At 37.8% G+C, this 66,512-nt stretch overlaps 4 protein-coding genes across 4 annotated transcripts in view; 3 read left to right on the forward strand and 1 right to left on the reverse strand.

The window, feature by feature from the left end:
• moxd1 (monooxygenase, DBH-like 1) overlaps window positions 1-10,902 on the forward strand; it is a 16,812-nt gene extending 5,910 nt beyond the window's left edge. Inside the window, exons 5-12 of the mRNA XM_056764644.1 lie at window positions 2,156-2,335; window positions 2,905-3,007; window positions 3,233-3,399; window positions 3,472-3,663; window positions 5,120-5,179; window positions 6,482-6,624; window positions 9,815-9,983; window positions 10,074-10,902. Coding sequence (XP_056620622.1) covers window positions 2,156-2,335; window positions 2,905-3,007; window positions 3,233-3,399; window positions 3,472-3,663; window positions 5,120-5,179; window positions 6,482-6,624; window positions 9,815-9,983; window positions 10,074-10,235 — 1,176 coding nt within the window. The 3' untranslated portion in view covers window positions 10,236-10,902. The remainder of the gene's footprint in view (window positions 1-2,155; window positions 2,336-2,904; window positions 3,008-3,232; window positions 3,400-3,471; window positions 3,664-5,119; window positions 5,180-6,481; window positions 6,625-9,814; window positions 9,984-10,073) is intronic.
• Window positions 10,903-43,863: 32,961 nt separating this feature from the next.
• On the forward strand, window positions 43,864-46,691 carry ccn2a (cellular communication network factor 2a). The gene is made up of 5 exons (XM_056765357.1): window positions 43,864-44,162; window positions 44,429-44,645; window positions 44,730-44,981; window positions 45,175-45,386; window positions 45,478-46,691. Exons 1-5 carry the CDS (start codon window positions 44,103-44,105, stop codon window positions 45,772-45,774), a joined length of 1,038 nt encoding a protein of 345 aa, XP_056621335.1. The 5' UTR covers window positions 43,864-44,102; the 3' UTR covers window positions 45,775-46,691.
• A 1,508-nt stretch (window positions 46,692-48,199) lies between these two features.
• Window positions 48,200-49,855, reverse strand: LOC130434694 (uncharacterized). Its single transcript, XM_056764989.1, has 5 exons — window positions 49,562-49,855; window positions 49,439-49,472; window positions 48,905-49,351; window positions 48,651-48,779; window positions 48,200-48,546 (listed from the first exon to the last, which is right to left on the reverse strand). The coding sequence occupies exons 1-5, from the start codon at window positions 49,584-49,586 to the stop codon at window positions 48,258-48,260; spliced, it is 924 nt and encodes a 307-aa protein (XP_056620967.1). The 5' UTR covers window positions 49,587-49,855; the 3' UTR covers window positions 48,200-48,257.
• A 6,659-nt stretch (window positions 49,856-56,514) lies between these two features.
• On the forward strand, window positions 56,515-59,580 carry fam228a (family with sequence similarity 228 member A). Its single transcript, XM_056765053.1, has 8 exons — window positions 56,515-56,564; window positions 57,401-57,539; window positions 57,629-57,706; window positions 57,798-57,992; window positions 58,290-58,370; window positions 58,765-58,852; window positions 59,039-59,183; window positions 59,355-59,580. The coding sequence occupies exons 2-7, from the start codon at window positions 57,471-57,473 to the stop codon at window positions 59,176-59,178; spliced, it is 651 nt and encodes a 216-aa protein (XP_056621031.1). The 5' UTR covers window positions 56,515-56,564; window positions 57,401-57,470; the 3' UTR covers window positions 59,179-59,183; window positions 59,355-59,580.
• The last annotated feature ends 6,932 nt before the right edge of the window (window positions 59,581-66,512 follow it).

Below are 66,512 nucleotides of genomic sequence, written 5' to 3' on the forward strand. Positions count from 1 at the left end.
AAATATAAAGTATGTCCTAATATTGGATGGATTTATTGACTATACTGAATAACCTTTCATCAACCCTTCATATGTTTATAAACATATTTTTTTATTATTAATTTTGACCCCTGATTCACCTCCCTCCCGTCCTCTTTACAGTAGCCTGGAATCTGAAAATTCACAGGCTGTGATGTCAGATGCCAGCAGCGGCATCCATAACCGCACTAGTGTCTGAATATTTCCTGACTATTCCATGGAGCAGATGTGTAACTGTCAAATAGGAACAGATTTTCCAGACACTGTGCTCTCACTCTCTGCTTCAGCCTGCATTGTCTCTGTCCAGATTCAGATCTTGCTGTCGTCTCACGTATTCCATTTAATTTATCATGGCTTATTTCATGCCAAAGATGGCTGTCTGGCAAATCTGTGAAATGTACGCAGTGTGGCCTTGATTAACTGAGTCCCAAAATACAGGGTACAGATTACACATGTATTGTAAGGTTTTGCAGATACAGGTAGTGTATTTGGAATGAGGAAATAGGCTATATTCTTACAGGCAAATATTTTAAAATAGGCTTTTGCTCGCTGTAATTGTGGTGATGAGTAAATCATTAGAATTATTGAGTAAATCATAAAGAATCATTAGAGTATGACACTTTTGAACCAGTTGGGAAATCAGAAGAATACCAGCTTCACAATAACAAAACACAGTCATATTAGTAGAAAAAGGGGTAAGAATTTATAACATTCCAATTCTTAAGATTAGTTATCTAAATTATCATAAAATAACATTAAACAATTATTCTACAGCATGTTAATTTCAACATTTCAACAAGTTAACGTTGTATCTGTTACATAGATTAAAAAAAGGGACAGTTCACCCCAAAATAAAAATGCTGTCATCATTTACTCACCCTTAAGTCATTTTGGTTAAAGGAACAGTTCAGCAAAAAATGAAAATTCTGTCTTCATGTACTCATGTTGTTCCAAATCTGTATAAAGGTATTTTTATGATGAACACAGAGAAATTGATTTGGAAAAATTGATTTTAACCAAACAGTTCTTGGCCACCATTGACGACCATAGTAGGAAAATATCTTTGTAAATTTCTTTGTTCTGAAGATATTTTGAAGAATGTAGGAAAGTAAACTTTTGATTGCCATTGTCATTTTGCTACTTTGGTAGTCATGTAGGCCTATATCTGGTTACAAGCATTCTTCCAAATATCTTTCTCAAACAAAAAAATGTATACAGATTTGGAACAACTCGAGGTTGAGTAAATGAAGACCAAATTAAGTTTTTGGAACGAACTGTTCCTTTAAAACATAGCTTTAATGCACTTGACATGAACTCAAATAATAATTCTATATGTAACATTATCAATAATAATTCTGTTTCTAATGTCAATGAACATTATTATTATTACTAGCAAAATTTGCAAACCATCGGTCCAACCATGCAGCTTCACAATAATCATCACCAGTATATTAACAGTGCCGTCATAAAGTATGGAGACAACGGTCTGAATCTGTTCTACTGCAGGTAGATTAATAAAACACTGCTATTGCTTAAAAACGGTTTTATTCTCCAATAGATTAACATTAGAACATTTCCATTAGCTTTTAGACTCCAAAATGGCTCATCATGGGTAAATAAGAAGAGGTGAAAGCGGAATGTTTTAATATTTATTCAGCCACTGTTTGGCCCTGGGTCCCACTGGTTTAGGCAGAGGCTCCTGGAAGAGCAGGACACAGTTCACTCTGTTGGAAATGTTTTTATTTAGAATTCCAGTTCCGACAGAAGAAGCCCACTGTGAGGAGAAAATAATTCTGAAATCCCCTACTTCCTATTCCAAAGATATCTCAGCTAGGTTTAGCACACGCAACAATACACACACACACACAAACACAGACACATAACTGCTGTTTCCACACACAGGATCAAAATAGAAAATTGAGACTAGTTGTTGTACAAGTTCTCTGGCTAATCCCTGCTTTATCAAAGCTTGGACAGGCGTGTATATAGGAATTGTTCCTGTTTTTTATTCTCTTAAATATTTTACATTAGTTTTCATATTTTTCTCATAATTTTCATTGCTAATGAATGTATCTACATAATTTCTTTAACCATCACTAGATATTTATATTCTTTGCTTATCTTTGTTCTGTTTCAGATAGAACCGTTGATTCAGAAGGGTCATGAGAATCTGGTCCATCACATTCTGCTTTACCAGTGTGGCAGCAATCTGAACAAGAGTGAGATCAACAGAGAACATGAATGCTATCATCCAAACATGCCAGACTCCTTCTTCACCTGCGAAACCATCCTGTTCGCTTGGGCTATCGGGGGAGAGGTGGTCCTTTTTTGTGTGTTTTATATTAATGCTAATAGAAGGATTTTCTCTCGCTTTGTCTGAGATTTCTTGGACTTCTTTTTAATGATGAGCAGGTTGCAATGCATTATGGGGTTGTTTAAGAATTTAAGTTCACAGTGATAAAGTCTGTTTATTTTTATTTTGGCATGTACACTGACTTAATTGTTTTCTCTTCCATATAATACCATGCAATCTTAAAAATAAAGGTACTTAAAATGTTCTATACATCAATGCCCCATTAGAAGAAGAATAGTTAACAAAGAACCATTCAGTCAAAGGGTCTTTAAAGAACTATCTCTTTCGTACCTTTTTACAATCTAAAGAAACTTTTTTGACCCCAAAGAACCATTTGTGAAACAGAAAGGTTCTTTGGAAGTTAAAGGTTATTTATGTAACCATTTAGATAATAAAGGTTCTTCTACGGCATCGAAGAACCTTTTGAAGCACCTTTATTTTTAAGAGTGTATATCAGTAAGTTAATTTTATATTAAAATAGTTGATTTCTAATTGAAGTATATTCAAAACTTTTTATTTTGTATCCATTCTAGGGCTTCACCTTTCCTCCACATGTTGGAATGTCTATAGGAACCTCAATAGATCCAGTATTTGTACTAATGGAAGTTCACTTTGATAATCCATCTTTACAAAAAGGTAGCAAACATTTAAGTACACACCCGACACTCAACAATAAACATACATTTAAAATGAACTCTAAAAAGATACGGTCTAAAACACGACTTTTACAGTATATGTAGAATATAGAACATGTCATAATCGTAAGACACTTTCTCACCCAATCATATCAAAGACAAGAATGAAACAGCTTTTCTGTAAGGCTTAAACCTCAAAATGTTCATAGTACTGATCTCGCCACAGGAAAAGTGGACAGCTCAGGTCTGCGCCTGTACTATAGCCCCAAAATGAGGCGTTATGATGCTGGGGTCATCGAGACGGGTGTGTGGGTCAGTCTCTATCACATGCTCCCTCCTGGCATGCAGGATTATATTACAGAAGGACACTGCACACAGGAGTGTCTACAGGAGGTAGGAATAACCTCCATTTAATTTTAATCTCTGTAGATAAAGTCTGTCTGACTGTCATTCGCTGTCTTTAAGTCATTAAACAGTGAGATGCCCAGTGGAGTTCATGTGTTTGCAGTGCTGCTTCATGCTCACCTGGCAGGCCGGGCTATCAGACAACGTCATTTCCGTGAGCAGGTCGAGCTCCCGCCGCTGGCCTCAGATGACCAGTTTGATTTCAACTTCCAAGAGTTCCAGCCCCTCAGCCAGGAGAGACTAATTTTACCTGTAAGCCAAAGTTTATTTTAGTATTAAAGCTTATTTTGGATAATTGTTATGCATTTGGCAGAGGCTTTTATCCAAAGCGACTTACATTGGACTGTATTATACATCTGTTTCTAACTATGTGCCATCCTCTGGGATCGAACCCATCAGCTCTAACCACTCAGCCACAGGAAAGTAGAAATAATGTATTTTGACATAATTTAGGCCAGGGGTTTTCAATCTGGGGTCTGGGGACCCCCAGGGGGCATCCAGAAGGTGGCAAGGGCTCACCCAAAAAAATGATAAAGTCCACAGTGTTTATATGCTTTTTTTGCTATTGAAAATCTCCAAAATTGTTTATATTTGAATCTTTCTATTGAGTTCACTATAGTTACTTTTTTTATGGACTCAAAGTGAAATATTTGCAGACTATTTAGGTTTAGAAACAATGTGTTGTCTATATGTAATATCCTATTTACTATTTATCTAACAAATTTTAAACGTTTCTTCAAAGAAAAATTATAGATTGATATATATTTTAGAAAATGGGTCCCTCACAAAAGGTTAATCATATTTGGGGGTCCTTGGCCTCATAAAGTTTGTTAACCCATGATTTAAGCTTCTTATAGTGATAGTTCACCCCAAAATGAAAATTCTGTCATAACTTACTCATCCTCTTGTCATTTCAAACCTGTATGACTTTCTTTCTCCTGCAAAACACCAAAAAAAAATGTTTTACTGGACTCTATTTAATTGCATTCCCTTTGTATCCATACAAAATAAGTGAATGGGGTCCAGTGCTGTTCGGTTACCTAATTAGCTCAAAATATCTTCTTTTATGTTTTGCGGAAGAAAGAAAGTCATAAAGGTTTCATATGACAAGAGGGTGAGTAAGTTATGACAGAATTTACATTTTGGGGTGAACTATCACTTTAATATCATGTCATTTAAAACCTGTACAGTACAAGTTTCATTCGTACATTGAACACAAATGCTGACACTGCTGTAGAGAATGAAAGCAAATTGTGATTATTGTGATAAGGCTAGTGTGCACATTCAGTTTTTCAGACTTTTTTGACTGATGGAAGAAAATCATGAGTTTAGAACAGCATCAGATAGAGTAAATGTAATGGTTGTTTTCAGGCAGACTGCACTTTTATGCCTGGTTGTATGATTTTTATTTGCAACAAATTAAATATTCATATCTCTTGTATTACCTACTGTATTATGTGTATTCAACTTGGGTAATAAATTCAATAAAGAGTGCCCTTTCAGATAGCCTTTGAATATCTGTAGGACTGGTTTCTGTTTAAAAGGATTGGCCCATGTATGGACTAACTTGTTATATTAGCTTGTGCTTAAATGGCTTTGTTATCTCTTCTTCATGGCTAACACACAACAGTGTTCACATGAATCAGTGTAACAGATATTTCGGGACATTTCTCGACATTTCTGACCTAACTTTTTTTTCTGTCATCAGGGTGATTCTCTAATCACAGAATGTAGATATAGCACCAAGAGCAGAATGAACATGACTTGGGTAAGATTAAAATCATAAATCCTCTAGATTTGTGTTACATAGTTGGGGATAGATTCTACCAATGTTTAAAAACACTGATGTAGATGTTGTAATACAAACATAAAGCTTCATTAGTCTTCTGAAGACTAGTTATGTATATTGCATTTCTGTCGAAAGAGCCCCCAAAAATTACACAATATATTTTATTTGTATTCCTGGTCAAGTGCTTTCGAAACATTTGTGACTCTGTGCGAAATCCAGACAAACATCTCATCATCTAAATGTGATATCAGGAGCGTCAAAGTTTAATATCAATTTAACATGGCCTTACCATTATCAAGGCTATTTGCATAGAATGTACTTTACATTATATTGCATGGTTTTAAGTAGACAACAGTTAATCACAAAAATGACTTTGGCTGGGTTTTTATAGGCAGGGTCACATTTATCAAAACTGGGAAACTGGTGAAATGCAAAAAGAAGATAATAATCAGAATGAGGATCTGTCTGTTGATGGTGTCAGGTTGAAATTAAAGACACCCATTCTTGACTAATGGAAACATCTGTCTAGACTCATGTGCATTAACTTTTACCCTTAATGGAATATTGACCATCTGGTGTTTTGTAAGTTGCTTACAGTCTTCAAACTTTTTGTGGTGACACACGTGTGAAATATTACCAGTTTGAAGCCACCAATTCAAATATACTAGAAACGGGAGGCCAAGAGGGCGTCCAGGAACAATGTACCAGGCCATGTGACATGAACATTTTGTTCCAGACACCATGAATTTTAACAGAATCACAAATGACACTAGGTTATCACTTGTGTTACAGGTGTGGTTTTAGGAATTTTTTTAAGAAAAACAACAGCAAAAACTTGATTAATTCAGTATTACATTAAACAAAGACATAAAACATTATACTTTGAATCTAGCCAAATTCAGAATCTCATCAAGAGCATGTGTGTCCTGACCTAAACTCTTGTGTACTTTTGGCCAAACAGTATTTTTTCTGACAGCTGCTGGTCTGTGATGAATTTAGCAACTGACGTCTATCTGTACACAGGCAGCCAGTGAAGTACTTTAGACAGGCTGAGCTAAGACACAGAGCTGCTTTTTCTCTGTACACAGTCCATAATCCATAAAAAACCTAAATCGCTAGCGTTTGGATTCATTTTAAAGAGATCAAGATTTATATGCAGCTCATTGCTTGTCAGTTTAGTTTAGTCAAATATGAAGCATAATTTGTCACAGACTTTTAGCTGAAATGAAATTCATTTTGGTGTTGTATTTCAAGGTCTTCACCCTAGAATTTTCTTCACAGGGAGGTCTCAGCGCTCGGGATGAGATGTGTTTGTCATACCTGCTTTACTACCCCAGGGTCAACCTAGCCAGGTGCGAGAGTTTACCAGAAATTACCGGTCAGCTCAAATTCATAGGGGTCACAGAGATTCAGGAACCTGTTACGTAAGTCAAAACAACCTACTTATAACTCAACAAAGAGACAGTTAGTCATAGATATATATAACTAGATGCCTCATTCAAGTGCTCCAGGCACGTAGACGTGTGCGCCATCTTGGAACAGTCCACTGACGTCACTCAAAGTTTGCTAGTGTGCCACAACACTGCGCAGCCATGGCTGTGAAAACCACAAAGATTTCCGAAATAATGGGATGCCAATTTGTTGTTGTCGTGTGTTGAGCAAACATGATGTAAGAGTTCCACAACAATAAATGTGTTTTCATATTCATACACAGTCAGCTTGCTCTTGGTTGGTAACGGAATGGTTTGGCAGTGTTGCCAGATATGTGAAACTCATTTATCACAAGCCTAATGTCCCTAGTCTAAATGACAGAACATTCATAAATAAATCATTTTAAAGTGATAGTTCACCCAAAAATGAAAATTCTGTCATCATTCACTCAACCTCATTTCATTTCATACCTGTATAAATGACTTAGTTCTGATGAACAGAGAAAAAAGGTATTTGGAAGAATGTTCGCAATTTTCAATTCTGTGACATCATTGACTGCCATAGTAGGAACAATTAAATGATAGTCAAAGGTGCCTCAGAACTGTTTGTAAAATGACAAAAATTTTAATTGATAGTGTGCATCATGTTTAAATTCAAATTAAATTTAAACTCCAAACTCTTAGCTATCTGCTTATTATTTACTTAAAAGGATAAACTGACTTTTATTACAAAGAGATTTTTGTTTGTGGGACAAAAAATTACTGGAAGGAGGAAACCAAAGGAACAGGGAAGAAAGAAGACAGATTTATACATATACTGCAACATCAAACTTAATAAAGCTGGCTCTTCGATTTAAAAAAATAAATATGTCACACTGCAACAACAAACTGCATCAGCCACTGGAATATTGTGTTTGTTGGGGCTCATAAAATGGAAAACAACTTTAAGAGTGTTTAAAACAGGAGAAACCAAAGAAATGTCTGACGTCATCACCACAGGCCTGCCAAACAATGAAGTGATCAAATCATGGTAAATTGCTCAAGAGCTTTACAAGAAGATATGGCATCTTGCTCCCATCATTCCAGAAAGTACAATTTGTTTGTCTGATCCGCTGAAACATCTGGTATGGACATTGTAAAATTTGTTTGTCTCCTTTTAAAGTGGCTCAAGAGACACATAAAGATATTCTTAAACCACAAGCCTGTCCTGTGAATAGAGAGATTGTATCAAATCCAGTCTGTTCTTAATGCAAGAAAAAAATCCATAACTTTCTTTAAAGGGATAGTTCAGCCAAAAACTCCATCCGAGATGTAGGTGACATTTTCTTGAGTGGAACCATGAAGAAGATTGTTTGGTAAATACGCAGCCCTCTCTGCTTCATATAATGGGAGTATATGGGGTCCACCTGTCTAAGAGTTCCTAAAGCACATAATTCCAAAGAGTGGCTCTTTGGCGACATGTTGACGTTTCGTGAAGCGAATCGTTTGATATTTTCATAAAACTGAACGTCATTTTTTTATAATATTCGCCATAATGTGCAGCCTTTGCACATAATCGCAATCTTCTTCTAGTAGTATTTGGTATCGCAGATGGCATACCAGCTTCTGGTACGTTTAGCGCCACCTGCAGAATGGAAATGTTGAGGCTGTACAGTATGGCTAATATTTTAAAAAATGTATGAAAATATTGAGCGAGTCACTTCACGAAACGTCAACATGTCACCAGGAACTGCTCTTTGGAATAATGTGCTTTAGGAACTCGTAGAATGGTGGACCCCTTATACTCCCATTATATAAGGCAGAGAGGGCTGCGGATTTACCAAACAATCTTCTTTATGGTTCTAGTCAAGAAAAAATGTCACCTACATCTCGGATGGCATGAGGGTGAGTAAATAAACGGCAAATTTGAGTTTTTGGCTGAACTATCCCTTTAACATTATTTTTTGTTACAAGCACCTAGACATGCAGTTCGTGGGCATTATGGGTTATGTTATATAATCTGCTTAGTAGCATGTTATGTTGCATCTAAAGCAGTCAACTAAAGACACGTCTATCTTTAATAATTATAGCTCTGGCTAAAATGTTATCTTTCTGTGATCCTATAAATCTGAAAACACACAGTAATGAGGTTTAAGACTGCACAGCTGTAGCTGTTTAGCCACATGTGTATGACTCCCGCAGAAGTATGACAGTCATCTCCGTAGTATTACCGTGTTGCTTGTGTTTTGTATAGATTTCACTGTTGTGTGTGTGGAGGGAGAGTGAACAGAAACAGTGCTTTGTTTATACGTCCACACACGCTTGTTTGTGATTTTGCGTGTGAGTGGGCGAAAGTTTGTTTTGGATGGAGGTGGGGTTTGCGTACAGCTAAAATGCGGAACATCTGAGGAGCCCCGTGTGTTGGGTGTGTTTGTTCAACCCCCTATAGCTCCAAGCTGTATTGTGCACAGATGCTGGAATTAGGGGGATTTTTAGGGGATAGTTCTGGCAACCTCAACAGATTTGTTTCAAAGCTCTCTCCCTCAAGCGCCCTCTATCTTTCTGTCTCTGTCCTTCTCTCTCCTACACGGCTCACTGAGGGGAATGTTGTGCCTGTAGGACTGTCTTTGATCAAGGTGCAAATTCGTGATGCGCAAACTATCGTGCATAATTTGGGGACTGTGGTAAAAATGGACATCATTTATAGGTTTAAGATAAATGTCCTGATATTTTCATTTCACAGATGGAGATCTTATCTTAGCAGCACAGCAAAAGAGATCAATTTACTCAATTATTCCCTTTTAATTCATGCATTCGAGTCACAATTCAGACATTTGGAATACTTAAGATTTACTTTAGAAAATGTTACAGATTTATAAATGTATAATTTTTAAAGAAGTTTCTCTAAAATGATAATTTCCCTGTGTCATTATAACCAGTATGACTTTCTTTCTTCTGCAGAACACAAAAGAGGATATTCTGAAGAATGTTGTTAAAAAAAACATTGACTCCCATTGACTTCCATTGTACTATTGAGACATTTCTAAAAAATATCTTTATTGTTTGTTCCACAGAAAAAAAAGTCATTTGCAGGTTTTTTATGACATTAGGATGAATAAATAATGCTGAATTTTTTTTATCTTTGGGTGACCTATTAATTTAAGGACACATCTACATCAAACCCAACCTATTTTTTTCTTTGCAGAACGTGGCCCTTTGTGATTAAAAGTCCTAAGAAATTCAGCAATTTGTCCTTCACGGAGGCAATGGATAAATACAGGTGGACAAGGAAGAGAGGAAAAGAGTTTAATGAAGTTGTTCGGAAACTCCCCATGAATGTCCGCTGCTCTAAGATTGGCCAGGATGAGTGGTCGGTAAGTAAACGTTCTGCATATTTTTACCTTTATTCTTTAAATAATTTGAGGTAATAACGCAAATATTTATGATAATTTTTTCTGTCACAGATTCAAGGAGTGATCGTCTCTCCACCCGAGCTGAAGTCAGACCAGAATTCTGAGGATGTTCTGCCCTGTAGAAATGTCTCAGAGTCCCAGCTTGAAAGTTTCCTAACCGTGTTCCTCACTGCATGTCTTCTGCTCATACTACAGATGCACTTACACCTCTAATATCTGCTGTCATCTCAGTTCTCTAAATCTTTACACTACACAAAGTCCCACCGGCCCAATGTTTGGCATCAGAAAACCACACAGTAAGACTGGTTTACATATTGGAGACACTAATGTGTAACTGCACTGTGATTCATTCCTATTTAGCCTCAGTCAAGTTTTTACTAACCCTCTGGATGTATTCATGCATCTCATAAAAAAATCACTTGATTCATGCATGCACGGCATCTTCAAAGAGGGTCTCTCTCTTTAAATCATCATAATCTCACTACGCGTCTGAAATAGATGATAATAATGTTCACCACAATTTCTGACCGGTTGTGATTGCAAAGCGGTTTAGCACAACGTTAAAGACCCTAAACTATACAAAACATTCAGTACAGTCTTACACATGAAATTGCTTTTAGCGAAGAGTTCTGTTCCTCTCATCATAAGCTACAAAAAATGTGTTTCATAAATGAATTCTGGCATTATATTCAAAACCATAAACGTTTTATATGATGTCTGTGTCTCTTAAGCAATAAATGTTTATTTCTTTTAAATATTTAAATACTTTTTTAATGAAAAAACAAAATGTATTGTTGGAAAAGAGATCTTTTATTATTATATTTCTTTTTTCACATTTGGTGTCTGCATTTCTCTTTTATAAATGTTTTTTCATAGACAAGCTATCTGTTCATGCTGTATTTTATAAGAAAACATATTTGCGTTACAATTTTTTTTGAAGCATCAGTTCCAGTTGATATAAAACAAGGTCAAAATTGTTCACATAAAAAATCGTCCCCATTGGCTTTCCATAGTAGGATTAACACTTACTATGGAAGGTTAATGGAAACCATTTTGGGGTGACCTTGATGTTAAATAGAATATTTTTGAGGGCTACACCTGGAGCTGTCAAGTTATCAGATACAGTATTCACTACACAGTTACCATGGCAAAACCGTGATAAGGAGATTACCGTGATATTGAATGTTCTAGTGAAGAAACAACACTACCAGTCAAATTCATCTTTAATTTAGTTTATTTTTTGAATCAAACTAAAATAGTGTAAAAAAGAGTTTGTAACCATTGTGGCTCTTAAAGGCAGGGTGACCCTGTCTAGAAATTTTTTTTGTCATGTTGGTTGGAAATCTCTTTATATCCTGATAGCAATCAATGATATCGTCCGTGAATATCATAATTTGTACATTTTCAGCCAGTGTATTTTGCATACTATTGAGCACCCTGTTCACACAGACATAATAAGTCATCAGCGCTCTCACCTCCCTCTGTCAATGTAGGGAGAATGACAGACAATCAGCAAAAGTCTAACTTTCCTGCGGATCAGACAATAAGTAAATCTACAAAAGGAAAGTCAGTATTTGAAAAAGCAATGATGAAAAGACGCCTGGATCATGAGGGAAAACTGGAATTAACATCAATTCAGCCTTTACATGATGGAGACAGCTCCGGCAGGCAAAGGGTCTGAGAGATGAGACAATTCTGTTTTTTATAAACACCTACACATGCTTATATCTAAAATAGCCTACATATTATTTTATAAATTGTGAAAAAGATGGTTATCAAATTTGGAGATGCATGGTAGTTTTATCCACTGTTACCACCAGGGCCCTGTATGCTGTAAGTCCACTGTTACTGCTTGGAAGTCCCTGGTACAGCACGGAACATCTCTTGTTAAGGCCGCAGGGTATACACACTAGCACACACAAGCACAGCAAAATGTGCCAACATGTGTTAGAGAATGCCACAGAGAAGTTTCCTTCTCTCAAGCTCATTCCTGATTCTGAGACATGGCCCAAGATGTTCTTTGAAGATCTACTAGGAGGCCGGTAAGATTTGTTTTTAGTTATGTCTTCTAGGGGTAGCTTGGCATCAATGAAGTGCCAGCTGTGATTCAGGACAGTGTTGGAAAAAAATGGGAAACTACCAACCCAGAAGAGAGAAGCATCACAAAAGGGAAAGAGAGAAAGTGTAACGTCATAGAGAGTCAACAATAGTCTTTTTTATCTTGGTGTGATTCTTTAGGCTTTGTCTTATGGTAAATCCATATTGAAAACAACAAAAAGGCATCATGATTCAGATGTAGAGTCAGCTACAGGAGGTTGTAAAAAATAGATAAAGCATGGACAATATCCTTTGGTTTGGAGCCACTCTTAAAACCTCTCTAAAGTTGAGGCTGTTAATCGTGTTACTGACATTTTCCGAGCAGGAAAACAGATTTTAAACAGAAACATTGTAACTTATGGTTTAACCACATCACAGAAACCACAACTGGTTAGCTCAAACAATGATTGGTCTCCAAAATGTTTAAATAACGAAAAAAAGGGACAGAAAGACTTTATTAAACGTTATTTTGTGGTTGAATTATTTGTGTATGATGCTTTGAATTTGTTTTCAAGTCTGAGGTTTAGATTCTTGTATCAGAACATCGCAGACACCCGAGAATGTGGCAGGGTAATGAGAAAGCTGACACATCCTGTAGTGCCAAGACAACTTCCTGTTGATTTCGCTTTACTTTTGATCTAGTCAGGAGCTCCTCTATATTCTGCTGTCATCTATATTTTAAAGAAAGTATGTTTTAAGTTTGACATTAAATATTAATATTTTTAAAAGTACATTATGCTTTTACACTATTCAGACAGATGCGGTGTGCTAGGTATAGGTTCAAAATGTTACTGATCTTCTGAGGGTGTATTTCCCAATACAGCCAGCAGAGGGCAGTGTTAGTCAGGAATGAAAATCACTTTCTGTGTAAGATCACAATGTTCTGTATATATTTTGATTTAAAAGTTTCTTTGAGAAAGTAGTTTTATGATATGGTCTTATGATACTACTTACTTAAGTAGTACCATGTTTTTGATATAACCTCGGTTGACAAATGCTGGATATTTTTTTCAGTGCAATGTGAATAAAATAAGTGATTTAAATAGTTTACTCAAAAGTCATATTTGTAGCTTGCTAGTAAAACAGGCACACTCTTAAGTTAGCTTTTTACTATCTATATCATTTCAAGTTGGATTAAGCACTTTGCAAATGTACACTTGTAAATGACAAATCCCGTCAATTCCTCTTAATACATTCTCCCATCCCTCTACTACTGTATATTCGCTAATTCACCATGATACCGGAAGCCTCAAAATACGGCTAAAAATATTTGGTACGTCACTTTTAGTTCATCTGCGTTACTGTGTGACAAAGAATGAATGGAATTTGTCCTTGAGATCCTAAGACTCCTTGTTTAAACAAAACAGTTGCCTCATCTGATCAACATTCTTGGAAGCTTATACAGGATTAAATTTACATACTTATATGATTTTGTTATCTGCAGCTCTGAGCCAAAGCATCTAAACTGCTGTGTTGCTGATGTAAAACCCACTGTGTGTCTCCTAATCTCTTTTTCTTTATTAAGAGTTTAAGGGCAGAATACAGAGTGTAACCGGAGTACTGTGCTGTAGTCTGGGACCACAATGACCTAAATTTCCCTCTATAGCCCAAACCAACCATTCTCTGTTTTCCAGTAAAGGGAACAAGAGTTCAGATTGATGGGAACTGGAAAAACAATGACGGTTAAAACCATTCAGATTTTTTTTTCTGATCTGCAATGATAAAACCTGTTTCAAGCAATTTCATGTCCATAAGAAAATGTAATGCAGATAAACTTGAATACAGACTTTGGTACTATGGCCTCTAAGCTCACTTTGAGACTTTTTTTGAGATTTGAGAGAATCTTTGAAAGTGACTTTCATTTCATTACTGTTTAGGAGAAATAATATTAAACAGTCTCTAAGGCGCCATTGCTTATTTAACCAAAACCGAATCTGAGACCATCATTAGTAACTGATTCTATCTTTGTTTTTCCCACTACGTACATTAAAGTCGAGCTCGCTCTATTTGATTCACTCATTTTGATTCAACCTGTCAGATTCTCACTTAAAGATTTGGGGACAAAGTCTTAATGTTCAGCCAGGCACATTTTTAGACAGGCTGGCAGGCGCACGGGAAATACATTTCTGCATTTATCCTTATACAGAAGGAAAGGAAGTAACTTGAATCCAAAAAGCTACAAGTCTTGTTAGAAACGTATAGATTCCTTCACTGCCCAATAAAACGACTCCAGCTAATACATGTAGACCAGGGGATCCACAACGCATTCTCTGAAATTCATCAAAACCTCAGCGGAATGCAAACTTTACCTTGGAACGTGGAATGTTTTCCATAATGTAGCAGCTCCGTGTATTTTCACTCGTGAAAGAGCAAATTTGAGCACCTGTAAAAAATATAAAAGAGAGGCCTCAAAGTTCTGGTACAGATGAAGGGAGAGAGATTTTTGAGTTAGAATCGGCTTTAGGTGTAAGATCAACAGTTTAGGTATAGGTGTGTTTTTTGAGTGTTTTTTTAAGTTGTCAGCCGGTGCATTTTTCACAACACTTTCATGTCACCCAGAATATTTTGTTTTATGAATTTATGAACATACAATATATCAAACCAAAGAACAGAGCCTTTATAGCATCATCATCTGTTTTTTTTATTTCTGCTCAAAGGTGTAGGTTTAAAAAAATAAAACATCTAAACTAAAAACAGAGAAAACTGTGTTTTTATTAAAGACTATAGATAGATAGAGTGTTTGTTTTTGGAGTTGTAAATGTTGTAGACTTTTATTTGATAAGAAACAGCACCCCCTACTGTATGACAGTGAAAACATGGAAGTTTCGACTAGTTTAGGCTCAGGATCAGTTCCAGGGCAGCATTAGGATTGTCAGGATTCCTCTCATGTCTATGAGGAATGTGAAAATTTTGAGTTGCCAATGTCTGTGACGCACACGACTGTGGGCAGACTTTTCCTTTCACCTGTCTTGACTGTCCTGTCCTGACAGAGCTCTCTCCAGAAAAAAAACATGGTCAGATGGCACCATCTCATTATATCTTCCTTTGACATTTGTCTTAGATTAGGCCATCTAAACGACTATGGCATTTTCTCTTCAACTGTCTGGACGGGGCCACATCGTGCCACGAGCAAGCACGGCAAATTGCGTCAGAGCAAACAGAAAAATTGAGAGAAATGAGTGATGTAAATTGCGTCCTTTATGCCAAGCGAGTGACATCACCTTTGCCAGTGTAAACCATTACGAGCGTTGTAACCATGTCAACAGACACTGTTTGTTGTTGAAACTGCATGGCGGATTATAAAAATACAGAGTGGTGCTGAGCAGCCTGCTTTCCACTTTTAAATAATATCAACTTCGGATTACCAGAGCTAAAACCAAACTAAACCGAGTTCATTGCCTTCGGGCACCATTAACAAATATAATTTCCTGTTCTCCATCAAGGCAGGATCCGCCTCTGTCTGGGGCTTACGCTACCTAACATTAGGCCAAACATAATCATGAATGTTCTGTTATCCTTCATGTTACATCACAGTACGGGCTGCGGCTGAGGCTTCAGTTTCCGTGGTCGGTTTCTCCTGGAAGCATAACATGTAAAAGGAAACAGTCGGGCCCTGTTAAAGCGTTTGACAACTTTTGTTTTTTAATGTTGATGTACTACACATGACAGATCAAATCAAAGGCCTTGAGTGATAAAAACAAGGGTTTGGGGTTTAGCTTGTTAGCATTGCTAGTTAGCACACTCTGTGGTTGTGGTATTTCCTCAACTAGACGATTCTCTGTCAAAGGCTAATACTGTCATTGTATGATAGTGTATTTACATTAGTGTCAGCAAAGTGAAACTGAAGTAGCAATTGTCTTCATTTCCATATCGTGATAGGTGAGAACAATATGTAGGGCAGGACACGATCTCATCTATCTCTAGAACTGACTTTATTGTTGTCCATTGATAAATGCTAGCAATCTTTTTCCGAGCAGAAACGAATCTCTGTAAAGCCCGTCCTCGCGCTATTCCTCGTGGTAGGAAGTTAAGGTCGTTTCGAGGGGGGAAGAGCCTAATGTTTTTATGAAAGATAAGGGTACACTGTGTAAATAGGCTGAGTAAAAAGAATTAAAGGGGAAATCCGCAGAAAAATGAAAATTCTACGATGAATTACCCATCCTCAAGTCGTTTGATAACAGTCAGTTGCATTGCTGTCTATGGGCGAGAGTCAGAAAGAGTTCACGTTTAAGTTTAAATTATTTCACACATATTATACACACATTTCAACAGTTAAATAGTTGAGTGACTTGAAAGACAAATTGATTGTTCTTTTGTAATTTAGGGCAGCAAAAAAAATGTAATAAAAAATATGGCGTATAGACTACATTCCTGTGTCACAGCTCAGCAGTTTGTGTGGTGCCATCGGCCAATCAGTGATGGCATTTGATGGAGTAATTAATCACATGGCATTTACAGCTCATTTAATTGGCTTAAAAAACCCTGTTGGAAGATTTCAAGCGGTCCTGTGCCAACCAAGCAACTGCCAGAAGAGGAAATGATTTGTATGTCCCTCTGCAACACAATCGCTCATTATTCCAAACAAACCAAATAAGAAATTCAAACTACATACATTCATGGTCTTCAGCTAGACATACTCAACACACATTCACACACAGACAGCGTGTGTTGACTCACAGCATACTGTTACTTTCGTCACATAAGGTCTCCTAAACACGCAAGGCTGCCCCGTTTCCGTTTTTCTCTTGTTTTACGTTTCCCCTTCCGACGTCCAGATGGCAGACAGAAACGGCTAGAGATCACAAAAGCGTGTCTGAGGAAGTGAATTTGACAGGTGAGTGTGTGAACGCTGTACGTCTCATGTTCATCCCAAGCAAACAAGCTCATGAAACGTCTCCATACTGTAGCTCAAACCGCCTCCGTGAACCGTGCCTGTTTACAGACGCTTCGTTCATTCACCACAAAGCGTTGTTTCTCTTCGCAAACCGGTTTGAGCCGACCCCACCGATGGACATGGTTTCAGCATCAAAAGATATTTTTAATAAAGTGGTCAACAGCGGTTGCACAAACATTCTAAAGTAGCTTACGAAAACAGCCGCTAGGACGGGCGCAGAGAGAGGAGCTTTCTTAGGTCCGCTGGAATGTTCGTAAGGCCCCGTTTCACCGCCCTCGTGCACACAGGAGCTCTTTGTAACCGTCGACTGACCACACAGTACACCAGATCGCTCTGGAATTCTGGGGTTGTTTGTCCTGCAGCATGCAAGACTTGTTTATTTTCTTTAACATTTTTCGATACAGTACATACGTGTGTGCACGCTATTGGAGTTTGTCTAGCTGTAGTGTTAATACTATGAACCTTATGAAGTAAAATTAGAAATAGACATTATCAAGTTTCTGAAATAAATAAGGAAAATGTTTGTCTTTAATTTAGAAGTTCAAGTTTAGATGTAGCGAATACGGCAGCCTACTTTAAACAACTTCGGGTGATGAGAAATCCGTGAACCTCGGTTTAGTATTTCAAAGCTCTCATTGATCTTGTGTGTGGCGTTTGGGTAAGATTCTCGTAAGGTGGGATTCATTTCTTACCTTACATTACCCCACAAACGGGACTAAAAAACGAAATGTGAAAGGTCAGAGTGAACAAACATCACATGAGTGGTTAGGAAACAATGTGTTTTCCGGCTTCCTCTAATGCCTTTATATCTCAAGTAAAATCTCCTGTAAATCTTGGACACGAGAAAATGATTAAAGGGCCTAATGCAGATCATTCACTGACGGATAGACTCCGGAAGTTGGAGAGAAACCAAGAGTTAACCAAGTTGAAAAAAACGGCTTATAAACGCACACACATTCTTACCAATGACAATGAGGTAAAACTGTAATGTATAGGAAACACTCTCTAAATTGGACTGCTGGATTTGTAACAATTTAAAGGGACAATTAACCCAAAAATAAAAAAATCTGTCATCATTAAATCACCCTCAGGCTCTTCAAAACCTTCAATGTCTGTATATGACCTGTATATGAGATATTTTGAGAAATGTCTCAGTGGTTTTGTGTCATGGATGTCAATGACGGTCAGTGTTATTTGGTTACCACCAGGCTTTAAATGATCTGTTTTTGTGTTCTGCACAAGAAAGTCATACAGGTCTGGATTTTTGGGGGGTAAACTATCCTATTTAATCCAGTGTATTAAAGTGCATACAAATCTAAGCCTATCTTCAGATTTTACTTCTTTTTTTATTCTTCTGTTTTACATTATAATCATGTTGAGTTAAACAAAAGTCCTGAGTGCTTTTAAAGTTGAAAAAAGTTAAAGTTTTCAGAAAGAAATGGCCTACCTTGAACGAGACCTGTCGTTTCCATAACAACATGCAAGGAAGGAGCAGGATCAAGCTTGAAAATATAAAATGGCTGCCCAAACGCCAGTTGGAGCATAGCTTTGTATAAATGTAAGTTTAATTTCACTTTAAATAACTTTAGTTTGCATTTCTAGCAAGAAATTATTATTGTAATATATAAATATGATTGGTTATTGTAAAGACTCTCTCGGTTTATAATTCAAATAGACGTTTGTTACGCTGCTTATGAAGCCTGTCTGAATCTGTCTCTCTGAACTGCCTTGGTGCACAAACGCTGCCTCCGAAACCATTGCTGCTATTTGTGACCACAAAACTGTAAGCTTTTTTTACTATAAAAGCGTCATTGCCAACTTCTTCTTGTCAAAAATGAAGTCAAATGCGAACACGGCCTAAGATATCTCCAAGCTTTCCACAGACAAACAATTCCCAAAAACAGTGAATGTGTTTACCTCCACTATTAAATTTGTCCTGAGAAAGTAACGTCCTTTTAAACTTTGAAATTTTTTCCAATCCTGATTATTTGTATAGGGAGTATGAATTTCCTACTTTAGATTCTGATTTCAACATAAGATATATTGCTTTTCTGAGCCAGAATAAGAACAGCCATCTGGCACTGGAATTGTTACTGTTCGCAGTGTCTGGTACAGAGGATATATATTCCATGACATCTAAACAGAGATTGTCTGATGCAGCACACTGTTTTAAACTTCATTCATGACATAAGCAGTCACATACTTCTCTTCCATTCATCGTTGGCAGCCTGAACAATTACAATGACTTCATCCCTTCTCGTGCTCTGTCGCAATAACAGCAGCGTCTGTGGCACATTTGCTTTATTTGAACTGCGTTAATAGAAGTAATACTTGAACAAGGACAATAACTGATCTGTGATTAGAGAATGCAAGGCATTTTGTCCTGTCTCTTATTGTGGGATCTGAAGAATATATGAAGAATTATACTGTTCCCAAGCTCTCCAGTCAGAATTTTGCCAAAGACGTTTCAAACAGCACGTACTCTAATAATAGGAGCATTTCAGCAGGGCCTTCGTGCTGCATTAAGTAGCCTTTAATAGATTAAACCCTTGATTTAAGACAAGGAACAATCAAAAAATCCCCCAAATGTTTTTTTTCTACTGGTTTTAGCCAGACCTTAAACTACATACTGCAAAAGAGACTTTCTTATTTGTTATTCTTGTGTTATTAAAAAAAAATCTTAATCGAAAATTCCTAACTTACGAATTAAGTACTTTTTAATTAAAGTAAATATAATATTATCATGAATTAAAATATTTAATTAAATACTTAATTTTCTAAAATGTCATGTCTTCTTTGCTGTGAAAATTAAGTAAATTTATGCCGAAAACGAGCCAAATGGGTAGTCAATAAAGAACTAAAATAACTTTTTAAATATTTTTAGTTATACATGTATATTCTCTTAATATCTTAAAATGTATTTTCATTTAGGAAAGGTCAATAGGACACACGTTTTATGGAAATAAAAGTGCACGAAAAACATGTTTTGTAGCGATTCCAATTGTCTGAAAAAAGACAATTGTCTGTTTTTCTGCCTATCAGATTGACCAGAGTTAAACTGACCCGATCATCTCTCGCTCAGTCATGCTTCTCTAGTCTCGTGTCAGGACCGTGACAGTCATGTTTTGTGTGGATGCACATGACCATCATTTGTTGAGATGTGCCATGTGCTCTCCTGTCACGTCTAGACACCGCCCCCCTTGTTTCCTCGTCTAGCTTCCTGCCAGTGTTTCATTCCCAACACCTGCCTATTGTTATAATCCCTTGTTAGTTCTACTATTTAATGCCCTTGTCGTTGCTGTCATGTGCTGTTTCGTTCTAGTTTCTATCCGTGTTATTGTTTCTATATACCTAGTTCTTGAAGGTATTTGTGGGTTTTTTGTTAGTTCTTGCCTTGCCTTGTTATGTTTTGCCCCCCTCGTGTGAAGTTTTTGATGTTCTGTGTATATTTCCATTGCCTTGTTTATCCCCCACCGTGGGTTTTGATTTGAATACATTTTGAACATTTGCTATTTGCTGTCTGCTACTGGGTTCTGCCTTCCCCGATCGTGACATAAACTGTCCTCACAAAGAAGCAATAAATCTCTAAGCAAAGCTGTAATGTTGCTTTCAGGGCAAACACAAGCCGCTCTAGTTTAAACAGTCCTGGCATTTACCAATGAGGAGATTTACCCCATCCTGACCTAATGCCAAAAAAGGGAATTTATAATGTTAAAAACAAATGCCACTGTTTGCACACCAGAGCCTTCGGGTGGCGTTCGGTAAAGCCACTCTGACACATATCAACAACCCATTATACACCTCTTTTCCCTGAAAACAAAGTCTCTCCCTCACACAAAACATATTCGATTTAGTGTGACAAAAATAAATACCAAATAAACAGCCGTTTTTTTTAGGTTTACAGTACTGTTGTTGTATTGTAATGAATCAGTCAGCCAATCATCAGAGCAAGACAGCAGATTTTCAGATTTTATGAAATTGTGTATCATATTATGAAATCAGACTTTTTTCAATAGATCACAGGATAATTTTAATAATTTAAAATAAAGCTGTACAGTATGTAAAAAACAGAACTTTCTTTCAAGCAAATACACAGTGTCCCTGGTTCTGATGTGTATAGTGTAAATACTGCTATTGAGAGTTTTATTTTATGTCTTTTAATATTGTTACTTGGTGAGAACATTTTCCCACTCCCATATTGCTAAATGAGGTGTGATCACCTGGTGAGAGAGAGTTCCCAGATAAAAGGCCTGTGCTTGCAGTGTTGTGTTTGTGGTAATGTGAGTTTTACTGCTTTCTGAACCCAGAGAAAAGACTATGGGCTGGTCCGGTCAGAGGTAAAGCTAGATCATAACACAACTGTTTTTAGACTCCAACTGACTTCCCAGTGCACCAATTATTAAGCTGAAAATGAACAAGACCCAGACCTGACTTCTCTCTGCCTTTTCATCTTGATCCCCTGGCAATAAGATATAAATCTGAATGCACAAACCAGAGGGGAAACTGTGAGGGTTTTCCCAAGTTTTCTGCTGACCTCTGTTGAAGGTGTGCACCTCTGGAACAATGACTTCAGCGTTGAGGTGAGCACACACACCAAACTCACACGCACATAAACGGTGGGAAAAGCAAAAATATCAGGCCAGCAGCTTTAGATTACACCCAAACCACCAGAGCCAAACTGAGATGGCGACATACTTTCTATACATAAAAACATAACTAGCGGTAATAATTGTTACTGCCATTATCATGGCTAGTTATTTTGTGCTGCATTGAATTTGTCAGAGTAACATTTTTTAGCTCCTTGATATTTGAAATGACGGTCCACCAGGTCTTTTTTGTTCTTCAGTTGTGTGGCGTAAGGATTGGTTATAGTATTTTTGGCCTAACATCATGTTCTAACCATGTATTAAAAGAAAACCAAATGGCCGACTATTTTTTTTTAAGTCTGTTGCGTCACACTGAGTTTGCCTTACCTAGAAATTCCATTGATGCAAATGAAACAATCTCCAATCTTCCAATATGTTCTAATTTATTTTTGATCATGTGATCGTGATGTGCAGTGTTGGCTCAATGTGGACATACAACTATAGGACATTAATAAAGTATTTTAAATGTATTAAATGTATTATTATATTACAATTAATATATTATAATCGTCTAGAATAATACATAAGGAATCAGTGATTTTTCTTTTATGAAAAATATAAGCACTTGGTTCCAATATATGGAAATGTTTTATTTAATTTATTGCATAATTTTTTCAATATATATTTTTATATTTTGTTTCATAAGGGTCTGCAAATGTTATTTGCCATTCGGACTAACTATATGTATGTTAATGCATCTTTGCCTCTGTATGTCAACCAATTAATCACAATGCTATCAAAATATCTCAAAATATGACAAAAATTATAAATATTTGAATGGTAAAAAAGTGCTGTTTGCATTAAAAACTCCCATTATAATTCAAAATACGCTGTCTCCAAGCACCAGTGCCAACCCAAAACCGACCAATAAAAAGCCAGAGACTAACATCATCACATTAAAATGTCTTGGCCATAAGGTCAGTGCTATCTGGTCGTCTAAATCTGACTGACCTGAGCTCACAAAAATACATGTGGCTTTACATCATGAGATTCTAAATATGTTTGGAGTGACCTAAAGGCCTGATGTGACCTCTGACACAGAGCAGAATAACCATGACGCAACCAACAACCCGTGTCTTTGTAATGGTCGCGTTTCTAATTATAACGCAGCGGAAACGTACCGGACACAGAAAGCTCGCGCCAACATCTGGGCTGCGGCCTGCATTTGTCCTTGCATTTGCAAGTGTGTATGAGAGCAAGGATTACTTTGGTGGTCATTTCCGCCACCCACAGTCGCCGTGTGTGGCTGAGGACCTCGAGACCTCCGGCGTGTTCTCGGAACTGTTGCAGAGCAACGGTGACACGCTTAAGGCAAATGAGTTACCGAAAGTACAGTAGACCGATGAAATTATGAACACAACAGTGGTTTCACCTCTCTGCCACCACACACAGACTCACAAACATATTATGTCACATACTATCATTTGTCAAAAAAAGCGCAGCCGGTCACCACATCTATTTTGGTTTTTACCCCAAGCGGTTCGAACAGGAAACAAAAGCAACATGTTATTACCGGTCATGTGAAAAAGTGCCGAAAAGACAGTTTAATATGCAACTTACCACCAGCAAAGATTTATTAATCATTTAATGGTGGTTTTGCCGCTGGCAGCTTTAAATGAGAATGATACATTCATAGACAGAAGCTGACATCTGCGCATCCCCTGTGTGGGCCTGATGGTGTGTTTCGGGTCAGTTTAGTGATGCAACGGATGTCAGCAGGAACTGTTCTTTCACAGACAGCTAAAGTCTCAGGGGCATCAGACTTTAAAAATAGCTCAGTTTAGATTCAGTTCACTGACTTGGGAATCTCTTCTTTATTTTTGTAAGTCTGTTCCGACTCCCCTGCTGAGTTCGCCTTTTTTCCTTTCTTAGCCTGAGTGGCATGTGTATGAATATCCACCTGTACAGATGTACACACTTTACATTCATTTACATTTACATTCAAATTGTGCCAGAAATGATATGACAGATAGACAGACAGATCTAGCAGCTTCGCCATAAATGAGACACATAGACATTTACATTCACATATTTGGCAGACACTTTTATCCAAAGTGACTTACATTGCATTGCCGTGTACATTTGTTTCTAAGTATGCGCAATCCCCTGGGAACCCACGACCTTGTGCTGTTAACGCAATGCTCTTACCACTTAACTACATAGCCTACATAGGACCTTACCATCAATGGATTTATACATTTACGTAATTTGTTTGATAGCTTTAAAAAAAGGAAATGCATGTCTTGCCAAGTGTTACGTATCTAGAACCTGCAAAAATAAATGTTCTCAACTAGTTGAGAATTATAGCTCTAAAACATATTCTCCTTAAAGTGATAGTTTACTTAAAGATAAAAATAATTTACTTACTTTCGTGTCTTTTCAAACCTGTATGACTTTCTTTCTTCTGCAGAACACAAGATATTTTGAAGAATGTTGGTAACCAAACAACATTGGCCCACATTGACTCTTAATGTATAGACACAAAAACACGTAACATTTCCTAAATGTAGAATAGAAGATAGCTTTCCTGTATCTCAGTGGTTAGAGCATGGCTTTAGTAACAACAAGGGCATGGGTTCGATCCCAGGGATTGCACATACTCAGATACAAATGTAAAATAGAATGCAATGCAAGTCGCTTTGGATCAAAGCGTCTGCCAAATGCACAAATGTAAATATCTTCTTTTCAGTAGAAAGAGGTTCTGAACGACATTAGGGTGATAAAAGGATGACAGACTTTTTATTTTTGGGTGTACAATCCCTTTAAGGTTCTTTTGAGCTTTGTTCAACTTTACCTCTGTAGCTTTCCATGATATCCCCTTAAAAAAGGGGTTTCAAAAGGTTATTTGATGCCATAGAAGAACCTTTTGCTTTCATAAAGAACCTTTAACATCTGAAGAACCTTTCTGTTCACAAAAGGTTCTTTGTGGTGAAAAAAGTTTCTTCAGATTATAAAAAAGCAAGAAAGAGATAGTTCTTTAAAGAACCTTTGACTGAATGGTTCATTGTGGAACCAAAAATGGTTCTTCAATGGCATCGCTGTGAAGAACCTTTTAAGCACCTTTATTTTAAAAAGTGTACTGCAAGACTCCACTTACTCTAAACTATAGTCTCTACAAAATTAATAAATAATAATGCGAACATCCACATTGTAATTGTACGTTGACAGTGTACTATATATGTTTAACAGAAATAATTTAATGTGTTCTTAAAAAACACCCAGGTGAAAGCATGTGTACGATCTGGTCAGGTGTTTATACATCACAGAGGCAGTCGAAAAGCTTCATCTGTGACCTCTGAACTGTGATAAAGGTGAGGAAGTGTTGAGTGAAGGGCGCTGAGGTGCTCGGTGAGGGGCATGTGAGGAGTGCTGGGTCATTAGAGCAGTCTAGCCATACTGCACACAGCTCTGAGGTTCCCGTAAGGCAGGAAATTCCTCCTATGGGCCGGTCCACACCTGCACAAACATATCGTGCCATAGCGCAAGCGAGACTGCTCTACTGACACCCAAACAGGCCACGCAAACCCCTCAAAGATCTAAGATATGTCTGCTAGAAACACTTTTTCTCACTAATGTTGAGACGGCACGAGGATTTTCGAGGTTTTGAGAATGTTTGTGTCTGTGTAAGCACTGCAGACAGAGGTCAAGATAATTATATCATACAGGGAAATTATACATTCCATGCTATAGTTTATATTGTAGATACTGCAAAAAGTATATGCCATTTACTATTTTGATAGATTGAATCTTGGGGAACTGTGGGAAAGCTTGTAAATTCATCCCCCATCAGTATTTCTGTTATGCCTGCCTTTGTTTTTATAAGGGGGTGGTACATAAATAGAGAAATGACATACATAGGAAAAAATCGAAATGTGACGGTACAACAGGTAAAGCAGACAGGTAATGTTCCAAAAATACTATCTATCTGTGGATTTGGTTTTATTTAAATCTGACTTCACCAGTCAATCAATCTGTGACAATATGTATTGTACAATGTAAAAATGAATTTGTTGACTTAAAAGTTGCATTGGAATCCTGCAAAATGGACAAACACTCATCGCTGTATCCTACATAAATGCTCCTACTTTAAAAGGTCTTTTTCCTTTTGATATTTGTTTTTTTAAAGGAGAAATGTGGATTTTTTATCAGCATCTAGTGGTGAGGTTACGAATTGCAACCAATGGCCCACTCCACTCCAGCACTTTTATTGCTACACAGTACTACGATCTTTTGCTTTTTTGCAGAAGGAGATCTTTTGTCAGTTTAGGGCTACTGTAGAAACAACATAAGGAATTCAATGTAGGGGGACCCGCGGTGTGTGTAGATAGAAATAGCTCATTATGATGTAATAATAACAAAACTCTTCTTTATAATACATCTCTAAAGACAGTTGTTTACATTGCATTTCTCTCAATAGATATTGAGAGATTTTAGTAAAAACTACAGACTGGGCCTTTAATTTAAGTAGATACTCTAAATCTTAACTTTTTTCAGTTTTTTCCAGCAGGCCCTGCTTTGAGTTATTAAGGCACTTGGCGCTGTCTGGTTTTAATTCAAAGTCTTGTTTTTCTTCTGCAACAGCAGCTGGACACATTGCCAGCTCATACTAGCTGGTTCCTCTGCATCCTTCTGACAGAAGTGAAAGGAAAAATAAAAATAAGAATGCATTTTACTTACTGTACAGCTGACGAACACTATTTAAATGAAGATACATTTTAGTTACAAGTAATAGATGCTTTAAGTGCAATTGCAAAATGCTTTTTGATCAAGAGTGTCCTACATTTCATTCTGGACAATCATTTATTTATTTTTAGTTGAAGCTGAATATTTTATCATATTTAACACCATGTCTTAGCAAAAATAACAATTATTTTTACTTTATTCTATACCATTTCATAGCATGTAACAGTTCATCCCAATCTCATGGGGATTCTGAACTATTTCACAAGGTGGCTTATTCCTATGAATTCATGAGATGTGAAAAGCACAAAAAAGTAAAATTGTTAGGAAAAAGCGAAACTGAAGCCCCTCCTCTAAATTCAACATCATTGGTGCTAAAGTGAATCATGTTAAACCATAGAAATAAGATCATATGAATTAAAACGAATTAGCCAATTTGTAAAATAGTTAAAAATTCCTGTGAGATCATTTTGAACATTTCAGCAAGGATACATTTAATTTTAATGTTTGGCATTTTTTGCAGCAATTTTGCTCAACTTTAGCTTTGCAGAAAAACTATTAGAGATATGAGCTGCAGTTCACCACATTTGGAATTGTCAGCCCCTGTAAAATTGCACCAAAGATCTATTTAGAAACAAGTGATCCAGACTGTGGGTTGGTTTGGCAAATAGCTGTTATGGCAAAAGCTAATGTGATATCAAGAGCGTCATTGCAACATTTTTCGGAAACCCAGCACAAGTGCTCTATTTCCATTCCTTTTCTCTCTCTGAGTCTGAGCTGTGGATGGAAGACTTTGTGTGTAACAGTGTGTAGGTTTATGGTGAGAGAAGTCAACATGGATCTGTGAGAATGGCTGTAGAGCAAACACACATTCAGCGTGCTCACATCACTTCAGACGTCATTAGGACCAAACATAGAATGTGAGCTACTTTGTCAAGTGGACAACCCCTCTTTAACCAACTATGTCAAAACTAAATTATTCGATAAAATATATCAAATAAATCAATTTGTTGCTGTCTTTATCAAAATCCCCCCCCCGTAATTTAAATTTAAACAATTAATGGTACACTATTACCATATTAGTGGAATCTAGTTGCAATTTAGTTTCCATCCTTGAAACATCAGTTTAGAAAGTGCCTTCTTCTGTTCTGAAATGACTTTTTTGGGGGGGTGATGAGTGTTCGGCTCAAAGGTATTCAGTTGGGTTCAGGTCTGGGTTTTATGCAGACCAGTCAAGTTCTCCCACACTACACTGAATCAATCATTTCTTTTTTTAATCTTGCTTTGTGCACAGGGACATTATCATGTTGGAATAGAAAAGGGTCCTTAAACTGATGCTGATTAGAATCACACAATTCTCACAAATAAACAACAAAGACAAAAAGAAAAACACTGAGAAAAGTCAAATACAATACAGTTCATTTTATAGAAAGGGTAAGACCATTCTAGTAAGCAACGTTTATACAGTTAACAGAATCTTAAACTAATCTAGTTTCAGCTGTCCATTGGCAAGGAACTCAAACTCCAAAGATAAATGCATGAATGAAGAAAAACCTTGCGAGAAACCAGGCTACGCTGGGAGGGCCAGGTCTCCTCTGACATGTTACAGCTGCACTCAGTAACTGAGTAAAAGTTACTGAGTAAATGTTTTTGGTTAGTAAGGAGAGATTATTATTACCGATTCATTAAATTACATTTGTTTGAATAATCCTCTAGATCATTGGTTCTCAAACTTTTTTGGCTTAAGTACCCCTTTTAATGATTTCTTCAAGCGCAGTACCCCTTGATCAGACAACAACATCTTACCATAAAATTCTGTGAAATGAGAGTCAAACAGTTATTATATCTAAATGTATTAATTAATTTTGTACACTTTGTGTATTCCTAATTTCGTATAAAAATACTATTATTATAATTTATTGATTTTCATTATGTAATCCTAAATGTCAGTTTCTCTCATGTATCCCCTGCAGTACCCCTGCAGTACCCCTGGGGGTACGTGTACCCCCATTTGAGAACCATTGCTCTCGATTAGAATATCATTATATGACATAGCTTTAAGATTTAGAATGGGGGCAATACTTTACCCAGACAGTGTGGAATCGACAACCTCTTGCCCTCGGTCACAAAAGTGAATTCTTTTAAATCAGCAATCCTTGAAAAAGTATAAAGAAGATATCTGTACACACCTCTGACTACTTTTAAAAATCAAAGCTTTCATGCCCTGCAAGCAAACGGGAACAGGCATTGAGTCAGGAAGAGTTACAGTACTGTATGAACTCTCAGGGGAGTGTGTTTGTGTACCTGTGTTTGAGTGTGACTGAGTGATTCTGTTTGATTCATTGTTTATCTACACCTCATGTTTAGGAAAGTATGAGCTTGTCTCAATGATTCGGTCTCTCCCCGATGAAATCACCAATGACCACATAGATTAATGTAAGTAGGTATAGGTTGGGTGAGAAAACTCCTCTCACAGACCTGGGGGTTCATGGAGGGACCAGGGACTGGCTTTTCCATCCTCGAAAAACCCGCCCATGAAGTCTTGATCAACATTCCAGAATGTTCAAAAGGTGTTGGAATGCCTATGTTTGTGACTGGACGCAGGGGGATTTTCTGGGCCTGAAGCCAGTGAATAGACCCTCAGTGTATCCCAACTCAAGCTACTGTGAAGCAACAGGACACAAAATCAAGTCAGTACCCACACAGTCAACCCCCTGTGACCATGCACTGAACTTTCTGTCTATAAAACACATAGTTAAAAACAGAAATTAACACACAGACTCAGTCCTCTGATACACAATCACGCCTCACAATATAAGGCCATGAGATGGTAAACAAACGCATGCATCTTCCTTCCAGCTTCATATCATGTTCTGATATGAAAAAGATGATAGACGAGCACATCTTCAGCAATGATAACAACCCTATAGGGCACCAGCAACCCTAAGACTTTCATTCAGAGGTATTTTCAGAGCATAAATCTCAGACGTTTAGCACCATTACACATATCTGCACCACTCACACAACCAGACTGTACACACACAGACATTTTGATTGAACTAAGGGAGATCCAAAATGGAAACAGACCTGCTTTTCACAAGCTGAAATGAAACGCACATTTACGTAACTCTCACCCAGGTGCCATACTGTAGGTTAAATCTTGCTGGAAAGAGAGACGAAACCTGCGAGGCCTTAAGAAAAACAAGCTGGTTCCAGGAGTTGTTTTTTAACTGGTGGGGCCATATCAGTACAATTTACTGCTCAAGAGCTCTTTGCAGGATATTTGATATCCACAAACTCTGAATTTACACTTTACGACAGTTTCGTATCTCCCAAGAAATTAATTTGAGTTTTACTCTATATATAGTATAAGGGGAGGGAAAGGAGCTACACTCTTTGTTGAGAGGGGGTTTTCATTATTTTAGACCACTGACTCGACTATAACATGGGTTAAGTGAAGGAAGAAGCCCACTGTTCAGTATGAGTCACGGCCAGACAGACAGTACAGCTCTACGGGCCCCTTCACCGACACAGACAATAAGAGTCTGGGGCGACGGCCAGATACATCGGCCAGATCAGATTCAGATTCCAAACAGGCCATGTAATCCACTCCATTTATATAATCCTTTGCCTTGTCTCTGGATTTTGCTGGATAGGAAACACAAATAATCTGACAGACAGACTTGTCCATTGAGAGCGAATTGTTCCACAAATATTACAGGGTTTTTGCAAGATAGAATCACACCAAAATCGTTTTGGTAAGGTTCATGTTGACCAAGATGGATAAATGAATTTGAAGAGAAATCACAATCTGTATATGATAACTTGTTTCTTGAAAGCAAGGGTAATTATTGACGTAGCAGAAACATTGACATTTATGATTCGCTCATATTTTCTTCTGGACATTAGCCTATAAATCCCATAAAATCAGAGGGAATGCACCTGTGGCCAAACATGACCTCCCCAAAATCCAGGCAAACACAAGATCTCTCTCTCTCTCTCTCTCTCTCTCTCTCTCTCTCCCCAGACACTGAATGTGATGACGTTTCATCACTCATCAGTTGGAAAATCTCACTCCCTTGGGACAATACATTTAGAAGTTTCCAATATTTATTTTTCCACACACTGGAAAAGTTGCCAAATCTTACAATACAGTTTTTCGCATTTGCTTTTAAAACACCAATATCCAATGGCAATTAAATGTAACATTTAATCAAATGTATTAAACTTGAAGACCGAAAGGTATAAATCTTAAATGCCTCCAGAACTAAATAAAGACCTACAATTTAGAGCTGACGGGTGATTTAATTGTAAATTAGTTACCACCAATTATCAAATGACGGAACCCAATAGGTTACCGAAATGTTCTTATATGTCCATTTCCTGTTCCCTTTAAAAATCTTCTCAAGGTATTTTTAGGGTCAGGATGAGCCGTTGCCTGACTATGAGCCTTCACGCACAAAGTTAATCACCAAAGATCTTACCATCAAGATCTTAGACCACATTCAACCAGAACTGACTTTCTAAACAAAGACAATAGACATATTAAAAAGACTATGAACAGTTTTCCAGCATACTTTGATGAATGGCTCTCGGTTCAAGTATAATTTCGGTTCAAGGGCACTTTCGGTGTTTCGAAGTGTTCATTACAGAACGTGTGCAATGCAATACTGATTCCCAAAACCCACATGCACGAGCCAAGGTTGAGCAACCACACCTGAGGTTTGCATTAAGACCTTTAGCCGGTAACACCCTTAAGACACACAGTCAAGCCTGTCTTCTTCATCCACGGGCGTATCTGATTCAGCAGCAGTAAGGTGGAGCTCAGATTAGAGCTTCGGGAATTGAGCAGGCCAGATGTGCAACATCAGCCCAGAAAGTTTAAGAACTGATGCAGCATCTGCATTGTATTTGGGTCAACTAAGTAGACTAAATAGTAACTTTTTTGTCTTGTTCTGATAAGGGTTATACAATATTGAATCTAATGTGATTAATGCGATAAACCTGATCTTTTGCTTAGCTGTTATTATGTATGTAAAAAGGAAGTCATGGCAAAAGTGTGAGTGAATCTTTACAATGATCTTGTTACTTGTGTTTCTGTACCATTCTTTCTGAAAATAAACATGATCAATAAGACCTCTTTGTTTTATTGTATTGAGGTAGTTGACAAATATACCGTACTTGTGTCCTATGGTGTGCCATAGCTAATTCTATATTATTATTAATATTAATATTTATATTATGTTTATGTTTGATATGAAACAGAAGAGAGATTTATCTCCATTGTTAGTATTTTTCGAAATATTTGCTGTTACACCACAGGACACATTTATGTTTTATTATAACTACCCGTATCCTCTACAAGTGTTTCATTCTGATAAAAGGCAGAACCTTAATAATGTTGCTTTCACACACATCCTTTCGGTACAAAAGAGAAATATTCTGAATTATAACGTCACATTTTCTCTTATTTTCATATGATTCTTATATAATAAATATCATTACACAGGAATAATTTAACTGAATGAAAGTAACTATTATGCCATTTAAAATAATTTGACGACTGGATGATCCTTAGAAATGTATTTCTTGGCTCCTGGATTTTGGAGCGGACATTTATGAGAAATTCCCAGGGTGCAACTTTACAAACCGTTTGATTGGTTGTACTAAAACTGTCTGGCAAGTCACGACCAAACCACATTGATGAACCGCTTCCAGACAGAGTGATCGGCGCTGATGGGCATTTTTCAGGTGTTTTCTTTGGACTGCGCTGTTGGTTGAGTTTACCCATAGAGTGTGCAAGGGACTGTGGGAAGGAATTAAGAGAAATTACTGTATGAACAAATGGCCCATTCAAGGAATAAAAAGCAATGTTTAACACTGTATATAGTTTATTATAAATGACAGTTGTAGAATGAGTTCATCGTTTACTTTGTGGAAGTGTATGATCTTGTGCCTCTTAGAAAAAAAGAATCACAGTGAAATATTTAGAAATAAATCGAAATATAAATGTTTAAACCATCACATTCCTTCAATGTTCAAATACCTGTAAACTTTTGAAGTGAGAGCTAAATATTATTCAAGGTCTGTCTGTGACCATTAAGTAAATAAGCTGTAACACCTGTAGGTCTTTTTAGGCTGTCAGACTCTGACATTTCCTTCAGGAAAGGCAAAGCCACATGTATTTACAGGATGAATGTTTTAAATTAAATATTCATTGGGGAAAAAAACAACATACCTGGTTCCTTTGATATCTTTGGATCAGGACCGATGGAGTTGGACGGGGAAGCGGCGTATCACGCTATGAAACACCTGTTTTGGAAAAAGGAGGCAAAGAAAAACAGTTAAGTCACATTTTAGCAGTCTTCTTATGCTTTTAAGAAACATTTACTTTGGCACAAAATGAAACAAGAAAGGTAGATCCGACCAAAACTAATCTCAGAATTCAAAGAGTTTTCAGGAAAGCAGTTGGGTATGTAAGTGCCTGCCAAATTACAGAGAAACTGGTATTCCTGTGAAATCACCCAAAAGAAAACAGCCAATGGCAGCTTATGAAAGATGGATAATGATTGTTTGGGTACACGGCTTTCTTACTTCTCAATGAATGAAGCAAATTAGACAAATAAATGAAGGGAAGTGAAGTTTCCGTCTCATTTTCGTGCGGCCTCTTGCATGCCGAGTCCGTGCCAAATGAAGCTAACACCTGGGCAAATTGGAGAACTTGAAAGAAAGTGAGAGAGGAATAAAAGGTTTCTTTTGTAGGCCAGAAGATTGGAGATCGTGACCTGCTCTGCACAGGGTGGCACGCGAGTAGTTATGGATGCCTGAACACGTTTAAAGAGAAAAAAAGAAGGGAAAAAAGACTGTATGCTTGACATCTGGCAGGGTAGCGTGCTAGATTGGACTTGTTGTTAGTAGGTCAAGACTCGACAGTCGTCTGGAAAATGTCTCTCCTTTTGGCACCCATGAGGCCTGCTTTCACTTTTTTTCACTGACACAATTTTGCAAGCTCATGCAGTAAAACTGAAGGATTCGTCTCTGTACTGTCACAAATGACAAAACTGTGGTTTTGATGCTGAAGTTAAATGTGTCTGGTTTGACATCTCCTTCCTCATATTCGACATTCTGTTTTGGTTCGATAAGCCCATTTGTGTGTCATCTTTTATACAGAATATTAATCTTTGCCAGGGGGAATGTTTTTTAAGCATCCTTCCCATGAACCCTCATGAGTTGCCTTTTAAGGGAATATAAAGCACAAAGAACTCCAACTCCAACAAAGATGCCATTCCATTGAGAGATTCACCACAATCAATACAGCTAAAATAAATACAACGCTTCCAATGTTTGTCCATAGCCTGTATTTTTATAACTTTTCAAAGCAAACCTATTGACCCAAATAATTATCTAATCTAATTTGGTTAGAAACCGCAAAGACATTCGCCTTGGCTTTTTAATCTGATCTTGATTAAACAGGACAGAACAGACCTGGTGCAATACAAATGCCAGAATGTACTATCCATCAGCTTGAAAAGCTATTAAACCCAAATATGTTATAATTATGTGGAAATATCTTGGATTTCAAACCTCACAATGTGGATTGTATGTGTCAAAACTATACAATCGCTTCAGTAATTACGCTTATGCTTACATTGGACTACATTAACACATATTCATATTCATCCAACTAAATGCAACTTTCAGTATTTTACGCTTTAAAGATTATCAGCTTGTTCATTACTGCATTTCCTGAAAATAAAACCCATGATCTTGGTGTTTTAGCATCATGCACATCCAGTTAAAGTGTGATAGAATCTCTTATTAAACTAGTCTTTTATTCAACCTTTCAGGTTAGGATTTGTACCATTCTTATTAACATGACTAAAATTCACTCCAAGAGATTCCATTGATTATGAACATGACTAACTTTAACCACATAGAACAATACAGTCCCACCACTAAAAGGATGACAGCTTAACAGCTCAGATAACACACATTTTTCATAGAATAATAATTATAAGCGCTTTGCCAAAAATACAGAATGAGGAAAACATGTCTGCTTTTAAACCCCTTTGGAATGTCTTGTCCATAGTTGCTATGGTTTACTAAAACTAAGTGTTACTGTAAACACATTGGGTCTCATTCACTAAGCATGCGTATGCACAAATGTGTGCGTGAAACCTGTGTGTGAACGTTTTCACAAACAAATTATGATTCACCAAAACTTTCGTACTAAAATTTATTCTAAATATAAGAAAAAAGATACGAATAGCTGAAATGTCTCTTTCTTTCTCTCTCTCTGTTTTATGGCTGCAGTACTCTACAATACTTTAAAAAACAGAACAGATTTTTTTCAAACTAGACATCATACACTTGTAGACCTTTTTAAAGTTTGAGGTAGAAACACACTCATCAAATCTGCAGCTTGTCACAGACTTTCTGCAACAAGTCCAGATTGAAAATCTGGGCAAAATCTGAGCAAAAGTCTTGTAGTGTATGTTAGCCTTAAGACAAAATGACAAAATGTATGTTTCATTTTAGGATAAGTTATATACTTTAATCATTTAGACATATATTAAATATATATAAAATGATTTCATCACATTGAAAGAGTAAGAAAAACTGCGTTTGACTATAGCTCAAGCTGCGAGGTTTCTCTGAAAACAGTCCTTTTACAGCTGGCTGACGAGAACTCTTTAAACTGCTCGTCTGTATAAAAGGTGTTTTACTGTGTATGAACTGATTTTGAGGACTGCGCACTTGCTAACATTAGGACAAGGTTAAGAACATTTTCATGTTGAAGAGAAGTTCAAATGTGCGTATAAATAAGAAAAATCTACGCAATTATTAGTGAATAAATTTTCACAAACTTCGGGATACAGTAAGTCAGAATAATGAACTGTCATATTCGACAGCGTGTGTCAAAACCAAACTTGTTTTGAACCCAGAGAATTCCTTTATATAAACTGCTGAATGAAGCAGTCAAGCCATGAATCATAGAGCAGAATGCTGTAGAAGTCAAAAGGTATGGGTGAGGCACATTCGAACAGTCATGTTTGTGAGGACTAGCGACCGACTTCGCATTTATTGGACAGTAAGGACACAGTGATAGATTCCTCACCGAACGAACAGACAATTCACTCTTTCCTAACCTCACTTCTGCTCTCCTCTCACTCATAACTTGCTTGCGATTACTCAAAAGCTCTACTGTACAAATGGGGGAAAATGTCATCAACACTCCACACACTTTTGTGTTGCTGCTACCTGCATGACTGTTTGCTAAACTTAGAATTCCATATTGGGCAAAATGAACTCCTTGGATAATTCTGGTAAATGCGTGAATATAAATGTAAAACTTAAACTGCAAGTCTGTGCATTAGTATTTATTAGTTCAGTAGGGTGTGATGTTGTGCAGTCAATTTGTCTATTGTTGCTGTTTGCATGTTAAAGTTGGCAGATGTGATGTTATGCCATATTCCAACCTTCAGAGTGTTTTTATGTCAGGTACTTTAAGGATGCATCTGCATGCTGTGTTTGTGGAGTGGTGTCTGTGTGTTTTTGTGTGTAACCGGTCTGCTATTTCAGCAGCCTGTTTTTGGGGGAAGAACATTCTTGCACTGCTTGTGTTGGCACCTAAGTTTTGTCCTGTACTGGTCAGATGAATTAAAGCTTTTCATGGGCTCTGCCACAGACATCCACCCAATTCGCTAAACACAAACTGGAATGCAAACGACACAAATGTACAATAAATTAAGCTTCACCAAGAGCAATTATATAACACCTGGATGCACCATGACATATTCAATGGCTAACCTGAATACAAATTGTAGGGATATTTCACCTTAAAGTGAATTCTGTCATCATTTACTCATTCTCATCTCAAACCTGACTTTCTTTCTTCTGCAGAACACAAAAGAAGATATTTTGAAAAATATTGGTAAACAAACATTATTAGACCCCATTGACTTACATTATAAGGACACAAAACCATGAGACATTTCTCGAATGATCTATTTTTTTGTTCCGCAGAAGGGTCCTATACAGGTTTGGAATGACATGACAGCATAAAATTTTTGAGTGAACTATTCCATTAAGTTAAAAGTTGTCCCTGGAGTAAAAAAAACAACAGCTGGAGTTTGGCCCAAAGTTTGGGCATTGGTTTTCCCAACCAATGGCAGACAGAAATGTTGGGAAAAGACCTGTTTACAATTCCACTTTGTGACGTAAGTGGAGAAAAAATGACAAAGTCCAGCTTTAAATACTAAACTCTCAATTAATTGACTTTATTTGGCCGGTCGGTGAGTCTTGTACTTTCCATAGCCAGCCCATCCTTGAACCCAGTCAGCCCCTATTTTTAAGTCTTGCTGTATTTGGGACAAATAAAGCACAGAGTAAATTTACTGGTACAACCCATCTTGGTTCTCACTCACAGATCTCAGTCCACATTTACTCTTCGGTCTCATTACGGGTGTCTAAATACACACAGCTTCAAAAGGCATGCAAGGACAAAGTCGTCCTATTTGTTTAAGGTTTGGCGAGTAGTCTGCAAACAGCAGATCTCTCGGAGAAAGTTGAAAATATGGAGGCACATCTATAGAATGTTCTTGTAAGTGCGCTTTGGGGGTGGGAGGGGACACATTCTTTGGCGTTGTCTGGTGAAACAGTAATGTTGGCGTTGGTCTGGCGGAACGAGGTGTTGAGGGGCCTGTATTTGAATCATTGCTCTTTGTCGTGACATTGTTCAAACCACAATCCGGATTCAGGAGAACGGGGGATTCAATAAACTGAGTAATGCCAGTCAAACCATATGGAAAATCAGTCAGTGTGATTGGTGGATTGCACAAATTTGCCCTGGTTAACAACTGTTACTGTGGAGACTTTGCTATAAATATTACAAGGAGACATATTCTGTATCACTCCCTTAAAAAATGTTCTGTTCTTGTCAAAAGCATAGGCCTATCTTGACTACCAGGCGTATCCTGAGTACCATATAGTTTTTGTTTATTTCGGGACACACACACCACCACCAAACGTGTGCCAAAAAGCTTTAAACTAAAATGGTAAGAATTAAGTTCAACACCTTTTTCAGTTACGACATGTCTTTTGTTATGAATTGAAATTGTTAAAGAGGACGGAAATTAAATACTTATAAAAATATAAATGCAACAAAATCATAATTTAACATCATAACTTTCTATAAACAACATGCTTTTATTTTACAGTATTCAATTTCTTGTATTGTTGCAAAGCAGCTTTATATACATATACACTTAAGTAGAGTAATGCCCTTATATAAAACATGGCACATACTCACGTTGCAATTTTTGTAATACCGTAGTAAAAAAATTGCTTTTTAAATATCTTTGTTCTGTTAAACACAAAAGAAGACATTTTGAAGAATGTAGGAAAGTAAATGCCATTAAAGCAAACAGTTCTGTGCCAAGAACTGTTTTGGTTACAAGTATTCTTCCAAATATCTTTCTCTGCATTCATTAGAACAAAGAAATGTATACAGATTGGAACAACTCCAGGATGCATAACTGATCACAGAATTTTTGTTTTTGGGTGAACTGTCCCTTTAAACTGAACTACTTAGGCCTACTGTAGTTCTTTCTTGCACGTTTAGTCTATAGAGTTCTTGAAACAAAATTTATTTGGCACTATTCAGTTTATTGGCTACCGCCAGCAAGGAAAATAAAATCGGAGATTCTCAAGATTTGATTTAAACCTAATGCTTCAATATGTCAGACGGTAACATAAGATAACTTTAAAACAGGCCCAGCTGAAATTTAACTGATCTGCACATTTCCCAGTTTCCTCACTCAGATCAAACCTTTCAACAAATCAACCACTGTTTCCCACCACATTCCATCCTTTAACTTTCAAACAAAACGACACTCAATCCTTGATCGCTTACTGCCGCAAACTCCCGCAACCCAACCGGTCCATCAGGCCCCTTTACTTTCCTCATAAATCAACTAACCCTTTCTTAGGGACTCAATTTCCACATTTTTGTCCACTGGCTCTCACGCTAACCTAAATGATCTAATGAGTGGTGTGGGTTTGTGCTTTGAGACATGTGATGTTGTCTGGTGGGCTCGGGCCAGTCTGGACTTTGAATCAGTTCTGTCTGGCCCAGCCGCACCATTTCAAAGGGGCCAGAACTGCGGCCCGTGACCACCATTAACGTTTGCCGTGTCTGCCACATGTGGTATTTAAACTGAGGCTGTGGGAGGCTGGGTTTGAAGTTTCAAAGTGCGGAACATTTTCTTTTAACGGCCCGCCAGAAGCCAATTATAGAGGCAGCGGCGTTAGATGGTGTGGCGGATCGAGGGGTAAATAATCTTTCTCTGAGTTTATTTTATGGTTCTTCCTTTATAGCTGCTTGAGTCTTTTGATGATGCGACTTTTTACACTTTAAGTTGAGCCTCTAGTCTAATTTCTGTCATTACATTAAAATCTTTCATGCGGTAAAGCTTGATCAAGTAAAAAAAGCTAAAGGATATGCAGCTCGAGAATATAATCATAACTTGTTACTTGCGAGCATCTACTTCTTACGCTGACATGAGCTTTTATTCCTTTAACACTTATTTTATTCTCTTTTAGTTCATTGATGAAATAAATTATGGAATGAAAAAAGGGCTTGTCCCATTTTGAACATGATTAATGTTTAACTGGAAACGTTCAAGGTATGAAGCATGAATTTTATTTCTGCCATATAGCATATCTGAATTCCAGCGGTGCGCATACCATAGGACAGATTGGAAAAGTTTTGTGCCATTTTCACAAACATAATGTGAGTATTTATTATTGAGGCCTGAATCTTCAACACATGTGAACCTGTTGACCTTGTTATACTCTCTATGTTAAAAATGTATTTCTATCGCACAATGTATAGTAATCATTACGAATTTTCATAAGAAACACCCAAAATAGCAGCACATTTGCCAAATGCTGACCCACCCGAAAACTTCAGCGACGATGACATCATAATGCACAAGATGGGCAGAGAGGGAAGCTAATGATGTAACTAGAGAAGAACTAAGAAATTGTACCAAAGGAACGGCGGGCAAATCCCATAAGGAATGCTCTACTGAATCCCATAGGAATGCAGCCGCAAAAACGTCTGCCTCACAACAAGCGAGGAAACGAAGGCATCCCAGAACGCCACCTCACAAACCAGACGGAGGAAACCCTGACTTGAAAAAAAACACAACATGGGATTTCCAAGCGTTTAGACATAAAAATACGTCCAGCTCAGAGAACGGTGGCATTACGCCATGCGCTCCTCTTTAATTGGGCTTATTATTATCACGAGCGAAATCTAGGAAATATTCAAATGTATTATAATACATCAGTACTCATCCAAATGCTCTCCTATTTGGAAGTCGTTTTGTACTGTCTGCTAAATATATTAATGTACTGTCGATGAAATCGGTCTATGTACTGTATTTTATGCGGTTTAATGTGCAATTCTAAGAACATCTGTTTACGGTTAAATGGCCCAATTGTGTTTTTGTTGGATGATATTGTAGCACCTGCGTAAGGAAATTGTTTACTTGCGTACTCTGAAGCACATTGCCATATTTCCAGCTTGGTTATACATGAGGAAATAATAATGCTTGTAACTACCGATTTGTTTTTAGGGCTGTGCAGAAGTGGATGGCGAGTCAGACAGCCTTCGCCACATTTCATGAGCAATATTACGGAATAGGAAGAAAAGGAAACCATTAACTTGTCAAGTAGGCCTACTGCATACTGTAAAAAATAAGTTAAATCTCATTGCATTTTAAAAAATGTAATTGACTTAAGTTAAAGTCTCGAAAATTTCACAAATGCCTTTTGAAGAGACCATAGCTACAAGTGATACATTAATGAAGCCTCAGATGATCCAGTTGAAGATTTAGATGAAACAAATCAATGTAAATGTTGAGTTACGCTGTGATTTTTAACAGTGTCCTTTATACTAAGATAGGTACTCTATCAACATTTCAAACTCAAATATTTTATAACACGATAAAGCACCGCAATATTTTTTGTTCTTTGGGAAGCCCCAGACAGTCTTTAGACTAGACAACAAACCCATCCAAACAAAGATTTGGTCTTCGGTTTGGGTTAAAATACCAATACTATATACTGAAGCATATTTTGCTTGAACACTGGAAACCTGAGCGCTCAAATTAACTGGTCTGGGATCCGTCCAGACAGAATGAAAATGGGATTCTGGAATAGCACAGTGATGGAAAATCGCTCCTGGCAGGCAGGAAAGTATTTGGGCTTTGTTGGCTTTTGCCTAGAGAACAATAAACAGCCTGCAAATTATGACCAGAACACCCGCCTGCGTTCGAACCCTGACCCTGTCCACTTTTGACGAAAGTGAAATGCACGTCACATAATAACATAAAGCGGGCCCTTCTGTCGACAGGATTTTATTTCGCCCATGCCTAAGGTCTTTTCCATTACATCATTAGATAATGACCTCTGACCTGTCTCAGCGGTTGCTACACACATACCCAGTAAGCTTGCCAAATTCGTTCCTCCCTCTCACCTCAAAGCTTTCAAAATCAAGTCATTACAATCACTTTTTTTCCCAAACTGTTCTCAGTTCACCATTCTTAAAACATTCTTTCAGTACATTTTCCCCTCCCAGCTGTTTTATGACACTGTCAGCTTTCCTCTCATGCTCTTTTTAGAACACCATGCCAGCTTGAATAAACTCTATGAGGGGGGTACAGATACGCTCCTGTTCAAAGATCTGGCGAAAAGCTGTTTCTGGAATAGTTACCCTGTCGGAGCTAAAGTTTCGGTCTTCGTCCTTCTCGGGGGGTAGTAAGCGTGACATTAAAGTTTAGCAGAGCTGAAAGTATTTATTTCTGCTTCATTGAGGCAGGAATGCAGCCGCAGGCACTTAAAGAGCTTAGCGCAGACTACTAAGGTAAGAACGCGATTCTTGCGCACACCTGATTTGCGCCACACACAGAGCTGTGTTTATTTAACCGCCAGACTGTAGGCACGGTTCATCCTGCGAGGCCACGAAAATCTCGTGCAAGGACACACTGTTAATGACTGACGGTGTGTGAGGCTAAATGTGTTTACATGCATAATCTGACAGAGTTACAGTACACAGCTCAACCTTTCATTGTGTAAGATCACAAAATAGTCACAAAGATCATGAATAGTTCACGCTGCATGTGAACCTTCTTTCAGAACATACTTTACTCAAACACGAACAATGAATGCTTGACCAAAACATTACAACGGTACATCCTTGGTTGATCAGATAGTATTTACATTGTACTATAAATGCAAAAGTGTTCAATTAACTTGATGTCAGATTTAACTAACTTGCCCATGAACGCATACAGTAGATGGTCCTTAAAGGAATAGTTCACCCAAAATATGAGGATTTTCTCATATTACTGTAATCCTCATGCCATCCCAGATGTATATGACTTCCTTTCTTCTAATGAAAACAAACAAATTTGATAAATGAAAATATTGTCATGTTATCTGCTCATGTGGGGCTCAAAATCAGGAAGCTACAGATAGGAAACTTTAAAGAAAATACGTCCTATATACATGGCAATACATCTCATTGGTTTTTGCATGTCTTGTGCCAAAACGTGGGAACAACTGAGATTTTGCGTTATTGATGTCGCTTTAACACACAAAAAGGTATTAAAGGTATTATTAGTACCTCAGTGGTAAATGGTACCAAGTGTTTAGTATACATGCAGTCTCTGTACCGAAATGGTATATATTAGGGCGTTTTTAAAGGGCATCAACCCAGTGTGTGCCGACTGATAGTGTATTTATTATATGTCAAAGCTATAGAGAAACAAGTCACCCTTTCTACAATCGTTGTTATACTCATTGATATTTGGTTGTAGGTCACGTTAGTCCTACTCTCTACTGTAACCTCAACAGTTTTTTGTCATTCAAAAGTCGTCCGTATGGGGAGGGCTCGACCTGAATGAGAAGTTGTTGACAGACAGAGCTCATTACAATCCTGCACACCGGCAATGCCGTTTCCAGACCAGCTGGAAGGAGCTCGGACAACAGAATGAGTTAGGGGGAGAAGTGGAGGGGTGTGTGCAATAGAGCCTGGAGTGAAGATTCCCATATAAGGCAAGTCTTCCTCTGAGACTGTGCATGTAGTAACAGTATGTCTGCTGGCAGAGGGATAACATTCCTTCACCTCCCGTTTCTTCTCTGGGAGTTTTTCATTTCCGATTCGCCGGTTGGCAAGAGGCAGTGCTCCCTTTCATAAGAGCGTGGAGGGGAGTCTGGGGATGCTTTTTTTTTAACGAAAATATACAAACGCTGAAGTCTAGCCACTTTCCTGCTCTTCTGTCTGCTCTCTGTCTGAAAGCGCAAAATAGAAACTCACTTATTAGCCAGGTAAAAGCAAAGATATACAGAAACACAGCACGATTAAAGCGACAAATCAGATCCAGAACACAGTGTTCTTATGTTGGGCTAAAATTGAAGAAAAGAAGCAGATTTAAAGGGATAGTTCACCCAAAAATAATTTACTCACCCACAGATTGTTCCAAACCTATATAAATGTATTTGTTCTGCAAAACACAAAGGAAGATATTTGGAAAAATGTCAGTAACCGAGTTAATTTCGTCCCCCATTGACTCCCATGGTATTTATTTTCCCTACTATGGCAGTAAATGGGGGTCAAGGTCTGCACGGTTACTGACATTCTTCCAAATGTCTTCCATTGTGTTTGAGAGATCAAATAAATGTATACAGGTTTGGAACAATCTGAGGGTTACTAGAAGATATTTTGAAGAACGTTGGCAACCAAACAACATTGGCCCCCATTGACTTCTATTGTATGGACACAAAACCACTGAACCATTTTTCAAAATATCGTCTTTTGTGTTAAACAGAAGAAAGAGTCAACAACATGAGGTTAAATAAATGATGAAAGATTTTTCATGTTTGGGTCAATCACCGCTTTAAATACATTCAAGATAATGTAAACAACAGTGCACAAATGTACATTACTTCCTGACATAAAAGTGTCTTATCTTAACAATCATATACATTCATTTAAACATTAGATTTGAATTAATAAAGCCCACAGGTCTTTGTTTTGCCATTGTTTAACATCCCCCCTTAACTGATTGTTATCTGCTAAAGATAGACTAATACGTGCGCTATCCCCATCTGTCAGTCATCACTTAGTTATACAGAGAACAAAACAGTAGGAGCCTAAAGCCGGCATAGCTTATTTCATTCGTAAAACATGCAGCCATCTATCTATAAGACAGGTCGGGACACCTGAACCGTCGGGCAAGCGATGCATGAGCAAGGGTATGCCAAGTGTGCACTTTTATTTTGATGTGTGACAGCCCTGGAATGCAGGATGGCAGAGGGTGCAGGTCTAGCGGAGAGGGGAGAGCAGGGGGGCAGGAAACTAGGAAAGAATGCCAGGAATGCCCATGTTTATCCAGCGTTCCATTGAGGTGGAGGCAGTCCACCGCAGCCGGGCATGTATAAAGGAAGCCCTTCTGCTGCTGGAGAATCAGAACGCTCTGAGTCCTCCTGAGAGAAGCAACAGTTGCCTGGCTCAGTCTAAACTTCGTACAGAAGCTAAACTTTAGCTTTCACTCGACGCAGACAGAAGGAATTGGATTCAAGGCTACACAACGAGATCGTGTTGATCAAAATCTGAAGAGGAGACTCAGTTGGATCCTGAAAAAGAGATTTCTTTTTGATATATACTGCTGAAAGACAGAAGAAGAGCTCAATATGATTTCTGGGATGACTTTGAGAGTGGTTTCTCTGCTGTGCCTGACCTTCCTGAGATGGGTAAGTTCTTAACTGCCTTGTTATGATATATGTGTAGTCCTGGAGAATAGGGAAGTCAAAAACTTTGAATGCGATCAGGACAACTTTCAAACTCAGTCAGACAACAATCGCTCTTTGTAGCATAGTCTAAAGCCTTCTGCTCTTTTTACGGCTATTTTAAAAGTGTTCTTAAAATACACACCAAGATTTCCTTCTTCTATAGATCAAAAATTTACAAATGAAGTCCCAGAAGAAAATGTCTAACAATATTATGTCACCTTCCTCAGGCTACAGCTCAGCAGTGTAGTGGACAATGCCAGTGCCCCGATACGCCTCCCCAGTGTCCGCCCGGCGTGAGCCTGGTACTGGACCCCTGTGGATGCTGCCGAGTGTGTGCCAAGCAGTTGGGCGAGCTGTGCACCGAGCGAGACGTCTGTGACATTCACAAAGGCCTTAACTGTGACTACGGCTCACCGAGCGGCCGTCGCATCGGAGTTTGCACAGGTGAGATTGACACACACACGTGGACACAAACTCCAGCTCAGTTCCTAGACTTGTAAGCTATAATGGATTCTCTCTGTCCCACAGCAAGAGAAGGTGCCACCTGTGTGTTTAACGGAATGGTGTATCGCAACGGCGAGTCCTTCCAGAGCAGCTGTAAATACCAGTGCACGTGTCTGGACGGCGCCGTGGGTTGCGTGCCACTTTGCGGGATGGACATCAGACTGCCCAGTCCTGACTGCCCGATGCCAAGAAGAGTGAAGGTGCCAGGGAAGTGTTGCGAGGAGTGGGTTTGCGATTCCCCTCACCAGAACACCTTTGTGGGCTCAGCTCTGGCAGGTAAGCACGTCATGACTGCTCGAAATTATAAGAAGCGATTACATGATTCACACATATACAAACACAGTAATGGTCTCCATTAAGGTGGTTGGAACAAATATGAGTGTGGTGATGTCATACAGTCATTTGAACCATGATGACAGCATAGTACTGAAAGGAATGTGATGACTAATGTCTTGTCTTCCTGTTGTAGCTTACAGAGAGGAGGAAACATACGGGCCTGATCTCTCCATGATGAGAGAGAACTGTCTTGTCCAGACAACAGAATGGAGCGCATGCTCAAAGACATGTGGCTTGGGAATCTCTACCCGCGTCACTAATGACAACCGGGATTGTCGTCTGGAGAAGCAGTCTCGCCTCTGCATGGTTCGCCCCTGCGAGTCACACCTGGAAGAGAAAATTAGGGTGAGCAGCTTACTCATAGTCAAGTGACACTTTACAAAATAATGACCTCATATAGAATACGATGGCTAAATGTCTTTCTGCCTTTTTACAGAAAGGGAAAAAGTGCATCCGTACCCCTCGTCTCTCCAAGCCCATGAAGTTCGAGATTTCCGGCTGCACTACCACCAAGTCCTACAGGCCCAAGTTCTGCGGCGTCTGCACCGACGGTCGCTGCTGCACCCCTCACCGAACCACCACCCTGCCCATGGAGTTCAAGTGCCCAGACGGCCAAGTCATGAAGAAGCAGATGATGTTCATCAAGACCTGCGCATGCCACTACAACTGCCCAGGGGAGAATGACATCTTTGAGTCAATGTATTACAAGAAGATGATCGGCGACATGGCGTAAGACGACGACTACGACTAGTAGTAGAAAACCGTCCTGAGACTGTCCACTTGAATCGAACAGATATCCATCTCATATCTCAGCACACTTGTTTGTCTTTTTAAGGTTTCTTTCATTTTACACGTTTTTTGTGTTTGTGTCTAAGAATATCATGTACATGGACTCAGATCTATATATGTTTATTCATTTTTTATGGTGGATGTCTAAGGCTACTTTGCCTTGAAGTGCGGTTGTAAACAGTGGGCAGGGCTTAAAAAATGACCGGGCTCTGTTCGGACGCCCCTAAAAAATTACTGCACTATAGTCCGACTCTGTGACGCCCAGTGTCACTGACTGGCAGATGACACCATGCCCCTCCCTTAAATGGTGGTGGGCGGATTTAGAATCTGAGAGCGTAAAGATTAAGAAGCGAATGGATGGCAGCTTTTAACGCCAGAAGATAATCGGCTCACCACGCTGAGAGAAGAAGAAAGATGTAGAAAAGAGAAACTCTTGTGTTTAGTTCAGTGTTTCTATGTACCAGCTCACAGTTTGAGCTGAACAGACGTGAAGTTTTGCCAAGAACTACGAAGGTTATAATAGCACTGAGTGTTTGACCGTCTGGCTCTTCCTGTTGGGAGAACGTCAGTACCCCTGTCAAAAAGACTGGATGAATTGTAGCTTCATTCTTTTTTATTACAGTATCTATTTTTAGAAAGCTGTAAATAATGTACATATTTTGTACAGCTTAAGTTAATTTAAAAACAAAGCATTTTTTTGTCTGCCTTATTTTCTTGCTTCACTGTTTTAATGATAGCTTATCGTGTTGACTTGACTGTTCTCGTTACAGTTTGTTCAATATTTTATTGAGAAGTGTTACCAAAAGGTTACATGTTGTCACTTTTGTAGTTTGAAATAAAATATTATATTTTTTATATAAACACTTAAGTCTTTTCAGTCATTTTACACACATACAGCGCATGATGTCAACCACATGTTTTAACAAGGGCCTCTGATGTTCATGCTTAAATTGTGTGAAGCCCATCATCCTCAGGACCACACAGAGAGTCCCATGATATATAGACATAATGTGTACACATAATACTCCATAAGCACTCGTTTCACGTGCTTGTGCATAGCCTTTTCATAACATCACTCGCATTCAACACATACAAGCACGTACTATATATTATTGAATGATACATTTAGTGTACTCTTGGGACAGAGTTAAAAATATTAATACATGGAAAGCAAACCAATCTCACACCATAGGTTTACTCTACACTGAATCAAATTCCAAAGAACGTGTCAGAAACAGTGCCAAACAATAAAACACTTGCTGTTGCTGATAAAACACAAGCCAGATACAGTATGTGTATTGTAAGGGGAAACAAAGATGCGCATTGTTAGAGTTATCTTTAAAGGGATAGTTCAACCAAAAATGAAAATTCTCTCATCGTTTACTCACCTCTGAGTCACCTCTGAGCCGAACTTGTCTTTGTTCTGATTAAAACAAAGAAAGCTATTTGAAATTGATTTGTTTGGTTGAACACAGAGAAAGATATTTGGACAAATGCTTGTAACCAAACAGTTCTTGGCCACCACTGACTGCCATAATAAAATCACTCTGTTGAATACAAAAGATGATATGTTGAACAATGTAGGAAAGCAAACAGTTCTGCATGGGGCACTTTGGACTACCATTGTATTTTTTTCTTACAATGGTAGTCAATGGTGGCCAAGAACTGTTTGGTTACAAGCATTCGTCCAAATATCTTTCTCTGTGTTCAACCAAATAAAATAAATGTATACAGGTTTGAACTTTCCCTTTAATACTGGATTCCTATTATGTCTAATGAGCGCCATCTAGTGCTTCAACTTTTGTAGGAGAAAGAAAAATTGACTTAAACGGCTTGAGGTTGTTACAGCGAGCAGCGCCCTCTGTTGGCCAAAACAAACAAAACACGTTACAGGTGGGACAAGTGCCTTAAAGGGATGGTTCACCCAAAAACAAAGATATTGTTATCATTTACTCCCCTTTGAGTTGTTACAAATTTGTAAACATTTCTTTGTTCTGAGGAACACCGTGAAATATATGTGGAAGAATGCTTGTAACCAAACAGTTCTTTTGTGTCCACATTATTAAAGTCAATGGGGGTCAATGTTGTTTGGTTGCCATTGTTTTTCCAAATATCTTCTCTTTGTTTTTGTCTCACAACAGGACATGGGAGCATTTAGTATAACAAGATGAAGAAGTAGTGTTTTTTCAACCCTCTATGTTTTTTATTAATTTGTTAGCTCAACTTACTATCATGATATAATAGGCCTGAATGCTTTAAATCATCTGCACATTCTACCCTACAGTCTGGTATACATGTGGTAGAGCTTTATTTATATTGTAGCCTACTGCATCACTTTGTAGACAAAAAAAATCAAACCAATCAATGAATCAATGTGTACATCAATTTTATTAATGGTATATTTTGACAGAAACTGTTGTCCAGTCGTCAGTCTAGGTGCCCTTTTGGATGATTATCAAAAGGACGAGAAGGTTTGAAAACTCTGGTCCCGTATCCTCCCTCTTCAGCAATGCCAAATGGTAATTGTGGTATGTTGACATAGCCAGCCAGGAGAATGATGAAATCCTCTTTAAAGTCAGCACTGTTAGGGTCAAAATCTTTATAGTCTGCCTTCAGATCATCATAGAGGGCCCATCCATCAGAGAGAAGTAAACCCACAATGACATGGTTTTGAAATGATTTTCGCGTCATTAATAGAAACTGTAGTTTATAGACCCTAAGAAAAAGTGATTGGGAAGCATTGTGAATAACACACTTTTGTATAGACATCTCTTTACTGTTTTTCTTGTACATGTATGAACAGATTTGTTGCTTCTATACCTGCTGTAGCAATCAAAGATAATCAGACGTGGAAGTGTGTCCTTGCGCCTATTTATATCCACCAAAATTAGCGTAGGTTGGTACTCGTTTATACCCAAGGAACGCACATCTCCGAGGTGTTCAAATGAGCTTCCGAAAACATAAATAAGATTATTAAAAGGGCACATTCATTTTATAATCATTTCTGACATGGATAAATCACTTTAAATAAACATAGCAATATTAAAAATACATATAAAAATTTTCAACATTACCTTATTGTTTTACAGAGAACCTCTTGACAAATACTTGCAGGTGGGCTATTTCTGTCCTCATCAAAATGATATTTGACCAATACAAGTTCATTAAATATGTTTAAATGGTCTGTTGGTTCACTCCAAGCATTTAATTCAAATTGTTCTGTATCAGTGTTGTTCACTTTAGTTATAATTATTTTGGAACTCTTGTACAAAACAATTTGTGCCAAAAACCAACATGCTTTGGCCTCATTATACCTTTTAGCACCTAGAAAAAACATAACTGCTCGCAGTATTTGGTGAGTGCCAAAAAGCGATCTAACCTGATCTGTTTTTAAATAACAACAATATAAGGCCATCAGAATTGAATCAATGACACACATATTAATGAACTTGAATGGGCCATATTGACCATTCGCTGGCAGAGAGATGTTGTTCAGAGGAGTCATGGGCAACCGTTCTGAACTAAAAAGATAAAAAAGAATTTAACCAGAAATTAATGAGGGTGCAATCAGAAACATGTGTTCTTTTAATTTTTGGTTTCTTACCAACCTTTTCTTTTTCCTCTTCTTTACCAGTTTTTCTGCTGTATGGAAAAAGTTGAAATGTAATGTCATATATATGAACAACAATAATGAGAGCTGTAAATTTTACACGTCTGATATAATTTCATACCTTGGTTTAGGAGATGGTTTAACATGGTTTCAGGATCAAATTCGCCAAAACTGTGTAATAGTAGAAACAACAGAATAAATGAAAGGATAATACAGGGGGTTTACAGTAAAAAGTAATGAGAACAGAAAGGAAAATGTTGATATTTCTGGGTCCAAGCCTCCACTTGTTTCAAGTAAAAGAGAACTTGTAAGAGAGGACATCTACACCAGGCAGTGTTTGAGGAAAGCCAGGAAGATCATCAGTGATTCCAGCCACCCAAATCCAAGGCTACTCTTGCTGCCTTCAAGCATCCGGTCCCGCACAAACCAGGGCTGGTTATACTCGACGCAGTCGCTAGTTCGCCTGGGTGCGCGCGCATAATATGACGTCATCGCGGTGTTCGCAAACCACGCGTCTCAACGTAGCTCTCACTCAGTGACATTATAAGTAACTTGTCAATAAAATACCCTTCGGGGGTGGTTATATTGTACTTCTGTGTGCGTGTCGTTGCTTCGCCGTCACAATCTTCAAATTTTAAAGGTTCTTTATGGAATCAAAAGTTTATTCTATGGCATCAAAGAACCTCGTGAAGGACTTTTTTTTACATCCATCTCAGACCTCTTTTCCTCTATTCATATTCTTGACTGCTCCTCCTGTCATGCATATGGTGTGGGAAATGTCCTATTGGGAAAATTTAACTGTGCTGAAATGGAATTTTAACAACTACTCCTAAGCAAATCTTAGAGTGTAAATGGTTCCATTAAGAACCTTTAACATTCGAACAACCTTCACAAAACCTTTCAAAGAAAGTTTATTTGTGGCGAAAAAATGTTCTTCAGATTATAAAAAGGAAAAAGAGAAATGGTTCTTTAGAGAACCCTGGACTGAATGGTATTTTGTGGTACAAAAAATGGTTCTTCTATGGCATCGCTTTGAAGAACCTTTTAAGCACCACTATTTTTAAGAGTGTAGATTCATGAAACTTTGGAATAGTCTACATTGAAATGCACATTGTATGTATCAGTACATCGTAGTTGCTTCAAGGGTTGGAATAGGGAACCTGCCATCACTGAGAGACTGTAGCTAAAGATACTTGCATTGTTTGATTTTGCAAAACAAACACAATTTTCCCCTCAGTGGGTGTTCATATTATTTTGTCCTAACCCATTAGTTAATTAAGTTAATTATAAATTAAAGTGCAATGAACTTACATTATGTCCTTAAAAAAATATATGCATCGGCCAAGAAATCTAAGCTTCGCTTAAAGCACATATCTCAGAGATGTTTATTTTATGTGTGCATTTACATCTGCAATATGTCTCTGAGACGATTCCTGTAAGATGTCATATACAGGTTTAGAAGATGCCTGTAAGATGTTCATGATTTAAACTGTATGTAATGTAAAACTGCTTTTTAAAGACGTTTATTAGATGTTTTCCAAATCTCAGCAGACATCCTACACTATAAACCCAAATGTTCAAAATAATCAGACAGATTAAGTAATGTAAACTTAATTTTATAAAAAAGTTCTATAATGATTATTTTTGATTAACTAGAAGTTTTTACTAAAACTCAAAAAATGATTTACTCCTACTTAATTTAACAAGTTAATTCAACACAATTGGTCAAGAAGGATTTCCAATTCCAAGCATGCTCTGAGTCGGACTGCATAAGTAGTGTAAATAAATAAAAAAGATTTATTTACATGATTTATTTTAGCAAAGTTAAAGACTTGTTAGTGTTTAATGTTCACTTCTCTTAGATATTTAGAAGAGTTTGACATATTTTACAGCTTTGTGGTTACCATTGTTTAGAAGAGAGGTGCATAATTAATTATTAATTCGATTGGGCCAGGTCTGGTGTCTCTTATTAATAAGTGTCTCAAAACTGGCTTTGTTCCTGCTTATCTTAAAGTCGATACGGTCACTCCCCTGCTCAAGAGGCCATCACTGGATTCCAATGACCTAAAACAAATCGGCCAATATCTGTCTTGCCTTTCATTTCAAAGGTTTTGGAGAAAATTGTGCTGAATCAATTACAAAGTTTTCTGTCAAGCAACTGTGTTTATGAGGTTTTTCAATCTGGTTTTAAGTCTGCTCACAGCACTGAGTCTGCTCTTTTGAGAGTGTTAAATGATATTTACCTCTCTACTGATCCGGAGACTCTGTTGTTCTTATTCTTTTAGATTTATCATCCGCCTTCGATACCGTAGACCACTCCTCACTAATATCAAGATTGGAATCTTGGGCAGGTCTAAAAGCTAGGGTTCTGGGATAGTTTCAGTCATACCTGTCTGATAGAGAGTTTTTAGAGAAGTTGGGCGACTTTACCTCTTCTCCTGCACCTGTTGCCTTCCACAAGGCTCGATTTTAGCTCCTTCTCTATTTTCTCTTTACATGCCACCGCTGGGCTCTATTCTTTGTAATCATGGCGTGTCATTTTATTTTTACCCAGATGTTACTCAAATCTATCTACCAATTAAAAGAAACAATTCCACTGCGATTACTTCTCTTGCGAAATGTTTAGAGGAGGTTAAATCATGGCTAGCCCACAATTTCCCTTTTCTTAAATGAAGACAAGACCGAGGTAATTGTTTCCGGTCCCAATGAGAACTCTAAGTGAATAAGTGCTGATTTAGAAAGCTTATCTGTTTTTAGATCCTCACAGGTACGTAACCTATAGGAGTTCTTTTTGACCAGAATTTAAAATTTGATAAACATATCTCTTCTTTTATTGGATCCACTGTCTTTCAGCTCTGCTTATTGTCCAAGATCTAAGAGTTTCTCACACCTAAAACTCTAGAAATGGCTGTCCACGATTTTGTTACTGCAATTCTTTATATTGCGGTATACCTAGCGTCAAATTGCGCGTCCACAGCTTGTTCCATATGCTGCGGCCAGACTTTTTTAAAGTGTCGTAAACATGAACACATCACTCCAGTCCTTAAATCCCTACACTGGTTGCCGGTTTGTCAGAGAATAGACTTTAAAATTCTCCTCTTTGAACATAAATCCCTACACAACATAGCTCTTGTCTACCTGTCTGAACTTCTTTATCTCTACAACCCATCCAGAAGCCTACGATCATGTGACCAGGCATTGTTGGTAGTTTCTGCGTTAGGCTTAAGCGTAGAGGTAAACGTGCATTTGCAGTGGCAGAGCATCGACTTTGGAATGCCCTGCCTCTAGAAATTAGAACGGCCCCTTCTCTGTCTGTTTTTAAGTCTCTGCTAAAAACGTATTTATTTACCTTAGTGTATAGACTACTGTGATTTGGCCATTTTACATTTTTAAAACGGGTTGTATTAAATTGTTGACTACAGTGATATAGCCAACTTTATCAGGGTTTTATTAAATTTGTGTTTGTTCTGTTTCCGTATATGTAGTATAAATCTTTTCCCCTGTAAAGCACTTTGGTCAGCCTGGTGGCTGTTGTAAATGTGCTATACAAATAAAATGAACTTGAACTAAAATGAACTTGAACTTATCCGGGTTTACAGTGTACAGACGTACTATACCTGTGCTGGGTTAGCTTAAAAAGCTACATGATGAGCAAACGTTAAAAACTTGTATCAACAATTTCAACCTTATCATCAGTTAAGTTCAACATCAGTAAGATGATCAGTTAATTATTTGGTGAGAGAAATAATAAAGCTTTTACCTCAATGTTTCATAATCCATTTCAATCGAATAAGCGGTGCGTTCTCTGTTCCACACAGTATGAAGGAATGAAGGAAGTGGCAAATGACGAGCATACAGTAGCCACGCCTTATTAAACTGACTGCAGTCATTGCCAACCTTCTTTTTTGTCTCACAAGTTTCTACAAGTTATTGCGAAACTGCTTTACAGACCTTGGGCAAAGAGTATTTTGTTAATAAGAGATAAGGTTGTATGCAGTTATTTAAACTTTTACTACAATTTTATCATTTACATTACATTACATTTAGCAGACGCTTTTATCCAAAGCGACTTACAGTGCACTTATTACAGGGACAATTCCCCTGGAGCAACGTAAAGTGTCTTGCTCAAGGACACACTGGTGGTGGCTGCTGGGATTGAACCAGCAACCTTTTGATTTACCAGTTCAGTGGTTTAACCCACTAGACAACCATCTCCTTATCACAGAAATACTTTTCAGTAGGTTATCTTTGTTTTTATACTGCCGTGTAAATTGACTGCCAAAGAGTTATGCTCGGTCGCCGCTGTCTTTTAACTAAGTTAACTGTGCAGCATTCACACTGCCACGTTTCTGTCTCTTGTTCCCCTGGTTGTGAACTTTTAGTTTGTATTCCTTAGTTCCTGTTTCTTGGGATATGTTTTAGTTATTTGTAGTTATTTTTGTTCATTGGCTCCCAGTTAATTGTCTCCCATGTGTGTCTTGTTTACCCTCATTAGTTTGTGTCATTAGACCACTGTGTTTCTCCTGTTAGTTGTCTGGTATTGTTACATTGTACTTCTGTTCTTTTGGTGGCTCTTTTTGTTTTCTAACTGTGTTCATTGGTTCTAAATCTTTTTACTGCATTTGGATCCAGCTCTCCAGCCTCATCACTACAGAATACCAAACCAACAATGGGTACAGCAGATCTTGTACTCCAGGAGCCCGCTGCAAAGATCCCTGCCACGGCCAAGCTTCAAGCCTGCCACTCTGGGCTTCCAGCCCTGCCTGTCGCGCCCGGGTTTCCAGCCCTGCCCTTTGGTGCCCAGGTTTCCAGCCCTCCCTGTCCTGCTGCACCATGGCTCAGGTCTGCCTTTGCACCATGGCTCAGGTCCTGTCCCCGTTCTTGGCCCTGGCCCTCCATCCCCTGTTCTGCCTCCACTCCACTGCCCTCCTGGACTTATTTCTTATTGTTTAGAAGCGTCTGTTCTATGCTCCTTAGATGGGGGACTCGTATCTGTCTCTTGTTTCCATGGGTTTTTGTGGACTTTAGTTTGTATTCCATATTTCCTGTTTCCTGGGTTATGTTGTAGTTATTTTTGTTCATTGGCTCCCAGTTGATTGTGTTCCCATGTATGTCTTGTCAACCCTCATTAGTTTGTGTATCTAGACCCTACTGTAAGCTGTCTGGTATTGTTACATTGTACGTATGTTATTTTGTTGTCTCATTCTGTTTGGTAACTGTGTTCTTTTTCTATTAAATATTTCATAGTAGGAGAAATGACAATGGTAGTCAAAAGTAATTGTTTCCTTTTCAACGGGAACTGTTTGGTTATTGGCATTCTTATAAATATATTTCTATAACTAAGATATGTATACAGATTTGGAACAACTCCAGGTATGCAAACGATGACATTTTTCCCGTTTTAAAAGCTGGAAAACAGCTCTTTTAGGCCCAAGCATCTTTACCCAAGCTGTAAGACTCCATAAAAGAGTAGACATGTCTACCTCACTTTGTGATATATTTATTTAGCATACAGCACTTTGTATAGTACTGTAACATAATTCATGTTTTGGTCTCTTTGTACATTCACTACTGAACTCAACATTGTAGCCTCGGTTTTTTAATGTAGGCCTATATAATCCCTGCATACCTTGGTACGTAACGGATAATGTTTCAGTGATGAAGTAATGAAGTTACAGTGTGGTAAAACCTACGAACGATTCAAATATAGCGAGTAATCGCAATCGCGATGTGAGACCCAATTTGCTAATGGCAAGGTAAATATGAAACACGTCTGTTCCAAAACCCGCTTTGAGTGGCATTCTTGCTAACCAACTGAGTGATCGCTCCTCCGTTATCAGTACTGCCCTAGCCTAGCGTAAACCGGTAATTAAAAATAAACAAAAAAGCGGCAAATAAACAATAAGGAAAAGGTCGAAGACCGCATACACGAGCCAGCCTGTTTCATAATGATCGTTTGAACTTGAGTCCGGCTCCGAAGTCTCCACAAGCGCAACTGGGAACATGGACGGGATTCCGTTTGACACATGCGCGCACCCTGAGTCAGTTCACGCCTGTGTCCGCGTTTCCCACATATGTAAATTCTATCTAACTGATTTTCTGATTTCACTTAGATGAAATGAAACCATTAGCACATTTTTAAAATCCTAAATACTTACAAATTAATAAATCAGCCTAGGTACTATTTAAATAACTCACTAAAAATGTATAGATTTAAGGGTTATAATGGAAGTTGTGTTTTTTTTAATGGAAACTATAATAATGTACAGTGGTATTTGGATTCTATTGATGTGATGTAATCTGGAAGTTGGGAACCAATAGCACAACATTAGTTCCTATTTCAATAATGCCCAAAACACATACAAAAAGGAATTTTGTAATGTGTTAAGTAATGTGTTTAACGGAAACAATTAGAATTTCTGTAATGGCTTTATTGATTTCTTTCAGCAGGGTAACTATACCCATACTGTGTTACACTATTGACAATACTGAGCTGAAGCTTGATTTGGGAAAATACAATCGCAATGTCTGTCAAATAAAATTGCAATAAGATATTTTCCCCAAATCGCACAGCCCTAGTGCAACTTTAAAATGACAAAATACTTAATCTAACAGAACGTCAGACAATGTAAAGAACTAGTGCAATTGTGGACACAGATTTTTTTGGCAATGTGTGGCTCACATAATGTTGGTTATTGGTTTACATGGATTGGTTATTGGAATTAATAAAAAATAAAAAAAATCCAGGTTTTTAGAGATAAACATGATATAAAACAAAAGACAAGTACGTGACATAGCCTAATCGTTGAGTTCAATAGAATATGAATTATCTTGAGTATCTTGATTAAATTATCAACTTATACATTAAAATGATGTAATAATATCATTGACAAATCTGGGAGCACAATTTTGAAATTTGACCTAGGATGAAACGTGAAAAGTTAAAGTTTGCACACCGTCTCTGTACATTATGTACACACATCCGATAAAGCGCGTTCTATTCTTTTCCCGTATGAGTCGTCTCCATAGCAATTCGAGAAAGCGCGCGCTGAGTGCGCGTACTTGCGTCTAATGTCGGTCTCTAAACAGAGTGCTTGTGTTTCCCGAATCATTTCTACAACACTGTGAGTATCAAACGTCTTTGAAATATGTTGCTGTTAAGGTCATTTCAGAAAATAGCAGCTGTTAAACTATATTTGCCTGCACATATACCACTATACGGCATACTTAATGCATGGATCCTCTCCTTTCTGTTCTGCCTGTATAGAGAGGTATCAGGTATATTAATTTTTGTAAAAAGTAAATTCGTTCCCCGCACTTTTTCATTGGACACTTGCGTTCTCGACATGTTGAGGTTTTAATGGAGCAATGTATATAAATGCAGAATTACTTAAAATTCAAAAAGACAAGATAGTTTATACATTTAGTTTACGTTTCCTTGGCAATCAGTCACTTAGTTTGTCACGTCCCGACACGCCCAGGCTCGCAGCCGCGGTCCCGCAGTGTATCCATCATTCATAGAGGTCGAGATGAGTTCAAAACGGCGAAAAACTCTTTTCTCCTTTTTAAAGAAAAAGTCAAGCAGCGATAGTCGGCATGTGGTATCCGAATACTGATCTGCCTATTGCTCTTGTTGAATAATTAGCAAGTTTTGATGTTCAATATATGGAGGGGAAAAAAGCTGCCTGGACAAACATGCACTAGACATCCCGCCCACTTTTGAAATGATGGCTTCGCCCCTGTATCAGGGTGAGCACTGTTTAAAACCCTGGTGAATCAGATCACACATTTCAGGTTACAGACTCACTGACTAGTCAACTGCAATGAGATCCGCATGTGACGTCACATCCTAACAAATAAAATATTGATTTGATACTTGGTGGTAAAACGTACACATACATTCATTTCCAATGCACTTATACTCATAGTTTGGCTCTCATGTTGTTATTTCTCAAAGCAGCTGTCAATCAGTAAAGTGGTCAGACAGGAAATCTCATTAAAGGGGAACACAACTCCAACAAAGCAGCATAATGACACACACAAGGACTAATGATGACATGCAGTACACTTTCTCTGTCAGCTCCAAAAAGCAGCTAATGGTATACTCTACAAACATATGCATGTAATCTCAACTACATTGAATTGAATACACACATCTTGCAACTGGTCTGTCGGTTCACCTGTATAGGAACAATTCCACAATGAACAGAAGGAGGCTTATGCAATAACACAACCACTGCTTGACACTGAGGCTGGATTTATAAAGGTAAAAATGCTTATGTTTAATATATATTTTAATATAAAGTTCACATAGTGTGGTTTCAGCAGACCTACTGTATTTGTGTGTGTCAGTGCAGAATCTAGAGCACTACCTAAATCACAGAGATACATTAGCCCTGAAGAAGCGTGAGCTGCTCCATAAACGCTGGACAGAGTGTGTGTGGCTGCCTGTACAGAGGAGCATCGCACAACACTTTACACTGCACGGCTACAATGAGTCAAAGAACATGAGGAGCATGCACACACACTATATCAACTATTGTAATACAAAGGTATACTTGAATGCTCAAAGGTGTATGCAGTACATTTTTAATGACAGGCATTTGCATACAGTAACTGTAGCAATGCACTGCTACCCAAAGATGAATTTATAATACTTATATCAGCCAAGTAACAAAATTATATGGAAGAATTTCACATGTTGCTGAAAATATATTCTATTATATACTCTATAATGTGCAATGCAGTTAACTACTGTAGTATTTAGTTCTATCTTTGAATGTTGGTTAAGAGTTAAATCGATGTTAAACTATAAAAGCTTACAGACTAAAATGTGACTATGATTTCAGGGCTTTGTGTTTTTAGAGACCTACGATCCTTCAGAGTACAACCCATTCCTACATCATTTCAACAGACCACAGAATCACAAAGTTTGTCATGTTCATCCTATTATTTTATTCTTATGATAATATATTATTAAAGCTGCTTTTTAAGTTTAAGTCAGTATAAAAGTACTTCTCCTATCCAGGGTTAATAATATGCAAAGACAATTATAAGTATAGGCGATGTATTTGTCATTTCAGTTTCCAAGACAAATGTAAAAATTGTGGCGCCGCGGTGCTTGCATCGATGTTTTAGTCGTTTAATGTCATTTTCTGAGCATTTTGGATCATTTTTGCAAACCAAATTACACACAGTAGCCAAAATACACTGAATGATTAAATTCCAGTTAACCAACAAAATGCTTTAAAAAAAAAAGTTAATCAAAAAGTTAATTAAGACTTGAATAACTTTTTAATGATCGTGTTTCTTTGTTTACTTTAGGTTTTAACTCCACCGTTGCAGGATCCACTATCTCTTCAATCTCAAGACATGATTAAGGAAAAAATGGCAATACTTCGCTGCCAAACAGGTGATTCTGCACAGCTGCGAATTACCATTATCTCACAACTTAGTAAATAATATTAATTTTTCAGAAGTGTATACAATATAAATAATTTCATGTTTCACTAGTTAATAGTTTTATATTGGCGAGGATTAAAACACACGTTAAGCTTCTGTAATAGCTTTTTGTTTGACAATTAAACTCTGGTGTCAGGCTGTTTATATCATCATCGGTGGATGGATGAATGTTGTCAGAGTTTACCTGTTTCTCAGCATAGTCCTACAAAGCCACATGCCAAACCCTCCAGAGACACTGGGTCAGAACGACTTTGGGGAGACAACAGTCGTTGGTGATCAAGGTGTGGGCATCACTGTCATTCTATCAAATCTGTAACTAAAACTCAATTTCAAAATTCTATTTTCTTTTACCTACACAATGACAATATTATTGTTGTCTGCATTGTAGGGATTGTAAGGCTTCTTGCAAAGAGGTAAAGTGTAAAATGTTTTTTTTCCCGTGTGTTATTTAGGAGACAAGGAGCTCCATGTGTGTCTACGGCAGATGGACAGTGCTTTCAGCCTCAATGCTGGTCTTCTCAAAATTCATCACGTCATGTTCTGTTCTTCATCTGAAGATTCAATTCAATTCAATTCAAGTTTATTTATATAGCGCTTTTCACAATGTGCATTGTTTCAAAGCAGCTTTACAGGGGCAAACAGGAAAAACAGATAAGTTAGAACACAGCACAGCGCATGGTGTTTATACAACGAGTAAGATCATTCTAATAATAATATCTAATTTATAAATAAATAAATGAATGAAGATCTGCAGTGCTATTTCTAAAAATGGTGCTCATTTTATTTAATTACTATGAAAGTGCAATAAACAATAGTGTATCCAGTGTATGTGGTGCCTTATTAATAGTGTCCATTTAAATTAGAGTTTGACCACTGTCAGACAGTATGTACACACAGGAACACACTCACAGTTTAGGTTGCTATACATTGTGGGTACTTTCTATAGACGTAGTGATTTTTATACTGGACAAACTGTATATTCTATTGCCTAATCAACCCCAAAACTTAACCATCACAGAAAACTTTCTGCATTATTACATTTTCATCATTGAAACATCATTTAGGATGTTTCATAATTCATTTGAATTGTGGGGACACAATTTAAGTGTGTGAGACTTTTACTATCATTGGGGGGATATGTGGACCCCACAATATATCAAAACAGGCACACACATACACACATAAATCATGCATCTGACATCCAAATCATGGCATTTCATTAACTGTGAGTTTGACTGTAATGCACATACAAGTTATCCATACGACTCCAGTGGGTAAAAAGATTTCTTCTAACTGTTTTTAACTATAAACATGGGCTTCCGGTTCTTTAGAAAGCTTCACGGTCCACCACGTTACATGTTTATTTTCAGTTGAGGAAAAGACACAATATATGAGGTTGATAAAATTATGAGAAACATTTTTGTCTGTATTGTCCTTTTAATGACATCAATTTAAAAGTCAAACAGATTACAAAATGTACTATTTTAGAATTTACTATCACGCTCCGGCGTGCCCACGTTGTGTTCACGTGGTAAAGTCACGCACGTCCATACCCTCTATAGCTTAACAAGACTTCAATATGCCACAATGAATTGAATATACATCAAGGTCTCCTAAAACAAATACAAGGAAATGGTGACAGCTCTGATTACAAAGATGGGCTGTTGCTTTTTTGCAATAATCTCTTCTCTGTTGTTTTGCGCACAGCGACATCTGTTGGATGGGATGATGATGGCGTCTACGACATTACCTTGAGTGTTTTGTTCGATGATCCAAATAAAAGTCAAACACATCTCAACATGTCTGTATATCTATTTTCGACTGATTCTTCAAAGTGTGGTTGTTTTGTTAATTTGCTTTGTCTTGTATAGGCTATCCTATACTAACATGAAAATGCTGCCATCTAGTGGATTCTCATGAAATACAGGCAAAATTAATGGATACTTCACAATTCCTCATGACAACGATTCATTTTAAAGTCAGACAGGTTTTTACATGTATGCATTTGGCAGACGCTTTTATCAAGGTCGACTTACATTGCATTACCCCTATACATTAATCCATAAATATGTGCAATCCCCTTGGATCGAACCCACAACCTTGCGTTGTTAACGCAATGCTCTTACCACTTATTTAAGTATTCATCTGATTAATTCACTCCACATTAAATATTAAAGCATAGAATGGTGACAACAAAATGGTTGATGCGGGACCGGCTATGCTTGAAAGTGTCACTGCACACCTTACTCCTCCTCGCAGTGACACAATGCTAGCATCTTTATGCCCTACATCGCATCAACCGATATAGTGAGGAATGTCGCAGGCTATTTATACTACCAAAACCCCCCGGTAGGTTCAACGACGGTAACTTTTTAAAAATCATTCATTTCGGGGTTATAAAACAAAACACTGTTTATTATACACTCACAAACGGAACTTGAAACATAATTAAATGTATAAATGACTAATAAAAACATTGTCAAAACAGTAAACAAAACTTGAATCGCCCTAGCTCATTAATTATTCAAAAAACAACAGCCAATGGAAACTCTCCAACAGCTGATCCTGCAAAAGTTTTGTCATTAATGTATTGTTTTAAAACATATTGGTAGAATAACATATTATCGATTATACGAAACCATTTTGATTTCAGAACAACAAGAGTGGAGAAGTCTGGAGAGAGAAATGGGTCCTTTTTTAAAAAGGTGTTATATTCCGCACTGTAAACAGAAGAGTCATACTTGTCCACGCCACAGGGTGGCAGTAGTGAAACCCGCTCGACTGCACAACTTCCCAAATTAGCGATAGAGGGGAAGATCGTTTAAACATGGCCCTGTCCCAAATGATACTAATTAAAGAAACGAATAAATTTGAAATATCACTATAATCCAAACATGGTTACCAACAAATGTGTCGAGCCCATTTGGATCATTCTTGCAAACCAAATTACACATTGCAGCCTAAATGCACTAAATTATTACATTTAGGTTATTATTAAAATGTTAAGTTAAAATAATATATTATATTATGTTAAAATGCTATAAAAATATGATAGACCATGCGAAGAATTGAATAACTTTTTAATGATCGTGTTTCTCTGTGAACTTTAGGTTTTAACTCCACTGTTGCAGGATCCAATATCTCTTCAATCTCGAGACATGATTATGGAAAAAAGGGAAATACTTTCAGAAGTATATAAAATATCAATCGTTTCACTAGTTAATAATTTTATATTGGCGAGAATTAAGACACACGTTAAGCTTGTGTAATAGCTTTTTGTTTGACAATTAACCTCTGGTGTCATGCTGTTTATATCATCATCGGTGGATGGATGAATGTAGTCAGAGTTTACCTGTTTCTCAGCATAGTCCTACAAAGCCACATGCCAAACCCTCCAGAGACACTGGGTCAGAACGACTTTGGGGAGACAACAGTCATTGGGATCAAGGTATGGGCATCACTGTCGTTCTTTTATTATCAAATCTGGAACTAAAACTCGCAATTTTCTTTTACCTACACAATGACAATATCATTGTTGTCTGCATTGTAGGGATTGTAAGGCTTCTTGCAAAGAGGTAAAGCTTCTGGGAAAAGATGTATTTTTTCCCGTGTGTCATTTAGGAGACAATGAGCTCCATGTGTGTCTACGGCAGATGGACAGTGCTTTCAGCATCAATGCTGGTCTTCTCAAAATTCAACACGTCATGTTCTGTTCTTCATCTGAAGATGTGAAGTGAAATTTCTAAAAATGCTGCTCGTATTATTTAATTACTATGAAAGTAATTATCCCGGCAGCCAGTGGCGGTTTTAGGCACGGGCGAACCGGGCAGCCGCCCGGGGCGCCAAATTTTCACGACACGTGGGGGGCGGCACAAGCACTTGAAAAAGAAAAATAATCCGCGCCGCAAAGCAGGTTTCTATTATGTATAATATAACTGTCTGTGTGGGGAATTGGTAAATCGCCGCCCCTGCTTGCTGAGAAGCGCAGAAGCTGTGTGAAAACTGTAAAGGGGAGGGGCTGATCCCCTGATGGACAGTTCACCACTCCCAAATGGAGCGGACAAGGAGGGGGGCCCATTTAGTGGGCTAAAATCATTCACACCTTGACTTTCTTCTAAATAACGCACATTTCATTCATAATTTTAAAGCACAGGCCTATTTTTCCACGTTTTTTTCTGCATTGTGTGTGAAATGGCTAATAAAAAAAGTTAATCCAAAACGATTATGTGGAGGTGAAGTGGTTTAGTCTTGATTGTCGAGTGCCAGATAAACATGAAAGCGATGGAGAGAAAAAGGTTTAAGCCGTCAGGTGCCCAATATAAGAAAAAATCAAAGTAGAAGCGGAGAAAGGAGCAAAAGATAAAGGTATGTAACTACGTTCTCTCTGTATGATTACGGTGACGTTATCCATCATCAATGAAGGGCTAATGTTAATGGGTGGTAACGTTAACTCTTACGTTTGTTAGCCTTCTTGCTATGATGCTTATACAACAATAATGCGGTCTTAACTCAACAAACACGAGATCTAATTTCACCATAAGATTGTGCTTTGCAACAAAACTGTTACAAGTAAAGTTATTATTTATTTCCATCATTGGGGTTAATGTTGGGCCCTGTAATTAGCCAACGAAATTAACATATGTCTGGATGTGTTCAAAGGCAAACATTTGCTATAACTCTGTTGCGTGACAAAGAATATAATTCGAGGCAGTAACCAAGGAGCTAATTGTTCCTCCCTTAGATTAGATTAATAAAGCGTCTAATGAGTCATGACAGACATTTGGCATGTAAGGGCATGTTTATTTAAATTTGCAATTCATAAGAGTTATACTGTAGCCTACTGTCTTTTGATGTCAATTTCAATTGCAAATTCATGGGCACTTCTAAAGTATTTTGGAGAATCCTCTGTCACTGGTCAGCCATCAAAAACCATCAGCCTCCTTGAATTTTATCACTTTTATGCATGATAAGGATCTATCAGAGATCTACCCCAACTTTTGGACTGCTCTCAGGATTACACTTACTCTGCCAGTCACTGTGGCTCAAGCAGAGAGGAGCTTTTCAAAAGTTGATCAAGTCATACCTGAGGTCAACCATGTCTCAAGAACAGCTCACTGGCCTTCCTATCATCAGTATCAATAACTCAATAGGGGGCAGATTTCGTATGATGACATTATTGATGATTTTGCATTAAGGAAGGCCAGAAAGGTCAGGTTTTAGTTTGTGTCTTCTGTTCTTAGTGCAATAGTGTAATAATTAGATTTGCTTTTGTGTGATGAAGGATTTGTGCTATTTAGAATATTTTTTCTATATTTTATTTGTATATTATTCTTAATATTTTAATGTTGTTGTTCTCTGGTCGTGTTACATCATGATACATATGTACATCATGTACATATGTTGCAACATTTATGTACATAGAGTATATTTAAGTTCTGATAACTTATACTGATTTGTGCAGAATTGTGTTTTTAAAATGTTCTGTTGAAGGATTTGTGCAATTGAGAAATATAAGGTTCGTCTTACACTTATATAGTTATGGTAAAACATGGCTTTTTTTCTCTCGGATGGGTGGGAGTAGATGGGGGGGCACCCAGAGCGGATCTCGCCCGGGGAGTGATTCAATGTAGAACCGCCACTGCCGGCAGCCACCACCAGTGTGTCCTTAAGCAAGACACTTTACTCCAAGTTGCTCCAGGGGGATTGTTCCTGTAATAAGTGCACTGTAAGACTAAATGTAAATGTAAATGAAAGTGCAATAAACAATAGTGTATCCAGTGTATGTGGTGCCTTATTAATAGTGTCCATTTAAATTAGAGTTTGACCACTGTCAGACAGTATGTACACACAGGAACACACTCACAGTTTAGGTTGCTATACATTGTGGGTACTTTCTATAGACGTAGTGATTTTTATACTGGACAAACTGTATTTTCTACTGCCTTCCCCTAACCCAACCCCAAAACTTAACCATCACAGAAAACTTTCTGCATTTTTACATTTTTAAAGAAACATAATTTAGTATGTTTCATAATTCATTTGAATTGTGGGGACATAATTTAAGTGTGTGAGACTTTTACTATCATTGTGGGGATATTTGGACCCCGCAATGTATAAAAACAGGTACACACACACACACACACACACACACACACACATAAATCATGCATCTAAAATCCAAATCATGGCATTTCATTAACTGTGAGTTTGACTGTAATGCACATATGAGTTATCCATACGACTCCAGTGGGTAAATAAATGTCTTCTAACTGTTTTTAACTATAAACATGGGCTTCCGGTTCTTTCGTAAGCTTCACGGTCCACCACGTAACATGTTTATTTTCAGTTGAGGAAAAGACGCGATATACACCTATGGCATATGAGGATGTGTAAATTATGAGAAACATTTTTTGTCTGTATTGTCCTTTTAATGACATCAATTTAAAAGTCAAACAGATTACAAAATGTACTATTTTAGAATTTAGTATCACGCTCCGGCGTGCCCACGTTTTGTTCACGTGGTAAAGTCACTCACGTCCATACCCTCTATAGCTTAACATAGAGCAGTGGTTCTCCACTCTGGCCCGCGAAATCCATTTTCCTACCGAGTTTAGCCCGAACTCTGATATAAAACACCTAAACAAGCTAATCAGCTTCTTTAGCAATAAACGCGTTCAACTTAATGCGGCGCTGCGCAAATCTATCAGTGTATGACATTTAAGTACCGCGAGAGCAATTCAACTGCATATTGTTCTTAAAGGATTTGAATCGCTCTCGCGGTACTTTAATGCGATATGCCAAACAATCTGCGCAGCCCAACATTAAGTTGAACGTGTCTGTTACTGAAGTCACTGATTAGCCTCAACAGGTGTTTTATCAGAGTTGGGGCAAAACTCTGCAGGAAAATGGATCTCGCGGGCCAGAGTTGAGAACCACTGACATAGAGCATTGTGTTAGCAAAGGTTACAGGTAGTGTTGCTTTCGTCAACGAACCTTTATCAAGTGACGAAAACGAGACGAGTCGCAACGTAAATGCTGGTCATGTGACAATGACTATAATGAAATGTATAATGCAATATTGTTGACGAATAAAAACGAGACTAGATGCGTTTACAAAAAATTAAAACTACGCTAAAATGTCTCTTCATTTTCGTTGACCAAAACGAGACGAGACGAAATGTTATAACGTTTGAACCTGCCCCAGTTTTAATGGACGACAAATCAGAACAGACGCAGGAAATGACGATTATAAGTGGATACTCGGTGTCACTGTGCCAGTTTCATTTCAAAGTTTAACACTTTATACTTGATGACAACAAAATAAACGATAAAAACATTAAACGATAAAACATTAGCAGATATCCGTTTTACGGTTTACATTTTGCTGCGGGTTTTGTCCTCAATTCAACCCCAGACCGCATCGTGGGTTTAAAGCACACGATAAAAACGACATCGATGCATACCCTCTATTCGCTTTCTTTAAGGTGCTCCCAGATCGACTCCCTCTAAAAGACTTCAATATGCCACAATGAATTGAATATACATCAAGGTCTCCTAAAACAAATACAAGGAAATGGTGACAGCTCTGATTACAAAGATGGGCTGTTGCT

This window comes from Triplophysa dalaica, chromosome 13 (assembly GCF_015846415.1).
Source record: "Triplophysa dalaica isolate WHDGS20190420 chromosome 13, ASM1584641v1, whole genome shotgun sequence".
Taxonomy (NCBI): domain Eukaryota; kingdom Metazoa; phylum Chordata; class Actinopteri; order Cypriniformes; family Nemacheilidae; genus Triplophysa; species Triplophysa dalaica.

What these genes read in the sequence shown, in the direction of transcription:
- fam228a (XM_056765053.1), top strand. Translation starts at nt 57,471, where the DNA reads ATGACACACACAAGGACTAATGATGACATGCAGTACACTTTCTCTGTC. An exon ending in TCAACTATTGTAATACAAAG is followed by an intron (nt 57,993 to 58,289) that starts GTATACTTGAAT and finishes CTATGATTTCAG; the next exon opens with GGCTTTGTGTTTTTAGAGAC. An exon ending in ACAGACCACAGAATCACAAA is followed by an intron (nt 58,371 to 58,764) that starts GTTTGTCATGTT and finishes TGTTTACTTTAG; the next exon opens with GTTTTAACTCCACCGTTGCA.
- ccn2a (XM_056765357.1), top strand. Translation starts at nt 44,103, where the DNA reads ATGATTTCTGGGATGACTTTGAGAGTGGTTTCTCTGCTGTGCCTGACC. An exon ending in TGTGGGCTCAGCTCTGGCAG is followed by an intron (nt 44,982 to 45,174) that starts GTAAGCACGTCA and finishes TTCCTGTTGTAG; the next exon opens with CTTACAGAGAGGAGGAAACA. An exon ending in ACCTGGAAGAGAAAATTAGG is followed by an intron (nt 45,387 to 45,477) that starts GTGAGCAGCTTA and finishes GCCTTTTTACAG; the next exon opens with AAAGGGAAAAAGTGCATCCG.
- LOC130434694 (XM_056764989.1), bottom strand. Translation starts at nt 49,586, where the DNA reads ATGTTAAACCATCTCCTAAACCAAG. An exon ending in AAACCATCTCCTAAACCAAG is followed by an intron (nt 49,473 to 49,561) that starts GTATGAAATTAT and finishes TTTTCCATACAG; the next exon opens with CAGAAAAACTGGTAAAGAAG. An exon ending in AAGAAGAGGAAAAAGAAAAG is followed by an intron (nt 49,352 to 49,438) that starts GTTGGTAAGAAA and finishes TTATCTTTTTAG; the next exon opens with TTCAGAACGGTTGCCCATGA.